Below are 72,089 nucleotides of genomic sequence, written 5' to 3'. Positions count from 1 at the left end.
GACGTGTCTGTGGGTGTCCTGTATATTTCAAAGAGTTTTGAGCATCCTCTTGCTCATGTTACTTTTTGGTGACTCTGACAGTGTGCTAGTGTCAGTGAACATTTCTTGTTTGTCCTGAGATTTCTCTAATAGTCCTTAGATATATGCAGCAGTCCTGAGGGCCACAGGGTTGTTCTGAGTTTCTACTGTTCATGCTAAATTAACCCTTAAAACTCTTTATTTCCTGATTGATGCATGGTATATACTGGTCCCATTGAATGCCTCTGGGTCATCATTTGCACCCTGTGTGTCATATGGTGCCTCCTGATTGTTCTGAAATCTTCCTGTTAGTCCTGAGATCTTGGTGGCCTTCCTGTACTGCTTTGTTTTCCTGACAAACCCGTGGATGTCCTCATAGTGCTTTGTTATCTTTAGCACCACAGTTTTACTCTATGTACCCCATTGTCCTGATAATTTTCTGTGTTGCTGCTAGTGTCCCAGAGGTACATAGCCTGTCATATTTGTTCTGTTTAGACATGTAGTAAACCCCTGCACTCCTGTAGTCCTGGATGCCATCAGTTGCTCATAGGGTGCCCTGTGAAGTCCACTGCTGGTTCAGTGACACCTAGTCATATTAATGGCACCCAGGATGCTGTGATCACCACTTGGAAGCACTGAGCAACTATCAATCTTGATGAAACCCTGTGCATCCTGAGTGCTCCTCAAGTTGTCTTGAATGGCCTGAAGTACTCTTGACTGTGCACCTTTTGGTTTTTCTATGAGGAACCTTGTGACTATGTTGAGATCTGGTGGCACTGATACTGCCCTCAGAATCTTCATTGTCTGCTAAGTTTCCTAAGACAACTGATGTTGTACTGGATGTGTCAACTGAGGGCCTAGTTCTGCTCCTGTCATTCCCAGAGTGGTCCTGTTAGCCCTTTGTAGTGCAGAGAGCTCCTGCTATTCCTGACTGACAACTTGGCATGCTATGTTATGCACATTTCTCTTGAACAATGAAAGATTTTGGTGATAATTTGATGGTGATTTTGAGTTTTGCCTGGATTTCCTGTTTGCTCTCTAATTTGTAAAAGTGTCCAGATTGGGTCCTGCCACACGTGTGTGGTCCTTAGCACTTTTGGTTGGTCCTCCTAGTGACCCTTTGAGACTGAGTGCCTTTTGTTGGTCATTACTGCCTTTTGATGGACTTCAGATCCTTTTTGTCTTTCTCATTATTTTGTGCTACCTGATACACAGTTTGCTTTGGTCCTCAGTGCCCTTTGTGGTCCCGAGCTAATGAGGCTGGTCCTGATATTGCCCAGGTCAACATGAGTCAAACTGAACACCTGTTGGCACTCTTTCACGACCGTGATGGTTTTCAGTAATGCTTGGGGTTTTCCGCAGCACCCTGGTGGCTTGATTTTATAAATGTGTTGTGTGAGTTGGCTGCATTCTTTACATTTATAAAGCAGAAACTGTGGTTATCTTGAGCTTTGTTGTTGTTTTGAGTTCCTCCTGGTACTATTGAGCACTTGAGGTCTTCCAGTTACCACTGGTGGTCCAGGCAACTCCTCCTGGTCCTAACTAACCACTGTGTCTCTTGTTAGGGGTTTTCTCTTCCTGAGTATTTCTTTGTGAAAATAGGCCACCTCATATTCCTCATTCACCCTGCTTATCTTGGCCATATGACTGTTTGAAATAATTCCTGATGCGCCTGAACACACTTTAGTTTATTTAGGTAAGGTTGCTTTTGCTGAGTGCAATTTGGTGGTCTTGAGTTTTTTAATAGATGTCTCATGCTATATGGTAGTACTGGATTTTCATCTACTAGTTCTGAGTGCCCTTAATTATTTTGAGCAGCCCTTAATGTAATGAAGCAACTCCTGGTTATCCTAAGAACATCTGGAGGCTCTGAACTCTTCTTACATATCCTGATAATGCACTTGTATTGAGGTCTGGTGGTGGTACCGGTCTTCTCCTGGTGACCATGACAGTCTTGTGGCGCTTCTAAGCCTATTATATTTATCTTAACTGTTTTCCCAGTTGTCTGCAGTGCCTCTTGGTGGCTTTCAGTGCATTGTAATTCTAATAAGGACCTGTTTTTTACTAGCTCTGTGTATGCTGGGAGTAAATTGTCAACTTACTTAGTCACCTATGCTGATCCCAAATACCCATGAAATTGTACTATAACCGTCATAGTAATGAGGCCTGATGGGTGCTCCTGAGACTTCCATTTAACCTCACTAGCCCATTGGATACTCTAAAGCCTTGGGATCATTTTGAGTTGCCAGATCATGCAACATATTTAATCACTTCTTATTAATCCTCCTTGGTCCTGATGTTTTGGTAGTGATACTGGCCATCCCAGCATATCCAGAGAAGAGGTTAGTAGAACTGGGCATCCAATTCCTTGATTGTACAGGACTTTCCTTTGTTTTAGAGTACCCCATTTGTGCCAAATGGACATTTGTGTTCCTGAGATGTTTTGGCTGACCCTCCTACTGCAGCTGTAGATCTCATTCTTACTCATCAACAATGTCTGCTAGTTGTCCTGAGCCATCCCTGGGTGTTTCATGTTTCTGTGATATGTTTGCAGATGTGGCATTGTTCTTATAGTACAGAAAGCACGCAAGTATTCCTGAGAAATTGCTGGTGGTTACAGGCATCACCAGATTATCAAGAATATCCACACTGAATTCAAAATGATCACAGATTTATTAAGCAGCTTCTAATAGTCCCATTACCAACATGTTTAACTGAGTATTTTCTAGATTCCTTCATCTTCCCAGGTTCCCCTCAACCTGCAAGTTGTTCTGGACATCTCCCTAATGGTCATAGACACACTCAGCATTTCTGAGTATCAAATTGTGTTCCCAATTAAGACCTAAAAATTTTTAGTGACTTGGTGGTTTTGAGTGATCCAACTGCTACTGAACAACCACAGGCATTCCTAAGCATGCCTGGGTTGTTTTGAGCATACCCCAGTAGTCTATTGTGCTCCCTGTGGGTCCTGAGTTCCTTGCAGTATTCTGCAATGGCTCCCTTTGATGAGCTCTTTTGTTTTTGATTTTTCTAAGTGATCAGGTATTGTCCTAATATTTCCTGGTGGTCTTCAGAGTGCAAGAATTGTGGAGAGCCTTGCTGTGGTTTTGGATTACATCAAGTGTCTAGCATCCCATGTGCTCATTGGAATTTTTGAACACTCCTTCATTGCCATGATTGCATCCTGGGGTATTTGAATATCTGTTGATGTTGTGAGTTATCTCAGGGGTTCTTTAGTGAACCCACATGATCCATGGAGACTCGTGGAAATTATCATGAGGCACCCAGAACCACGAGATTCAGTCATGATAACATGGAAAAACTCAATATTCTGGTTAAATCTACTAGTTTCTAGAAATACTATGGCACTCTCAGGACCTCCAGAAATGTTTCAGCACCAAATAGGACATTCAGGACTAACACAAGTAACTTGGTGCAACCACTATGTATTCAGTTGTAGAAAACGGATCTTGGGGACACCAACAAGAACTGAGATGCATCTGGAAATACAGACAAACAGTAAAAGGCTATAGAAGGATAAAGTCATTCTCAGTACTTTCAGAAAATTATTGACACCACAAAATGGCAATCAACCAGAGGGTAAGGAGGGTGGGGGGTGGGAGATGAAGGTTAGGGGGTTCAAATATACGGTGATGGAAGGAGAACTGACTCTGGGTGGTGAACACACAATGGGATTTATAGATGATGTAATACAGAATTGTACACCTGAAATCTATGTAATTTTACTAACAATTGTCACCCCAATAAATAAAAAATAATAAATTAAAAAAAGAAAAAAAGAAAGCAATGAATAGTATTAGTATTTGTCAAGAGTCATCACAGTGTTGTCAAAATTTCTAAAGCTGATCATATCAACCAGAAAAATTGAGACCTGTGTGGGGCATTTCGGACATCATTCTAGATTACAATGAATAACCAAGCACTTTAGGAAACATTCATGAAGCAAAGAGATGCTCAGGACACCAGCACCACATGATTGTACTGAGTGCTTGGGAAACTGTGATGAAGACTTAGGTGTCTTATGTTTTCCACGGGTGATTTCAGATGACTCCAGGTGGTTTTCACTGCCATTCCTGGTCCCATGAGACCTTTTTCTTCCTCAGTCAGTCTTGGTGTCACACAGCACTCTGATTGCCCTGAGAGTCTTTTTGGGCTCCTGAGTTAACCTTAGTGATACGCAGACTCCTTGGTGATCCGGGGTGATCGATGGTCATTTTGAATAAGCCCACTTTCTCCTGAGTGTAAAATGGTTGTTCTAAGCACATATATGCTGCCTTCGGGATTCCAGAGCTGACAGTGATCATCCTAAATGACGCTTTATAGTACTGAGCAGCCCATGGTTATTTTGGTGTATCTTCTAGTAGCCTGGTCCTTTTGAGAAACTCCAGCTGGCCCTAGACATACACTACAGCTTTTGAGCACATCCTGGTTCCTGGATTTTCACTGATATCTGTATTGCCATTTGAGTGTTCTGTGATCCTCACGGTGGTGGACTATGTGGGACTTTTTAGGTTTCTGACTTTTTCCTGATGGTTTTTAAGGACATCGCGTTACTGTTACCATATTTTGATTTTATTTTTTGTGCATTTGTATTCCCACAGGCTTCTTGGTTACCATAATGTCCCCCAGTTATCCTGATGTCTCTCAAGTGATTGTGAGCATTTTCTCATTTTAATTCAGCCTATGTTTGTGTAATCACCTCTTGATTGTTTTTAGTCATTGTTTGGTGCTTTGGAGTGCTCCTTGGGGTGCCGAGAGTACTTGCACCTTGCTTTTTCTGCATGCCCCTGTGTTTTCTAGGTTACACTCGTGTTAGTGAGTGAACCATGGTGTGCCTGTTAACACATTGATGATGTTGCAAAATCTATGTTTCCATTGGGCCTTCTGGTGATCCTGAGTGTAAATTCTGTGTGTGGGCACCAACAGGTGCCCATGTTCCATCATGGGCATGATCACCCCACTGAGATCATGATAAGCCCTGGTCAACCTCAGTAAGTCCTGGTTTTCCTGACAACACCTGGTTACCCTATGTCCCCTCCTGTGGTTTTTGTCCATTCTGGATTTCCTGATAGTGCCTTGTTGTTCCTCAAATATTTTTGGTTTTCCTCAGTTTCTTTGGTACAACAGAGTTCTTCCTGTGTTCCGGAATTCAACCTGGTACTACTTTAGGCATTTATGTTGTTGTAACTATGAGTCATGCTGAGAGTACTCCTGTGTATCTGACAAACAGTTTGTTCCTGCGGGCCCTAAATATTCTCCTGAAACCATGGAGACTTGAGTACCATTCTTGTGTTCCTTGATGTCTTCTGCAAGTCTTGAGCACAACTTTCATGGTGTCACAAGGTAACTCATTGCCCTAAGAGACCTGTGGTGGTGATGACCTCTGCTTGATAATCTTGGATGTAGGCTGGTGGTGTTGGTGTTGTCCATAAACTCAGGTTCTTGAGCACCATAGTGGTTTGCATGGTGGTAATGGAAACACCTTTTCTTTCTGAGTACCCATATTGATGCTGCAAACTATTTGTGGTTTTAAAACTTTATAGTAATTTCTGGTGCCCCATTTACAATAGAGCAGCCACAAGTGGTCTTCCCTGAGCCTGAATTGTTTTGCAAACACCCAGCTCATCTTGCTTTCTGCTTACTGATCCTCAGTGAATAATTGTTATTCTAAGTGTCCTTTCTTGTTTCTGAGAGAACATTCTACGCTATGTTAGCATTTTGGCTTTCTGAAGATTCCACTGCTGGTCCTGAGTGCACTCTGGTTCACCTCAGCATACAATAGTATTTTATGAGTATGTTTTGGTATCTCTGGATCACCTATGTTTCTAAAGTGTCCCCTAGTTGTCCTGGGAGTTTCTGCTACTTTAAGTGCCCCTAGGCATGCAATGCATACAACCTTCTTGTGTACATGTGAACTTTGCTTGTTTTGAAAGTATTTTTTGTTGTCCTTAGCATCCTCTGGTTTCTCTGTGTGCATGCAGTATGTGTTTGGGAATTTTTGGTGTATTTACATAGCTCCCTGATGACCTGAGTGTTTGCAGGTATGTAGGGTTGCCCTTAGCTGGAAATGAGGAATGGTAAAATATTCTAGGTTTCCCATGTTGGTGTGAAGTGCACACTGTTAACTTCCATGTGCCCTGAGTGGTCTTGATAAAGCCCTTTTTCCTGAGAAAAATACAGTTGTCCTGAGTGTACCACAGTTGTTCCAGTCAGATCCTTTATCTTCTGTGTGAAATCTGTAAATGCAACGTTGCCAAAAATGTCAGTAATTAGCATTGTCGTTCTGATACTGGCATGTTCTTTTTGACGGGTACATATTGACACTGCGTGTGTCATGATACTTGCGAGATTTTCCAGGTGTTTTGATATCATGCTGAAGGATAAGAAGGTGTTGATTGTCCTGAATGTCCAGTAGAAGATATTCATATCTGCTTCTTTTGAGTACTCTTAAATTTTCCTGAATACATCTGTGTTGGTCCTCATGTCTCCCATGAATTACCAAGAGTTTTGTGGGATTCCTGAGTATCTCTTGCTGATGCTGAGTGACCAGTTTATGTTCAGTGCTTTGTAATGATCCTGAATATCCTTTGCGAGTTATCAATAATATCTAACAGTCCTGTAGGCCCTGAGTTTATTTTGATCAGGTTATAGTGCCCTGATCACCTGTTCCTGAATACCACAAGGGTTCCTGTGTGACCCTTGGTTGTCTGATTGAGCCATGAATTTCTCTAAAATTCCATGGAAACTTGTGAGCTCCAAGCTGAAGACACTTCTTACAAATAATGCAGACTTCCATGTTTGCACCTGCAATTGATTTTATTAATTTTAGACAAATATCACACGAGGGGTGTTTTGATGTGTGGTTTCATTTTACTTTCTGTGCGATTAAGCATTTGTTGTGGTAATCATTGAGTTATGAATGACATATGAAGTTGACTGCTGCAGAAATGAGCAGTGTTCAGTGAAATTTTCAATTACTTGGTATTTATGGCCACTCAACAAGAGAGGACATTAATGTTGATCTTTACATTGTTCTTCTACGTGCATTTCTTTCTATTTTTTATCTCATTTTTATGTTTTCTGAGTGTTTTCCAGTTTGTTGTCAGGCAATCAGGTTAAACTATGTACTAAAGCTCTACTATGCACTTGTCATGACTGAATTTCATTTTAGGCAATTAGGAGACAGACGAAAAACATACTGATTCAAACTAATGCTCTCCCTCACAGATTTTATAAATAGTGAGGATATTTTGGACACCAGTATTTTGTTTATCTAGAGATTGTGGGTTTCCATGTTGGCTCATGTTAACAATTGGATTATTTCAGCACTGGATATGAAATAAACTAAAAGATGCAAAAAGATATCCGTTTCCTCATAAAAGTTACAAGTACATTTTCCAGTTCCTGAGTTAGACCACTAAGGCTGCATGTCTTGAGGAGTGTGTTTATTCCTTGAGTTTCAGCATCAGCAGCCTCATGTTATAATGGGTCATGCTATATGATTTTCTATGTCAATGTTCCTCTTCTATGACCAAGAGGACAAAGTTTTTTGTGCTCTTTAATATAGGACATTTCTCCTATCAGATTTTGTGAAAATTTGTCTTGAAAAGGTGACAATATCTTGTTTTATTTTTTTCTTACATAAAGACTAAACATGACTCTATTTACTAGCACCAATCCTTTTCTCTACCTTGCCAACTTTGTCTTGTACACCGACAACTTCACAGGGAAAAATCACAGAGTGAATCTGCATCAGCAATGTAAAATTAGAAAACCAAGGCTATTTTTAATATTTCAATTAGATTTTCTCCATTATGAAAAGAACAATAAAAAAAATTGTGGCATGATGTGACCCTCTTGAAATCTCCCCTGGATTTTCATAACAAATTAAACAACGGTGAGTCCGGAAAGGAATCTCTGTGCAACAGGCAGGCAAGACTAAGAGACATACAATAGAAATCATCAAAATGTGGGTAAATAGGTTGAGCAAGTAGGGAGGGAATCGGGAAGTGCGGAATATGGGCCGTGCAGGCCCTGGAGCAAACCAGAGCTCAGAAGTCCTACATCCTTGCATTCCAGGGCTACCACAGTCACAGGAGAGGGAAGCTATGGACTGCTCTCCTCATGGCCCACAGTAGCCCCTAAGAAATCAGCATACAATACGGCTGTAGCCAATGCTCATGGCAGAGGTGTCAGAAAAAAGACTGAGGGAAGATGGGTTAAAACTGTGGTTTAAGTCCACACTGCCAAACACAAGACAGAAAGCTTAGGCATAGAGCCTAGCCAACACTGCCCACCCTCCAAAAGTTCATCTCACACCCACACTCCAAGTGCTAGAAGTGGAAATACCACAATGTTTCAGATCAAAAGAACACAATATTTGCAGTTCTTATAGAGATGCAGCCCACAGCCACAGACTTGAAGCCCAATTAGTTCCAGCGAAAATGAAGGAGGATTGGGTTCAGGACTGGCTTTGCTTTGGTCTACACCATTGCTCTGTGCCACCTCTCACTACATCATACCCCACCTATCAGGGTGGTAAGCTGAAGGAGGAAACAGTTACTGAAATAAACAGTCTCGGAAACTGGAACAGGAAGACCTTGTAAACTCAGAAGCTCTCCACATCCCCCCATGGAGACAGTGCCCTGTGACACAGTCAACCTGTCCACAGAGGAGAAGATCACCTACCAGGGAATTCCCCCATTGTGTGAGAAGCTAGAACAGTGAAGAAATAATATAAGACTACAGCATGAGAGAGGATAAAGGGTTGCAGTCCAAGAGCAAGCAAAACATTTTGCCAACAACTACTAAAAAATAAAGAAAGATTTCTTCCTATCTACATGTTGCAGAACCAACAGCTATATATGCCTAGGAAGAGAAATAATAATTTATAAATTGCCATGCATAACCAAGGTAACAACACAGCTCAGAAATTAAATGAAAGTTTTCAGAAAATGGACTAAAATATATTGAAATACGTGACATAAATGACAGAGTATACAAGATTGTAGTTCTGAAATACATCAAGGTGATGCAAGAAAATAAAGACAGGCAGTTTAATGAATTCAGAATCAATGGAAGAACAAAATACACATTCTGTAAAAGAGATTGAAATTTTGAAAAAAAAGAAAAAAAACAACACAATCTTTCTGGAAAGTAAGAACTCAACAAAAGAAATGAAGAATGAAATAGCCTGATTAAGGTGTAGAGTTGACCTGATAGAGGAAAGAGTCAGTGACATTGAAGATAGAAATGGGGAAATGACACCGATGGAAGAAGAGAGATTTGAGAGTGAAAATAATGGGATAAACGCTACAATAACTTTCTAATTCCATCTGAAAGAGCAACCTAAGAGTAATGGGCATTCCAGAAGAAGAATGGAACAGAGAGTATATTCAAACAAATAGTTGATTAGAGCTTCCTAAACTTGTGGGAAGAACTGGATCCTCAAATGTAAGAAAAAAATAGAATGCATACATATCTCCATCCCAACAGACCTTCTCAAAGGCACATTGACTTGAAACTTCTGTCAAAAATTATTGATAAAAGAAAAATCCTCAAGGCAGCCAGGGAAAAGAAGACGGATTTCCTAGAAAGGAAATTCCATTACATTATCATGAGATTTTTTCAACAGAAACACTACAAAGTATGAGGGAGTGGAATTAAATATTGAAACTGTTATAAGTGAGAACTTATGTGCCAAGAATAATGTATAGAGCAAAGATATCCATTAGATATGAAAGAAGAATGAAAATCATTTCTAGACATACAAAAGCTGAGGGAATTTTCTTATCCTCGAACTGCACTATGAGAAATTCTGAAAGAGGCGATTCATACAGAAACTTACAAAACAAATAAACAAAAACAGAAATACAAAATCATGAGTAGGATTACAACAGATAGAAGTAGGAAATGGCAATTTGGTGTCCATTACATTAGATGAAATGGACACCAAATACGGTGCTATACAATAAAACATAACATACATGCTGAAGAAGAAAAAATAAAAACAAAAACAATTAATAAAAGAGAAAAAGACAGCTTTCTACTTCATAGCAGAAATCAACTCAGAGAATAAATAGAGATAATTTGTGACTACACAAACATAAAAAATAGGATAATAAAGGTCTGAATCAGCACAGGGAAATGGAGAAAGTATGAAAATAGAAGAAAATGGAATACTGTAAATATGAAATATTTTTGTATATAAACTTAATGGTGACAACAACACCCCAAAAAATAAAAACCCAGAACTGAAATAGATAACATACAAAAAGAAGAAAGAAAGAGGGAAATAAGAGAATACCACCACAGAAATAATAGACAGCAATAGAAAGGCAAAGAAAAAATGGTGTCACCATTCTTCAGAAAACCAGAGATAGAATGATAGGTAATTCTCATATATCAATAATCAGCCTAAAAGTAGATAGACTGAACTCACCAATAAAATGGCACAGAGTAGCAGATTCGACCAAAAAACTAAACCCAGCCTCATGTTGCCGCCAAGAGACGTCTCAGCTGCAAGGACTAATATAAAGTCAAAGTGATTATGGTGGAAACTATGCTCGAAGCAAATGGTATTCAGAGTAAAGTAGGTGTAGCTATACTGATATCATATGAAACAGACTTCAGGATAAAAAAAGTAACAAGAGACACAATGGCCATTTTATGATGATAAAGGGGACTACACAAGAAGAAGACATAACAGTCATCAATATTTATATCCCCAATAAGGAGCAACGAAATATACCAGGCATGTACTAACAGACTAAAGAAAGAAATTATCTAAATGCCATTAAATTAGGGAAACTAAATACATCATTGACAGGTGTGGAGAGATCATCCAAACAGAAAATAAATAATGAAAGAGAAGCCCTAAATTATACATCAGAGGAAATGGACATAACTGACATTTATAGAGCACTTCATCCTAGAATATCAGACTATACATTCTTTTCAAGTGTACATGGAACATTCTCAAGGATAGAGCATATATTGGGATATAAAATCAGCCTCAGCAAATTTCAGAATGTTGAAATTTTCCCAAACATATTTCCTGATCACAAGGCTTTGAAATTGTATACAAACTGCAAAAAGAAAGCAGAGAAACCCAAAAGTGGTGGAGATTAAACAACATATTTTCAAAGAATGACTGTGTCAAAGAAGAGATAAGAAGTCATATCAAAAGATACACAGAAACAAGTGACAAGAAAATGCACTTTACCACTATTTTGGGATGAAGTAAAAGTAGATTTAAGAAATTCATATCATTACAGGCCTAACTCAGGAAGGTAGAAAATCTGAGATAAATAACCTCATGTTACACCTAAAGAAGTAGAAAAAGAATAAAAAATGAAACTCAAAGTCAGCACAATGAAGGAAATAATAAAAATCAGAGCAGAGCTAAATGAAAGACAACAAAAAGACAATGGAAAATGTAATGTGACAAACTGCTGCTTGTTTGAAAAGATTAATAAAATTGGCAAACACTTGGCTAGACTCACTAAGATAAAAAGAGAAAAGTCTCAAATAAACAAAATCAGAAATGAAAGATGGGAAGTTACCACAGATGCCACAGAAATACAGAGGATCAGGTGTACAATTCTGTATTACATCATCTATAAATCCCATTGTGTGTTCATCAACCAGAGTCAGTTCTGAAATCTACGTAATTTTACTAACAATTGTCACCCCAATAAATTGAATTAAAAAAACAATAATAATAATAATAATAATAATAATAATAATAATAATAAAGAAATACAAAGAATCATCCAACAATACTCTGAGGGATTTTATGCCACTAAATTCAATAACCCTTAGATGAAATGTATATGTACTTAGAAATATATAGCCTTTTTCGGATCATAAAGAATTGTTAAATCTATACAGACGGGACACCAGTAAGGAAATTGAATCATCATCTGAAACCTTCCCAAAAGCAAATTACAAGACCAGATAGCTTCACTATGTAATTCTACCACACAGTTCAAGAGGATCTAATACCTGTTCTTCTCAAACTCTTTCAAAAAATTAAGAAGAGACAATACTCCCTAACTCATGTTATGAAGCCAAACTTACACTGATACCAAAATCTGGTAAACATACAGGAATTAAATTACACACCAATTTCTCTGATGAATGCAGATGCAAAAATCCAAAACACAGTTGTAGCAAATCAAATGCTACAATGCATTAAAAAGATTATACATCAGAAACAAGGGGCACAGGGATTGTTCAACATATGGGAATCAAATATTGTGATACAACACGTAAGTGAAATAAAGACCAAAACTCATGTGATTATATAAATAAATGCAGGAAAAGCATTAGACAAGACACAATATCCATTTAAGATTTACACACTTAATCAAATGGGTATAGAAGGAAAACAACTTCACATTATAAAGGATATATATGACAAACCCTCAGCTACTATGATAATTAATGGTGAAACAATGAAGCCCTTTGCTCTACGTTCAGGTACATGACAGGGCTGTCACCTATCACCGCTGCTTCTCAAAATAGTATTGGAAGTCCTAGACAGAGCAATTAGGCAAGAGAAAGAAACAAAAGGTATTCAAATAGGGAAGGAAAAAGTTAAATTATCACTTTTCGCAGATGACATAATGACATATATAGAAAACACTAAAGACTCCACCAGAAAGCTATAAGAAACAATAAGTGAATACAGTAAAGTTGCTGGATAAAAGATCAGTTTATACTAAAATCCATTGCATTCCAATATACGAATCAACGAAAAAGAAAATATAAAAAGGAAAAAAAATATCCCTTTGCAATTACAACAAAAAGAATAAAATACCTAGGAATAAACTTAAACAAGGTTGTTAAAATCTTACATACTGAAAACTATAAGACATTTTTAAAAGACATTGAATAAGACACAAAGAAATGGAAAGACATTCCATGTTCTTAGATTGGAAAAATCAACATCGTTAATAAGGCCATATCACCCAAAGCCATATACAGATTTAATGCAATGCCCATAAAAATCCCAACGGCATTTTTCAAAGAAATAGAACAAAAAATCATCAGATTTATATGGAACCACAAAAGACCCAGGATAGCCAAAAAAATCCTAAGAAAAAGAACAATGGTGGAGGTATCGACACCCTGACTTCAGCTTGTACTACATGGAAACAATATTTAAAATAGTATGGTACTGGCATAGAAACAGACACACCAACCAATGGAATAAAATTGAGAAATAAACCCACATAAATATGGACAAATTTGGCTTCTTTCAACACAAAAAGCCAAAAACATTCAATGGAGGAAACAGTGCTTCTTCAGTAAATGGTGCTGGATGAATCGAAAAGCCACAGGCAAACAATGAAGCTAGACTGCCATCTGTCACCATGTACCTAAATTAACACAAAATGGATCATAGACCTAAACATCAGACCTGAAGCAGTAAAATGCATTGAAAAAAAAAAATAGTTACTAAAGTTATGACCTTGGGTTCAAAGAACATTTTATGGATTTGACTCCAAAGGCAAGGGAAAGAAATGCTAAAATAAATGAATGGGACTATGTCAAACTAAAAATCTTCTGCACAGCAAAAGACACTATCGACAAAATAAAGTGGCACCCAACCGAAAGAGAGAAGGATTTTGGAAACAACACCTCAGATGAGGAGCGCATACCTAAACTATATAAGAAGCTAACACAACTCAACAACAACAAAAACAATGAAAGAAACAATCCAATGAAAAATGGGCAGATGACCTGAATAGACATTTCTCCAAACAAGACGTACAAATGACCAATGGACATATGATAAAAAGTTCAACATCACTAATCATCAAAGAAATGCCGATTAAAAACCACAATGAAATATCACCTTATACCCATTAGAATGGATATCATCAACAAGACAAATAATAACAAGAGTTAGAGAGGCTGTGGAGAAAAAGGAAATCTCATGCAGTGCTGGGGGGAATGCAGATTAGTGCAGCTGCTATGGAAAGCAGTGTGGAAGTTCCTCAAAACATTAAGACGAGATTTACCATATATCCTAGCAATCCCTTTTCTGGGTACCTACCCAAAATATACCCAAAATATCTGAAACCTTTTATGTATAAAGATATATGTGCTACAATGTTCATTGCAGCTTTATATACAGTGGAAAAGACATGGAAACAACCAAAGTCTTTTTCGATAGATGATTGGATAAAGAAGTTGTGGTATATATACACAAAGCAGTACTACTCTGCCATAAGATGAAATAGAACCATTTGTCACAACATGGATGGATCTGGAGATTATTATGCTGAGCAAAATAAGTCAGACAGAAAAAGTTGTGAAACATATGATTTCACTTACATGTGGTATACAGAATAATTAGATTAACAATTTAAAAAGAAATATTCCTTGTCCTGATAGCAAACCTATTTAGAAGAATAGTGGATGAGGCGATATAAGTGTCCTCTGCTCTGAAGACTGAGACCTTTTCTATGGTAAATTGTTTCTGGTTACTGAATCTTTCCAAGGTATTGGAAGAGAAAATTTCATAACTTCCAACTTGTAGGGAATATGCCCATTGTGTTTCATCCAAGAGAACACAAAGATGAAGTACGTCGTGTCAACCATGACGTATAATAGCAGATAAGTTCATTAAAACCTAACAAGGAAATCTAAAACCTTCTTTCACTCTGGAGAAGAATACGTACAATGCTTTTCAGTGCAAATCAGACTGAAGTTGATTGGCTCTACCTTCGATTCAGTTTTCCACAATGAGGTGATAGCTTTTGTATCCTAAGGAAATTTCCTGTTACTCAACGATGCAAATCAGAGTTAGTGGATCAATGTGACATTCAATACTTAAAGGTATACCTCACTGAAGGAGTTTATATCACTGCAGGTTTAGCTGAGTGAAAACTAAATGGAGTCTATTGAACAGTCCAGCTATTCAATTTCAAAACCTGTTTGTGTCCACTCAGTGGACAGACTCTTTGGCAGAACTTAATAAGTATTTTTTCTACCTCCAGCCCAATCTGAAGCTGTTTTCAATAGATTAGGTATTCCTGATGGAAAACTACATAGGGACAATTCAAAGACATTTCTCTTTTCAATTGTAGTCGTGAAAACCTACAGCAGGGGATGGACCTGCATTTATGATATTGAAATGCATATGAATAGATTAATTGTCTGATGAAGACTCTGAAGATGAGCTGTTAATGCAGCGTATCAGAATTTCCCGTTTACCTGAATTTCACTGCACATGACAGTACTTCTGCCATCAGGGTTCAAGCTTAACAATTTGGACACTCGGTATGACCCAGGTAAAGCCTTCTTTTAAGCTACTCTTGTTAGTATGGATCACTTGCCCAATTTATCTCTATGTAAACAGCACATTACATGCTATGTAACCACAATGTGAACTGACTGATTTTCATCTCTCCAGGGCAATGAAAGCTGCCTTGGCATTGCTGACATTTTTAAACATACAATTTGAACAGGTAAATTCATGGTAGAAAATCACTACCATGATTTCAAATAGAAAGCTGTGTTACCTTGGCTCTTACTGAATATACTTTTATAGGAACACAGGTTCTGTGAAAGATATAGAACTATGTTGAAAATTTAAAATCCAAACTGAATTTCTGGATGAAGCTTCAGTCTAAGAAGTGGGCTAATACAAACATATAAAGTCATGTGAAAATAGATTGAAAAAGAATAATTGGGTCAAAAATACAGTAAAGTATCCAAAGTGGGAATAGAGTGGCATTTAAACATTTGGCATTATAAATTCAGGACAAATAATGAATATTTTCTTTACCTGCATAAACTAGGTTCACTGACAGACACAGAGGCTTCCTCAGCTGTTCATCTATCTCATTGCTAATGAAAACAAAGGGTTTGTGTTGAGAATTTAAAACCAAAAAGTAATCTCTTGAAAACCATTGAAGGGTTGCTGTATTTGACAAAGAAAATTGGTTTTAATTGTTTTCATTGACATCCAATGCGGATCCTCCTTTAGAAGAAACAGTTTGATTGCCTGAAGAAACATGTGCCATTTCAAAACAACTTTTCTTCACCTCCTATTCTCATCTTCATGGACTTGAGTCCTGAAGCGTCAAATGTTGATTTGGCAGGCCAACTCGTGTAAATTCCACAGATCTTCACAATGGATTTCGACCTAAGCAGCAGGGATGTAACAAGACTACTGGTCTCCAAGCAACGACATGTTACATAACACGAGGGCATATTTCCCCACGTACATTTTATTCAGTTCAAATAAATCTACGCTGGTTATGCAGATGTTCTGGTGTGCAAAATCTGATTGCCTCAAGTATTTTACGCTGTACATTTGGGCGGTTCATTGAGTTAATACCATTGCTTGCCTTTTATGCACACATATTATGAGATTTGTCACTGTAGTAACAGGTCTAATGAATGGATAATGAATAAAGTGAGATAGGCAAAGCAATTGATTATATGGAGTGTGGTGTTTTGTACAATATCCTGTATAAATGTTGTGTATAGTAAAGTCATGGATGTGTAAGTATACTTTTTTATTGTTAAAAGCAACAACATCATTGATTGGAAAATCGAAGTGGTTCACTATATCTGTTTTTTTTTACATGCATGGTTTTGTAATCACCAAATATTTATTACATTTCACAGACAAATCTCATGATAATCTCTTTTTGTTGTCTGTATAAATAAGTACATTTACATATAGAATTAATTATTTAAAAGTGGAAACCTCTTTCAGGATATCCTATGAGTGTTAAACAAACAGACAAGGTTAAGACACTATATATCCTTGATTATATAAAGTATAATCACTATGTTTTCATACTTTTACCAGTTTTACACAAAAAAGGAACATATAATGTGCAAATTGTCATTCCTTGGAGGTGTCAAAAGGACTCTGCTAATCCTAAGCCATTTTTGGTCATGTGATTGTGCCCTGGTGCCCTTGAACACCTCCTATAGTTCCTCAGTGCCTCCTGGTATCCCTTAGTGGGCTCTGGTTTCTTGAGTACACCCAAGTATTCCTGGAGATTTTGAGTACCCCTTCGTATTTATGAGTGACTTTGAATGATCCTAATAACACCTATGTGATATGGAATGTTTCCTGGTGGTATGAGTCTTCTCTCTGGTGTTGATCAAATCCTGGTTGTGTTGATCTTTCCCTTGGAATTTTCATGCAGTCCAGTTTTGGTGTGTGACCTCAGAATTTCCTGAGAGTCCTAGCATTCTTTGAGTCTCCTGCATTTCCAGAGTCCCTCACACTGGTCCTGAGGGACATCAGGTCATCATGACTGTCTCCTGATGGTCTTGATATCAGCATGGTAATTCTTATTGTTGCCTGCATTTCTGGAGAGAATGTATGATTGGCATCATCACACCCTGGTGAGCCTATGCCCTCCCTGGGTATCTAGAGTGTCCTCCAATTACCTATTCAACCTAACAGTGTCCTGATTCCCACAATTACTCCTGTGCACACTGGTAATCATCAGTATACCATTTAAAGTGAGACATGAATTGTTAGCTGTATTCAATTTGGTAAAGCTCAAGCTTCAAAAATTTATCAGTAGTTTTGTAATGATCATAGACTCTAAATTAAAACTGTATCATGAACCATAAAATAAGTGAATCCTAATGATTATGTTAGCAATTATGAGATTAGTTTTTAATATGTAATAGCACATTTTCATATCTAATTGTTAGACTAGGGATAATAAAGATTTTTTTAAGTTTTTTTTTTTATTATTATTAAATTTATTGGGGTGACAATTGTTAGTAAAATTACATAGATTTCAGGTGTACAATTCTGTATTACATCATCTATAAATCCCATTGTGTGTTCATCACCCAGAGTCAGTTCTCAAAGATTTTTGACCCAACACTGGGGTAAGGTTGCAAAATAAATCTTCATGTTCATTTACAGTATTTCAGTGTTAGAGAGAAAATATTAAGACAATACCCAACTCATGGGAAATATGGCTCTCATTAGTTAGCCAAAGTGTGTCTGAAGGTAAACTACCTAATGCCAAAAGTGAAGTTATAAAACACAGAGGTTCACTGTACCTTAAAGAATAGGCCAGTACCGCTGCTGCTCTACTGTATGCCTGAAGTTCCTGTTATCTTCTTGTGCATCCTAAGAGATCACTCTTGATGCCGAGCATAGCCTGGTGATCCTCCAAGTGCAATAACGGTTCTGAGCAAATACTGCTTGTTTTCAGTGACACCAAACAAGTTCAAAGATACCACTACTCACTGTTGGCACTTACTTGTAATCCTGTTTTGGGTTCTGGTGTTCCTGATGAAAACCTTTTGTAACTGAGTACCTGATGCAAGTCCTGTGTATTCCTCATTTGTTCTGAGCGTCAGTGGGTTGTCCTGGGTAGCAGACATGGTATTGATTTTCCCCACATGCTCACAATATAAGCCTAATATTCGTCGAATCCCTCCAGTGTTTTGCAAACCTCCTGGTACTACTGAGAGTACTACAATGTTCTGAATGACTCTGATAATGATGAGTGTCCCCTGTTTGTTTGCAGGGTATCTGGGTAGTTTTTACAGATGGTTGGTAGGCTTTTCACCCAGTGGACTTTTTGAAGGTATCCTGATGTTCCCACACATTCCTGGTTGCTGCTGAATAACCCCAGATTCTCCAGGCAAAACCTTGTTTTGTGGTTCTGAGTATCTCATGATTGCCATGACTCTCCCCTGGTGATCCACAGAGTTCCTTGGTGGTCTTGAGCATGCCTACTTTATTATGATTGTTCTCTGAGGTCCTGATAGTGCTCTCTTTCTCCTCAGCAATTTCTGGGTATTTCAGTGTCCTTGAACACTTTAAAGTATTGGGATAGTTACATGGGTTTCCTGAAAATACCACTGTGATCTTAGGGTAGTGGTTGTACCTACTGTTAAAACAATAATGATAGAGCACTGGATCACTTCACTGCCTTGCGGTTCCTAATGCTCATTGATTGGGCTCATAGTTTTCTTTCTTGCTAAGTTGTTGTTGATGATGTTGTTGCTTTTGTTTTCCAAGAACCCACTGATGAGCCTCAGTGATATTTTGAAGTGTTGCCACCTGGTGGATTTCAGGATTCACTGATACATATGATAGCTTTCGGATAGTTTTATGCACTCCAAGAGTGTGTGACAGTGTTCTGCATAACAAAGAGTCCTACCTGGTATCCAAGCTCTCTAGGATTGTGGTAATCATCCTGCTGTGGCGCTAATTGTTCAGAGCACCACCTGGATATCCTAAAAGCTCTCAAGTTGTCTTGTACAGTTCGTGCTTTTTCCTACTAAAGGACAGGTGTTTTTGACGGCACTAATGTCATGCTGAGCATTCCTAATATTCTTAAGCATGCCTTCATGTTTGGCTTTCAGTCCTGGATGATTCTGCCATAACTGTCATGGGAGACCTACACTGTCTCTTGATGGGTCTCAGTATGCGTATTATCCTGAGAGAGCCTTGCTTGCCCTAATAACAGCATGCTTGCCCTGAGAGAACAGAAGCTGACCTCAGCACCTCAGTGCAGTGTTGACATGTGCTGTAATTGTGATTAAGGCCTGGTGTGTCTCAGTGTCTTCTCATGGTCCTCAGGTTCACCCGGTATTCTGGATCCACCTCTGGATGTGATCAGTGAACCATCAGAAACCGGAATGTCATCAGGTAGTCTTCAATGAATCTTGGTGGACCTGATATTTCTCTGTAGTCCTCAGTGACTAAAAGTGATCATGGATGTCAGCAGCTTGTCAGCAATGTCCACAGGCTGTCCTGGGAGCCTAGTGAATGCCACGAGTGCCTTCTCTTTTTTCTGATAGCCCTCTGGTCAACTGGAGTACTTTTTTTGGATGTTTTGGGTGCCACTGTTTCTTTTGAGTTACTCCATGTGTTCCTGATCATTATCATCATTAGTCCTCCTCAGGATCAGTCCTCCTGACTATCATAATCCTGATGATCCTCACTATAGACCCCTGTACGTCCTGAGAATGTGTTTATTCTCGGTCCACTTTTGGTCTTCCTGACAAGGTATTTGGAGTTGAAGTGTTCCGTGGTATAATATTTTCGCTCTGTAGACTTGTCCTGATAGTTCTCTGAAGAATGTGAAAGACTGTAGGACTTTTGAGTACCTGCTGTTGCATCTGAATGCACAATGTGTCCAATGGGCAAACAATGCTGTTTACTGATTGCTTTTTCCCAGAGATGATGCTTCTTACTTGTGCTGGTGCTCCCCTGGTCAATCAGAGTTTCTTCTCTACTTCCGTGCTGTGCAATGTTGGTTTTGAGCACCCAATCATCTCCTGTGTACCTCAGGCATTGGTACTTATTTCTGGTTCATCATTAGTACTGCGTAGTAGTCCTTGGTTCCCATTCTCGTCCCAATTGCCTGTGGTGGAACAAAGATCTCAGTGGTTCTTACACATGGTCACAGAAATGTCCATGTCCTGGAATTTTTCATGGCCTTTTGGTAGTTCTGATAACTCTCTAGTGTTTCTCTGCATGTTCTCATCATCCTGACATTTCCATAGCTGTTTAAGAGCACCCTATTTGTCCTGAATACTTTCTGATTGTTTTCAGTGTCCATGAGGCCATGAAAGCATGCTGCCTCTTCTCAGATTCTCTTGCTTTTCATGAGGATCTCTGCTATTATTACCAGGTCCTGATGGTCCTTTCAACCTTCTGAGTAAACTTGTTGTTCACTGTGTGTTCCAAGTACCACAGTTTGTCCTAATTATTTCTGGTGGTGGTGACAAGGCCCTGAAGATCCTTAGTACTTGTTCATGCTCATGAAAACTGCCTAGTGGTCCATGGTGCAGTGGGTATGCCATATTGTCCCATTGTGTTCCTGTTTGTTCTTGGTGGACCTGACAGTGTCCTCTTGTTTCTGGATGTCTTTCAATTGTCCTGAGGGCTGTTAAATTTGGGGGAGTGTCTGCAAATTCCTCAGCAAGTTTTACTTGTGCTGAGTTTCCCAGTTCTACCTTTAGATTTGTCCTGTGTACCCCTTAGTGCTGATGGCACCCTGTGTGTACCTGATGGACTCTGGTGGTCCTAATAGTTTCCTGGTGATCTGCAATGCTTGTGGAATCTCCCTACAACCCTGGTCCTCTTGAATATGTCCACATGATCATGAGCTTCCTCTCAAGATCTGTATATATCTATAGTTGTCCTGACTGCACACTGCTTGTCATGATGTCTCCTGGCTAGGCATCATCTCTTCACTGTGGCCTGGAAAGTGAATGGGAACAGCAAACAACTCCATAGATATCCTATTAGTGTAAGAGTGGTTCCACAAATCTTCAGGTTACTCTGAAGTTCTTCTAGAAGTCCTGAGTGTCTCCTAATTGCCATGAGCAAACTCATAATCTTAGATCACCTATGTTACTTTTGAGCAGGCACTGCTTGTTCCGAGTTACCCTAATCAAACTGGGATTGCCCTGCTTTAACTGAAAATCTAGTGGTAATTCTGATAAGATGCTCATTGGCTTAGCACTCTTTAGTGATTTTAATAGCCATGCAGCAGTTGTGGGTGACCTTGTTGGAACGACAGTGTTTCCCTGAAAATACAACCTAGCCTTACAATCAGCTGTAACGCATCAATATAACTTCTGGCATTATATTATATTATATTATATTATATTATATTATATTATATTATATTATATTATATTATATTATATTATATTATATTAATTATATTATATTATAATTTATACTCTGTCTTATAGCATAGTAAAATAAGACCAGGTCTTAAATTAATTTTTGCTCCCAAAAATGCATTAGAGCTGATTGTCCAGTGAAGTCTTATTTTCGTGGAAACTCAGTAAGTGTTGAATAAATAACTGGGAAAAATGAGGAATCTTTGAGCACTTTCCTCGTATTGAAGACAGGCCCCATGTGGCCCTCACAGATACTGATTGTAGTGGGGGTACTTTGTTTTGCTGAGCAACCACTAGTACTGAGCTCTAGTACTGAGCCAATTTTTGCATTTCTGATAATGCCTTGGTTATCTTCAGCATTTTACAGTGGTCCTCGGTAATGCCTGGTGATCCCGACCATCCTTGGTATTTGTAAATATCCTATAATGCTTTTCAGTGGACCCTGAGCTTCTTTTTCTGAGCACCCTTGCTAACTCTGAGCTCCTTCAGTCCAAGAGCACTGAGGTGATCCTGAGTTGTGCTTGGTTCTACCCAGAAACCAGACATTTCTGACGAATGCCTAGTGATTCTCAGTGCCCCATGGTTGTCCCGTTGCGCTTGTCATCCTAAGTGTACTCTGCTCATCGAAATGCACACTTGATTCCCTGAATATACCCATCCTTTCCAGAATGACCCCCAACATTTGGATATCTTTTTGTAATTCTAAACAGTGATGGTGTATTAGTTAGTTTTCATGATTTCTGGTGAGTTTTGAGAGCCATTTTGTGATCTTGAGTACCCGCATCGTGATTATATGAGTGCCATCAAATTCCTGAGTGCAATCGTGAATTTAGGTGTTTTCTGATGGTCCTGCCCTGTCTCTTTATGCCCATAAGGCCACATGTAATACTCAAACTGCCATGAATGTACTAATGATTCTGTGGTTATCCTGAATGATATCTGGTGGTTCACAGGACCTCTTCATGATTTTTAGTGCCTTTGTAATTCTGAATAAGCTTTGCTGGTCATGTGTTTTCTTGGTTTTCCAGATGCAATGCTGGTGTTAAGGAGAGCTCCATTGATATTTGCATATCTCCCTATTTTTATTTTTTTGGACAGTTGACATTATGTCAAAGGCATGTTCAAATTTTTCTCTAAATATTCATGTTGTTTGAAAGACTGCCAATTTCCGAAATGTACAGAACGGTCACATGTATTTTTGAGAATCCACTGAATGCCCTTACTGTATTCTACTGGATCTTGTAGTATGCATGTGGATTTCATTCAGTACTTCAGTACTTCATTCAGTACCCTAGTAATGTCTGGTTGCTCACATCTACAACTTGTTATCCAAAAGAGCCCCTCAGTGATTTGGATTGTGTCCTTCACTTATCCTGAGTGAATCCTGCTTGTCCCCAGTTGGTTTTCCCTGAATGCTTTGTTAGTCATAAGCTCCACCTCATGACTAAGGGGGAACCCATCAATGTCCTGTGCATCCGTTTCCTTTCATTGTGAATTTCATTCTGTGTTCTACCAGTTTGTCATCAGTGAACTTCCATGGTTTTCATAGTACTCTGGTAATCCTGAGCAATTGTTGCTGGTCATGTGTTTCCCCTTCAGGGCCTAGTACTACTTCGTATTCCAATGATCAGGGGGTGCTCTTAATCACCTCATGATGTTGCTGGCATTTCTTTGATTGTCTTGAGTGCAACCTGGTTCTACTGCCTTTCTGGGTTATATTGAATAAGCACTAATGATTTTGCATTCCTTGTTTTTATCCTAAGGTTGACATCAGTGGTCCTGTTTACCACCACAGTTCTCCCATGCTTTTCATCCATATCAAGGTCTTGTGTTTTGGGGGAAAATAGTGATAGTTTAATTAGACCATTGGATATTCTGAGTGCCTTCTTGTGGAACTTATAGTACTTGATGGTTCCTGAGAAAACCTTGTTGACGTGGGAGGCCTTTGTTGCTCCACCATAACCTTTGTTTTCATGGATGCCCACTTTTTGTCAGCACAACATGCTGTGTTTCAATGGGTTCCTTTTGGCTGTGAGTGCCTCATGGTCATCCTGGGAGATTTTGGTTTTCTGTTTGAATTCTGGCCGTTTGGGGCACATGCTGGTGAACTACCTAATAGTCCTGATAGCTCCATGTCTTCCATGATGACTTCAGGAGACCCCCTCTTGTTGTTGGTGTTCCTTAGCACTTCTTATTTGTCTTCAGTACTTCTTGTTTTCCTGAGTGCCATTTGTTGTTCCTGAGTGTTTTCTGCTGTTCCAAAATTGTCTTTTTCAGACTTTGGTGGTACTGGAATATCCACCGGTAACCCTGAGTGGCCCATTATTGTCCTGATAACACCCTAGTGTCCTCAGCAATTGTCCTCCTTAATTGAATTTATTATGCCTTCAGGTCTTGAATGCTTTCTCTTTTTCTAATTGAATATTGATGGTCCTGAACACTTATTTGTGGCACTATGTGTCACTCACTGGTCTAGTATAACTGGGTATTTTCTTCTGTTTCTGAAAGCTCCCTGGTGTTCCTGGCATTGCCCAGGTGGTCTGAAAGCTTTTAGAAGACATGGGCTTTTACTAGTGTTCCTGAAGTGTACCTAATTTTGAAGAAAAATTTTGGTGTGCAGAATGCCCCCTGGTGATAAGTAATTTGTATTGCTCCTTAGAGATCATTGGTGATACAGAGAATGCTGAGGTAATACTAGGCCTCTTCAGTAAGTGTTTTGAGGGCCATTGTTTTCATGAATGGACTTTATTTATCCTAAGGTAAGTTCCTGTTGATTAAAAAGCCCTCCGTGTTCTGACACTGTCCTGTGTTTATGAATGACACATGTATTATCCTGGATATTCCATGGTTGTTTGATAAGACTGTAGCAGTCCTGATAATGCCCTGGTTATCCAGAGTGCCTTTTCCTTCTACTCAGAGCCTCTGTGTTGTCCTGAGTGACCCTGATGCATACAAACCATTTGCACAGGTTGAAATTCCCTGTGCTACTTTGAATGGATCATGATAATTTTGAGTATCCGTGGTTTCTTTAGCACCCCTTGTGTTCTCTGAGTGCTTCAGGATTTTTAAGATTTTAAGATTTACATGCTTGTACTGACAAACCAGGAAAGGAGAGACAGCTCTTCTTCACTTTTGGGCATCATTGGTACCACTGAAATGCTATGAGTGGTCGTGACTTTGCCACTCATAGCACCATATAGCCCTTTCCGTCTGGAATTGATTTTGATGATATTGGAATGCACTGTAGATTCTCAGGTACTCCAGGTGCCCATAAGTTTACCTTTATTATGTAGAGCATGCCGAGGATTTCTTGAGTCCTTTGATCCCAATAGATAATACTTTTTATTATTTTCTTTCTGATTTTGAGGTCAAAATGGTGTTTCTGAGTACAGCCTAGTTCTCCAGAGCACTCCTTGATTGTTTTGAGTTTATCCTGGTGGTCCTGGTGCACCTGGCTGGTCGTCATGGCCCCACTCATTTCCTGATAGCATCCTCATATTAGTGAACAGAAATTGGTGTACCTACGTTTCCCATGGTGGTAATAGGGGAGTCGAAGCATTCCTTGGTGCCCCCCAGAAATCCAAAAAAATGTGTGGTTTTGCTGGTAGATTCCTGAAATTCTTGATATATCCTGAAAGTTTGCATAGTAAAATGGTGTTCTCTGGTACATCCTGGTTATTCTGACAGCATCCTTGGTCATTAAGTGTGCACAAAGTTGACCAAATAGCATAAGTTTATACCAAGCGACTGAGTATCACTAATGGAACAGTGATTCCGTGGGTATCTTATTGTGGTACCGAGTCTTTATTAGAGGGCCCAGTAGTGTCCTGGTTGTTCAGTGCATCCCCTGGCACACCAGTGTTATATTTTTGGGTCCAGGTTGTCACTGGGTATTCATGATTATAGCATGGCAGATATGATAGAACCATGGGAGTCTTGTACAGTTCTAAAAGATTTTGAGCATCCTCTTCCCCGTGTACTACCTGGTGACTCTGACAAAGTGCTTGTGTCTCTGAGTATTGCCCATTTGTTTTCTCTAATTGTCCTGGAAGATACGTGTTGGTCCTGAGTGGCCCAAGGTCATCCAGAGTTTTCACTACTTGTGCTAAATGCACCATGAATATCTTTTAATTCCCGATTGTTGAAATGTATGTCCTGGGATTTTCAGTGTAACTGTGTCATCATTTGTGCCCTGTGGTTACATTTGAAGCATCCTGCTTGTCCTGATTTCTACTTGGTAGTCCTGATAGACCACTGGTGGCCCTTGCACACTGCTGTGTTTCCTGACAATCCTGTGGAAATCCTTGGCTTGTTCTTTTCACTGCCCAGTTTTACAGTATGCAACCTGTTGTCCTCAGCAAATTTCTATTTCTATGCTTAGGCCCTCATGGCCCTTAGCACATCTTATTTGTTCCTTCTTAACTTGTTGTAAAGCCTGGCACCCAGTGGTGTTTCTGGATGCCCTGTGCTGCTCCTCAGTCTGCCGTGGTATGTCCTGGCTTCAGGTGTTCAAGTTACTATCTCTTCCTCTGGGCAGCACCTAGGGGTTTCTAAGTGCTAGTTGGTGATTGAAAGCCATATAGAATATTGATGAAATCCTCTGGCTTAGACTGTGCCTCGTGGTGGTACTGAGCATTTCCTAGTATTCTGACAGTGCTATTCATTGTTATATGGCTGCCTTGCCAGTGGTCTCGAGTACCTCTTGGTGTCCTCCCATGCATTTTGATTACTATAAAAACCAGGTTGTTGTAATACCTCTCTGGTTATCATGAGCAACATCTCATCCTCCTTAGCAACCCACACAAATCTTGAATTCCATGAAATTGTGATACAGTTCTCATAGTCATGTATATCTCTGGAGGGTCCTGAGCTATCTTTTTGTTCTTGCTAGTCCCTTGGGTGCATTTTAACATTTTGAACGTTTTGAGATTCCAGGAATATGAAGCATATTTATTTTCTTCTGATTAAGCCTAGTTGGCACTAAGTTATGGCCAGTTGTGCAGAATGTCCTCATACCCAGAGTAATGGCAGGCAGTCCTGGTCATCCAATGTTTCTACTGACCATATTCAGGTGATGCCAATAATGCCTTGGTGGATTTGTGTATCAGCTGGATGTCCAGGATGCACCCCAGTTGCCAAGAGTGACTCCAATTTTCCTCTACTAGCCAAGGGTATCCTAAGTGTACCTGAGTTTTTCTGATATGCCTCCCAGTGGTCCTCAGTGTTTCCTAGTTTGTTTCATTGTTATCTACTGTTTTTGCTTGTCCCTGCTTCATAGAAAACTTTGAGAGTCCTTTTGCCTTTTGATAAAAACCTCTTGTACTAAAAGCACAAGTGTTTTTCCTGTTTCCCAATGTTGTTCCTGAAAATCCCCTGGAAGTTTTGACAGCCCATGAATTGTTTTGAGAGCACACTATTCTACTTGGATGCAATCTGATATTTATGTATAACTTTGAATGTTGTGATAGCTTCTCGTTGGATACAATAGTGCTCATGTGAACATCGTAATAATTGTGAGAGTGCCCTGGGTCCTCAGCACCCACACGTTTCCCTTGGTGGGTCCTGCTCATCCAAGTAGCCACAAAGAGTCCTAGGTGATTATTAATGTTCCTGAGCACCTCTGATTATAATAACAATGTAGATGATTTTTTAAAAATTAAAGTTAATGGAGTGACTACAATGGGAGATAAATGATATATTTCAGAAGTTTACACATGAAACCTATGTAACGATACTAAAAGTAGTCTAGGGGATTTAAGTACCTCTTGTTATTTCTGAGTCCCTGCCATTCGTTTGAGTAACTTGATGTTGCTCTGGTTGCCCTAGTGTTATTAGACAGTCAGATATTGACAATTGGTCATTTTCTTTTGAGAATTTTCATGTGCACTGAGCAACTTTTATTATTCCTGACACCAGCATAGGGTGAATCTATGATGGTTCTGCTCACCTCTTGGTGATTTTCCACACGGAATGGCCTAGTCTTGAATTCTTTTGACTGTCATAGCCCTACACTAAGGTTTGTGAAAGCATATGGTGTTTTTGGATGACTGAAAATTGTTTTCAGTATACAATGTTTGCCACAAGTCCCATTGTTTATAAGTCAGACCCCATGGTTTTCTGTTGATTGTAGTGGTTTTGAGCACCTAATATTGGTTCTGACATACCCCTCATCTTTCTGTGATGAACCTGTATGATCTGAGCGAAGTTTTCTCCTAATAGAATCCTTGAAGTTCTGAGTGACACTTGTTCTGGTGTCCTGTTCTTGTTTCGAGTATAATCTTCAGATCAGAATTTTTTTATTTTTTTATTTTTTTTTTTAGATTGGCATGTCAACTGATGGTTGTCCCAGATTTGTCCTGGTGGGCACGAGCATTTACTATTCATTTTTGACTTTCATTGTACTTTTCATAAAACCCTGGTGCTCCTAACTGTGCCTTCCTGTATTTGAGTGGCTCCTTGTTGTCTTAAGTACATGCTGGGTGTTCTGGGCCTCTCCTGGTCTGTTGTGATAGCTCGAAGGAAGTTGTGAGTGACACCTAGGGTCGCTGATTAATGCCTTCTCTGTTTACTAATTGTGTTTGGTGTACAGATGTATTCTGAGCAAATTTTTTCCCTCCTGATCATTGTTTTTTTTATCCTAAAAATTCCCTTCCTCTTTTAGGAATCAATGGTGGTCCCAGTAATGTCCACAGCAATCGGGGATCCCATCAATTTCTGGGGATTGCTGGGATTCCCAATTTCTGTGGACATTACTGGGACCACCATCAATTCCTGAGAAAGGAAGGGAATTAGTGTAGTGCTAAGACCGCCAAAAGAATTCAAGACTATCCCATTCCATGTGGAAAATCACAAAGAGGTGATCAGAACCATCATAGATTCACACTGTGGTAGTGTCAGGAATACTAAAAGTTGCTCAGTGCACATGACCATTCTTGAAGGAAAATTGGTCCTCAGCATTCCCTGGTATTTTTGGTGTCCTTCCTGTCCACAAAGATGCTGGTTGATAAAATATTCCTGTGGTTGTGCTAAAAGCCCTTGTGAATATGAATGACTTCAGGTGGTCTTTATGACTACTGGTAATGTTGCTACTGCCTGGTATTCCATATAGCCTCCTAATGTCCCTCAGGGCTTCTTGGTAGTCGCCCCTCTTATCAGGAGAATCTGAGTGTGCATGGTGATAGTGGAAAGATGCTTTTTTAAATTTTTACTACACTTTTGTGGTCTTGACTAATACATGGTTATCTCCGATGTCTCCTGAAACTCCCATAAACTCTTGGTGTGCCTGAGTGGTAAGATCTTTTGGAATGTCCCTGCATTGTTGTAAGAACACCCAGCTTTCCTTGGTGATGCCTGCTGTAACAAAGTGCCTTCTGGTGGTCCTCAGAGTCCCCCTGGTGTCTCCCATACTTCCCTTGATATCATCTGTTTGTCCTGAGTGTATTCTCCTGGTGTTCAGAGTGCAATAGTGTTTCTTAGCACACCAGGGGTGTTGTTGGATTTACCAAAGTGTCCTGAGTGTCCCCTAGTGATTATGGGTGCTTACTGGTATCTTGATATTTTATCTGATTATCTGGATTCTTATGTTCAAATCATACTGACTCCATAACTTGTGTGGGTGTTGTGACTCCTCCAATTGTCCAGAGAGATACTCAAAGATGTTGGGGATACCCAGTGGTTGTTATGAGTCCCCCATGATTCTAATGATATCACATGTTAAGTCCAAGAATCTTTCACTAACAATTAGGCCATTAGGTTGTTTTAAGCTCAAGGCTGTTAGGATGTTAATCTTACTCTGACTTTAAAGTAACAGTTCTTGAGCCCAGGGCTGCCAGGGCTGTTAACCCTATCTTAACCGTAAAGCGGCAGTCCTTATGCTAACAGTCCCTTACATTCCCCTCTGTTTGTTGTTCATAATGAGGAATCTTGCTCATTTATGGGCCAGCTGAGGTCTCCAAGGGCGGGCACTCTTTCATATTGTTGTCTGAGGACCATGAGCTGGACAGTACTAACCCGATCTTTTACAAAATTTATAAGCTTGTTTAATATACAAGGGCCAAAGGTTAAAATAAGCACAAGTAAAATAATTGGGCCTACTAAGGTTGATACTAAAGTGGTGAACCAGGGGGATTTATTAAACCAAGTTTCAAACCAGTTTTCTTGAGCTTCTCTTTCACGTTTTCTTTTGGCTAGCCCTTCTCTAACTTTTGCCATAGATTCCTTTACTACCCCAGCATGGTCAGCATAAAAACAGCATTCTTCCCCCAGCGCAACACACAAACCACCTTGTTGGAGGAACAACAAATCAAGTCCTCTTCTATTTTGGAGTACTACTTCGGATAGAGAGGTGAGCAACTTCTCTAAGTAACTAATAGAGGTTTCTAACCTTTCTATATCCTCATCTATGGCCGCTCACAGGGAGGTCATTCCTGATTGTTGAGTAGCTAGGGAAGCTATGCCGGTCCCGGCTATGGCTATTCCTAAACTGAACAGAGTGGCAATGGTTAGGGCAGTGATGGGTTCTCTTTTACTTCTCACACTTGTGTCACTATCCCAATGTAAATACATACTCTCCTCAGGGTGATAGAGAACACGGGGCAATACAGCTACCAGGACACAGAATTCATTAGAGGCATTGAAGACCGAGGTAGATAGGCACGGGGTGAGGCCAGTCTTTGAACATATCCACCATCCATTTGTATTGGGGATGAACCATTTGATGTCACTTTTCCAACTAGGGGTGTGATCTATGGAGGCACATAGACTTAGCTTAGCCCGGGGCACTTTCCCTAAACAGGTTCCATAGCCACTTACTAGTTGCAAAGTTAAGCCAATTTTACGATCTCCCCATGAACATTGAGAGGGGTTCTTACTGTTAGAGGCCGTGTAAGTGGCATTAAGCCCAATTGCCTCGTAGAACGGGGGCTTAACGTCATAGCACAGCCAACAGGAAGTTGTGAGGTTAGGACTGGTGCCATTAAGGGCCTCATATACAGTGCACATTAGTTTCCGTAATGAGTCTTCAGTAGCCTGTGTAACAGGGGTCGAAGGAGTTACAGGGGTCTTGGGCTGGGTTCCTTCGAATTTTCTTGTGGTGTCTTTTCCCTGGATATTCCCGGGGTCTTGGTAGGGATAAGAGGGGCCAGTACTTTATTTGGACCTACCTGAATGCTAGTTGTTTCAACTGACAGTCGAATAGTCAGAAGACCGCCGGGGTGGGGGCCCATCCATGCCAACCGAACCATATCTAATTGGAACCCCCAAGTTAATCCTGACAACCAACCACGCTCTTTCCGTGCCGCGTCTTGGTTAAATTGGACACGTACCTGGGGTACTTGTTTGTGGGGGTCCCTAAAGGAGAATTTGACAAGATCTTTATTCCCCACATCCCACTGTCGAGGCCCATCATAGGAGGTGACACAACTCCAGCTACCACAATAGTAGCGGTCTGGACCGCCACAGGCTTTCCAATTGTTTCTGAGGTTCCCCGGACAAGCCCCAAACCCTTGTGCACTATGTCCTTGATAGGTGTCGATTAAGGCCCGCTTGGACCTGACTGAGTAGTCATACTGCCGTCCACGTTTAAGGCCAGAAATGTCACGCAAGTCAAAAAACAAGTCTGGCCACCAAGTATTGACTGGGGCAGTATGGGTAGTGCTATTAAGGGTAGTTTGGGTCTGTCCGTCCGTTAGGGTCCAGGTTAGCTTATGGGGTTGGTGTGGGTTGATCCCCGTGTGGCTTTTCTCCCAGATGTTGAGTAGAAGCAGGACTAGCAGCCGCTCCATCGTCGGCGGATACAGGGGGCTTGACGCTTCTTCGAGGCCTGAAGAGTTGCAACTTCAGAGGGTTATCAGGGTGCTGCCGCGCAGTCCATTCCTCAGCTTGTGTCTGCTCCAGCTGGTTGGCTCGGCGCACGTGAGAGTGATGGACCCAAGGCCCGATGCCATCAACCAAGAATCCTTGGTAATGGGATAGGCGGGAATTGGTCATCCACTTACCAGGGGGACATTTCAGGACCCCCTCTATGGCATGGGGGGTCACCACCTTCAGATGCTGCCCGAAAGTGAGTTTATCTGCATCCTTCACCATTAGGGCTACCGCCGTGATAATCCTTAAGCATGGGGTCCATCCTGCTGCAACTGGATCTAACTTCTTAGATAAATAGGCAACCGGACATTTCCAAGGCCCCAGGCGCTGCATCAGTACCCCTTTCGCTATTCCCTTTCTCTCATCAATGAAAAGAGTGAAGGGCTTCAGGGGGTCTGGCAATGCTAGGGCCGGGGCTTTTAAGAGAGCAACCTTGAGTGTCTCATATGCCTTCTGTTGTTCTGCCCCCCAGGCCCAAGGGACCTTGTCCTTGGTTGCATCATACAGAGGCTTTGCTATTTCAGCATACCCCAGAATCCACAGCCGGCAGTAGCCTGTCGTCCCTAGAAACTCACGGACCTCTCGGGCTGAGGTTGGGACTGGAAGTCTAAGAATAGTTTCTTTAATGCCCTCTGTCAGCCACCTAGTTCCTTCTTGCAGCTTATATCCCAGATAGATGACTGTTTGCTTGCATATTTGGGCCTTCTTTGCACTGGCCTGATAGCCTAGCTGCCCCAGCTCTTGGAGGAGGTCTCCAGTGGCCTGCCGGCATTCGGCTTCAGATGGGGCCGCCAGGAGAAAATCATCTACATACTGCAGGAGTGTAACTGAAGTATGGCTCTGGTGAAACGAGTCCAAATCCTGATTTAGGGCTTCATTAAACAGAATTGGAGAGTTCTTGAAGGCTTGCGGTAGTCTAGTCCAGGTCAGCTGCCCGGGGGTTCCCGAATTGGCAAATGCCATTCGAAGGCAAAAATGTGTTGGCTGCTAGGTGCCAGGGCTATGCTAAAAAATGCATCCTTTAGGTCTAAGGTAGAATACCAAATATGTGAAGGGGGTAAATGACTTAGTAAGGTATATGGGTTAGGGACCGTGGGGTGGATGTCTTCAACCCTCTTATTCACTTCCCTCAAGTCCTGGACTGGCCTATAATCGTTCCCCCCTGGCTTCTTAATGGGGAGAAGTGGGGTGTTCCAAGCAGAATGGCAAGGTTTTAATATTCCAGCTTCCAGGAGACAGTTAATGTATGGGGCATTCCCTTTTCGTGCTTCAGAGGACACGGGGTACTGGCAGATCCGGACAGGCTGAGCCGAGGCTTTAAGTTCAACTACTACTGGTGCTTGGCGGACCACTCGACCTACACCCAGTATTTCTGCCCACGCCTGAGGGTACGTTTTAACCCAACAGTTCATCTCATGGGGCCATCCAGAAGGGGGAAGGTTGGAGGGTCTGTCTTGCAGGGCAAATAGGAGATGTTCATCCGCAAGAGACAGGGTTAAAATATGGAGGGGCTGTCCTTGGCCATCTAATACCTTGATGCCATCCGACTCAAAATGGATTTGGGCTTTGACCTTAGTCAGGAGATCGTGCCCCAATAAGGGGGCCGGGCATTCAGGGATAACCAGGAAGGAATGGGTAACTTGGTGGTGGCCTCAGTCCACTTGGCGCTTACTGGTCCACCGATAAGCTTTAGACCCAGTTGCCCCCTGCACCAGACTGGTTTTCTGAGACAAGGGCTCTGTATGCTTGTTTAAAACTGAGTACTGAGCTCCTGTATCTACCATGAATCCTACTGGCTTCCCCTCCACATATGCAATTACCCAAGACTCGGGGAGGGGAACCGAGTCCCATCCCCTCTAATCACTGTCCATCCCTGCCAGCAGAACTTGTGCGTCTGCCCGGTTTGGCCCTGGTGCTTGGGGCATTCCCTCTTCCAATGTCCATACTCTCTACAGTAAGCACATTGTCTCCTATCCAGTTGGGGACGCGGCCTACACCGTCGGGCTGGACCAGCCAGATTTGGTCTTTCCCTGACAGTACCTTGTACGCCTGCCAACAAGATCTTGGCCATCTCCCTCTGCTGCCTCCTATTCTCCCTACTCTGATGTTCTCTGTCCTCCTTCCCGATTTGTTCCTATAATTCCTGAGTTTCTTTCCTAATTCTATCTTCCCTTTCTTCGGGAGTCTCTCGAGTGTTGAAGACTCTTTTTGCTATTTCATTAAATCCCGAATAGACATCTCTCCTAGTCCCTCCTGTTTATATAATTTCTTTCTTATATCTGGGGCGGCCTGGTTTATAAAGGACATAATTACAGCCGACTGGTTCTCCTCTGCTAAGGGATCCAATGGGGTGTACTGCCTATAAGCATCATAGAGGCGCTCCAAAAACACAGCCAGGCTTTCAATTTCTCCTTGCATTATAGCTTTTACCTTGGCCAGATTGGTGGGGCGGCGTGCCTCCGCTCGGAGACCTGCCATAAGAGTCTGGCGGTAAACTCAGAGACGCTCCCTACCTTCTGCATTAGCATAATCCCACTCCGGTCTGTTCAAGGGAAAGCGCTCATCAATCAGGTTCGGTAGAGTCGTTAGCCGTCCATTGTCGCCGGGGACATTCTTTCTGGCCTCGGTGAGGATCCGCTCGCGCTCTTCGGTGGTGAATAAAGTCTTAAGAAGCTGCTGGCAATCATCCCAAGTGGGACTGTGTGTGTGCATGACAGACTCAAACAGGTCAGTTAAACCTTTCGGGTCCTCAGAAAAAGAAGGGTTTTGGGCTTTCCAGTTGTACATATCACTGCTTGAAAAGGGCCAATACTGGTATGCACGCTCCCCACCTGGGCCAGTCCCTCCTAGGGCTCGCACGGGGAGAATTGGCGCCCCCGCGGAGGTGGAGGAGGAGGGCTCCTCCTCTGGAGTTTCTTCCCGGTGTCTACGGGACCTCAATCTTTTTGCGGGTCCTTGGACTAGGGCAGGGGGAGCCGGGGTAGAGGGAGCCGTTGAATGAGGAAGCTCAGAAGCCGCGGCGGCCTCAGGCTGGAGTGGCGCCGGCGCGTAAGGCGGGGGGGGGGGGGGGGGGGGGGGTTCTCTTCAAAATCTAGATCTATCAAAGAGGGATATATGCTTGACCGTTCCTATAGGATGGGTTGGGCCGGCTTTTCCGGGGGTTTCGGGCTAGCCGTGGGCCCCGCCGGCTGGCAGGAGGGTTCTGAAACAGTCAGGACCTTGGGGGGATCTTCCGGCTTGTCGGGGTCAAAGGGTTTAAGCCAGGAGGGAGGACTCTCCACTAAGGCTTGCTATACCAGAATATAGGGATATTGGTCCGGGTGGCGCTGATTAACAATTTCTCGGAACTTCTTAATGATGTCTAGAGAAAAAGTCCCCTGGGGGGGGCCAGCCCACATTAAAAGTAGGCCACTCTGCAGAGCAGAAGGTGTTAAACTTACCTTTTTTCACTTCCACGCCATAATCCCGAGCTTTGGCGCGGATGTCAGGAAAATGGTTCAGGAACAGAGTCTTAGGTGTTACTTGAGCCTGTCCCATAATGGTTATAAAGAGAAACCAGGAAAAGGCAAAAGAAAGGGCCGAAAACACAATGCCAGAAAATACACAACTTCGCACAGGACTTTTCAACACCCACCGGCGGGTCAACCACACTACATCCACAGGCGCTGTTTCAATCACACCATACACAGGATCCTTACCCCGGGCCTGTCCAAACGGCGTCCACTGTGGACGTCGTTGTGCCACCTTCTCGTCGGGGACGTCTCCCACGACTTCCAGAGTTGGAGCCTCCAGCGTAGTAACCCGCTCCTTCCTTCCTGTGAGAATTCTCAAAAAAAACAGACCAAGCACAGACCAGACCAAGCAGAGACCTGTTTCAGCCTCTGGCCGAGGACTTGTTTCAGCCCTCCCTGATTAAGACCGGGGAGCCCTGTTTCAGACTTCCTCCGGTCAGAGGTGGCCAAAACTCATACCGCGGTTCCCTCTATAAACCTCGGTATCGGGAGTTGTCTGTTTCTCTGAGAGTGGGGGAATCCTGGACGAGCCCCCTAATGTTAAGTCCAGGAATCTTTCACCCCTCAGAAAGACAGAGACACACACGACAATGCAAGTCACACAGCGAGGTTTACTTCCAGCTAGCTGGGGTCCCTGTCTCTGCCCAACGCAGCGGGTTTTAACAAAGGACCCCTAGCCTACAAAGCTAAGGGTTTTTATAGCAGTTTTAAGGTGTTTAGTAATTACTAAAGTCTTAGGGAGTACAGTATGGACGTCAATTCTCACATAACTAAGACATTCTGTAATTTCTAAAGTCTTAGGGGGTGCATTGTGCTATGCTTCAAGGAGTTTACAATAGATACGTTTCAAAAGCTTCCATATCAGGAGATAAAACATCTGGTCTCTATGCCCACCTCCTGGAACTAACAATTAGGCCATTAGGTTGTTTTAAGCTCAAGGCTGTTAGGCTGTTAATCTTACTCTGACTTTAAAGTAACAGTTCTTGAGCCCAGGGCTGCCAGGGCTGTTAACCCTATCTTAACCGTAAAGCGTCAGTCCTTATGCTAACAGTCCCTTACAATCACACTCATGCTTTTGAGATCTCGAGCTTTTAGAGGCTACTGGTAATTCTGACAATGCCCTGTTACCATGAAGTACTTTCTAGTTATGTGGAGAATTTTATTGTACTCTTCTTGTGCTCTTGTAGTTCTGAGTGAACCCAGTGTTCCCAGCTCCTCCTTGCTTTAATGACAGTACACTGTTTTCTATCAAAGTATTCATGGTCTGGAATGAATGCTAATTGTCCTGAGGCCACGTGGTGGTCCTGGGCCCCTGTCATTTCTATGCTCAGCCGTATTGTACTTTTCCGCCTAGCTGTCCTGAGATGTCCCTATTTATCCTGAGAGAACCCTGGTCATCCTGGGATTCCCTATATGGTTTCATTAAACTACTGCTGTCTTCGTAGAGCTCGTGTAATGTTGAGTAGGTGTTGGCCACTATGTGCTTGACTGTTGCTAAGGAAACATTTATGACTCTGACTGTCCCCTGATGATTCTGAGAGAATCTTTGTGGTGCTGTTACCAGCTTCTTTCTACTGACTGCCAACTCAGTTTACCAGTGCCCTGGTATGTGTTGCCATGTTAGTCCTGAGTACTTCTGCTAATGCTGGATGACCCCTGCTTGCTAGAGTGACCTCTGGTAAACATGGGACTCATGGTTGGTGCTGAATATTTACTGGGGCTCCCAGTTGACCCTTGTTCATCTGAGTAGCTCCTTTTGGTTTTACAAGTGACTGGGGGTCCATAATTACACCACGTATCCCTCGGTGCTACCTGCACATGTCAGTGTCACTCACTTATATGACAACAACTTGGTGTGTTTTCAGCTCCTCCTGCTAGGTCTCAGTCTCTCCTTGGGTTTGTGATTGCCAGTTACTGGCACCTTGCATGTTCTGATGCTTTCACTGCCTCTGAGATTCTCCTGGTATTCTTGTGTGTCTCATGTCCATTTTGGGTGCCCTTTCTTTGTACTCATTGGGTACCTGCTGCTTCTATGTCCCTTCTTGTTGTATTTATATTGAGCAGCCTTTTAACACATATAATACCCTAGTGTTCCTGAATGTTCACTTGTTATTCTGATAGATTTCTGGTGGTTTGGAGAATTTCCTGATTGTCCAGTTCTTTTGATTGTGTTAGAGTTCCCTTATTTGTCCTGAATTCACATTCTTTTTCCTGAAATGGTTTTGCTGGTATTCTCATTGCTGTTGTAGTTCAGACAATTTCTTCCTCATTTTCTATATCTCCTAGTTGTACTGAGCTACAGTTGAGTGTTTTGTTTATACTGTCCCCTTTTAGATAAATACAATAGTGCCCTTAATATCATGATGATTCCCTAAGTGTCCTGAAAAGTTGCTGGTGGTCACTGGTTTCACCAAATTTTCAAGAATAACCAAAATTAATTCAATATGATCACTGCTGTTTTTGAGCACTTTTTTGTCATCCCATTACCACCCTCTTTAACAGCATTTTCCAGATACTTCAGTCTCCCCTGTTCTGTTTTGTTTTTGACCTGCAATGTCATCTGGAGTTCTCCATAGTAGTCTCAACCTTTCTGAGTGTCTGCTTCTGTTTCATTAAAACCTTATGTTTTTCTGAGTTCCATGGTTGTTTTGGATGTCCAGCCTCTACTGCGCAAGTTCAGGGATTGCTAAGCACTGCTGATTTGTTTTCAGCATTCCCTGGTCATCTTAGGTGCTTCCTATGAATCCTGGGTTACCCTTAGCAATCCAGAATACTCCATTTTGATACTTGTAGTCACATGCCTGTGCTGTTAGGTTTGATTTTAAGAGACAAATTGTGGTCCTCAGATTTCCTGTTGCTCTTCTCTTATATAATTGTTCAGAGTCACCTTGGTGGTTTTGGTTTTACCAAATGTTTGAGAGCATGGCCTTGTACCTGCGTGATTACTGTTGTTCCTGCACATGTACTCATTGTCACGACTGCACCCTGGTGTACTTGAGTGCTTCTTCGTGTTATGGGTTGTCCCAGCTGTTCTTGAGTGACCCTACATTATCCTTGGAGACTAACGTTCACTGTGAGAAGTTCTCCTTATAGCCGTTGTGTTCCCGAGAATGCTCATGTGCCCTGTGCAAGCACAGTTTCTTTTAACATTACCGTGGAGATATTGAGTGAAACCTGGTGTTTCTGAGAGTTCCTTCATAGTCCTTAGAGTGCCATAGAGGGCTTGTGTTAATTCTTGGTGATAAAGGTGCCCCTGATTGTCATGACCATACTCTGTTGTTTCTGATACTACCCTAATGTCTCTGAAATACTCCTGGTTGTCCTCAGTGTGTGTTGTCCAGTATTTTGGTGATTGTACCAAGACCTCAGTCCTGGATACCCCCTTGTTACTCTGAACATCACTTGCTTGGATTGTTAGAACCTTATTTTCCTGTATCCCCCTCTTTCTTTTTTCATTGTGAGATATTTTCATCATTGAGCCCTGGCAGTCTTAAGTGTCATCTGAACGATTTTTATGTTCCCAGTGTGTATTAAGCTGTTGTCACGCAGCAGCCTAGCCATCTGCCCCTTGTGCCTTTCCTAAAGAAAGAAGAGTCTGTAAAACTGTTCCTTTCAAGGACTTTGCTTTACCTTTGTGCGTACACTTCATGCCTTTCTGTTTGTCCCATAAAGATGATTTGTCAGCCAATGATGGGTAAGATTTCTGAAGGGAGAAACAACCCAAGCTAGGCAGAACCGTGTGTGTGGACCAGCAGGAGAATTCACGGGGTCGATAGATGTGGCACAGTCCCAACTTACCCTGGTTAAGGAGAGCCTCTGCTTATGACTATTTCATCCCCCCACCTGCTTGGAAAGTGAGTCAGTGAAGTGATTACATCAACTCTTCTTCCATTCTTAGCAATAAGTTTCTGTATATAGGATTTGTCCCTGGGAAGGCACATACCATAATTGTTAAGACATCATGGAACTTTCTGGTTTGGCTGTTTGCAGACAATGGTAATTGTTTTGAATCTTTTCTGGTATGATGCTGAGACTCACAGACCATGGAAAAAACCATGCTACTTCCGTGTATATCAATAAAAGCCACAAGATGGCCCGATTTGGGACTCTCAGTCTTTTGAGGGTGCGAGACCTTTGGTCCTCCGATTAAAACTTTCTTAATTTCTGTTTCTTTTTTAACACAACGGTGTCCCTTCTCATTCCCTCACTACCCATGTTGTGCTGGACGCGATATTAAACTATCCATGTTGACCACAGTTTCCTAGATTATCATGGGCATTTGTTGATGTACCTGGAATTCCTGTGGGAATCAATGCACACTTGTGGTGCTCAGACATACATGGGAATCTCATTGTTTTACGCATCTGCTTGTGGTTATCAGTGCCCTTTGGTAATGCGTATATACCCCCTGCTTGGTTCTTGTCACCTGTACAAAGACAAAAGCACTTGATGGTGGTCCTGGATATATCCTGACTGTTCTCATTGGATTTGGGTTGTACAGCAGTAGTTGCGAGCACCTGTAGGTTCTCCTAAGTCATAGCTGCCACTCTTAAAAATTGGTGATTGTCCAGAGTGACCAAAGTATTTCTGATTGCACAGTGATCATCCTTTTCAATGCCTTGTAGAGTTAGGTGTCAATGATGGCCCACAGTGCACATTGTGGAGCTATGCAGCTAGAGGATTTCCTAAAAATTTCATAGCACTCACAGTTTCATGTTGATGTGATGGAATTTTCTAATTTATCACAGTGTTGTGGTGATTTTGTGCTCCCTGAAAAGGTGTACCTGATTATGCCTTGTTGTGTAATTTTCCAATGCTTGTCCGAACACTACATCGTGGAACTGATATTACCATCATGGACATAAGTATTTTCCGTAGAGGTGCAGAGAAACTCCTGGTGTTTCTGGAAGACACTTTCAGTCTTGAACATAATGTGGCATTCACGGGGAACCCCACATAATCCTGGGTGTACCATATAGCCTGTAAGCATGTTGATAATCTTAATTCCCTACTGAGTTTTTGAGCATTTTCTGGTGATTCTGAGTGACCTCTTGTTGTCCTCATTGAGCCCTCATGTTCTCAAGACTCATTGGCATTCTTCACATGTCCCCAGTAATACTCTGGACCAGAGTAATTTTGACAGTACACTGGGACTCCTTTGAACCAGGTGGCACCCCTGAGTGTCATCTGTGGTCTCCTAGTGCTTACATGCATCTTATAAGACACCGGTCGTGTTGAGTGACCGTTGGTGATTGTTGTGCTTCTTGGCTGTTGTAGAACCCCCTGCAATCCTCAAAAGTCACTAAAATTTCTGTGCTACCTGAGGGGTCCTGAGCAATCTCTGTGATCCTGAGTACACTGTGGTGGTCCAAAAGTGGTCAGGTGATCCTGAGCATTTAGGTAAAGCTGATAGTGCTGCGGCATTTCTGGATGGGGCTCTATGGTCCTCAGTAACCTCCAGTGAACCTCATATTTTCCTGGATTTCCTAAATACACTCTGCTGGTACTGACATCTATGGATATCTTGTATTGTCTGTAGTGTTTTCCAGGGTCCTGCAGTTGCCAATATATCTATGTTTACTAGTAGTGCCTTCTGATGTCCCTGATGATGCTCCGGTGGTCCTGATTGCATCATGGTATTTGTGCGGGATGCTGGTTTTCATTTCCTGGTATTCCTGAATTTCCATGGCAGATTTTTGCTTCTGGGAAACTTTTGTTTTCTTGAATTCCAAATGCATGGCCTGAGGGCTTCCTGGTAAACCTGAGATACACCCAAAATGGTGAGCCTCTGGTCAGGATTATGACAGTGCACTAATATTTCTGGTTACACCCTGGATGTCTTGAGTGATTAGAGTTTCATGGTAAAGGACCATTGATTTCCTCAGGAGCCACAGGTTTACATTAATAACTCCTGGTGTACTTCATAGTGTCTTGTAAACCCTGAGTGTCCTATTTGTTTTTGCTAAGTACCCCCCATGTATTCCTGCAACCATTCAGTTTTCAGTGATACTGCTCTTCCTGTGCTCAGTTTTTTATGGTTGCCCTTATTTGCATGTGGGCAACCTCGGCACCACATTATACTCATGGGTGTTCTCTACTGCTTTTTAATGCACCTTCCTTTTGTGAATATCTCTATTGTGTTTGTTATTCATCTAGATTTAATCTGCTAACAGTTTGAAAACCATTACTATCCCTGATCATGTATGTATGGTTTCATAGTATCCTGGTGTACTTGATACCTGTTCTTTTGAACGCTATTGTGTCATGTTTTAGAACCAAGTATCTAGAGCTGCTCTCTTGCTTAGGTCTTACTTGCTGAGCTCCTGATATCCCTGTTGGAATATGGTGGGATTTAATTGGCAATGGAGTTCCCCCCGCACTTAGGGGGTACCATTGAATTCTGATTATTTTTTATAAAGGCCTGGAAGTTCACAGTACTTTAGTATCCAAAAGTATTAGAAAGGTGATTATTACCAAAAGGTCCTTCAGGATCTTTTATTCTCTCAGAAGAAACAGGGGCACTCAAGATAACTAAGGCTACCAAGGAACACCTAAGGAAGCTGAGACATTGGAATTGGCACCAAAATAAATAAAAAAAGAATTACAAAAACTGAAAGGAAGTTATTGGAATAGCCAAGGGATTTTCAGAATGTGAATGGGACAACCTGAAAACCGTTGTGTAATTGAGCACCCAGCAGAGGCTTTTTAGAGAGATAAGGGAACTATCAGAAGTACAGTTTAGCTCAAAGGCCACAAAGGGTATGTCAGGATTACCAGAAGGCCATCATGACAACTGAGAGACATCCAGAGCAACCACTGATTTCTCAGCAAGAACAGGATGTGCTCACAGTTATCATGCTGCCCCTAGGACTTTTAGAGACTGGTCATGTCCATATCAAGAAACTCATAGCAACCAGAGTTCTGAGAAATGCTACTGTTTTCTAAAGTACTATGGCACTACTGGAACCTCCAGAAGTGCTTCGGCTTCAAAGGGGACATTTGGAATCGAAACAAGTAACTCAGGGCAAACTAAGTGTTTCAGAAATAGAAAAGGGCACTCAAGAACATCAAAGAGCTCTAAGGTGCAACTGGAAATGCAGACAATCACTAAAGGGTTGTCCAAAGAACTACATCATGCTCTGTATAGCTATTAATTAGTAATTCCATCATGGGGCTCCCAACAGCATTAGTGTGTGGTTGAGCATCACCATAGTTTTGTCAAGATTCTAAAGCCTGCTCATAACTAACAGAAGAATTGAGACCAGTGTGAGACGTGTTGGATTTCAGTACAACAATCTAAATTACAAGAAACAGCCAAGCACTGTAGAACTCATTCAGGGAAACAAAGACATTCCCAGGACAAGTGGCATAACTTGATTTTATTGACCACCTGGGAAAGAGTGATGGAGAATAAGTTGTCTTCTGTCTTTCACTGGTGTTATCAGATGGCTCCAGGTGTGTTCACTGCACCACTCCTGGTCCCAAGAGATGTTTCTGGACCAAGTGACCCTTGTTGTTACACTTAGCACTCTGATTGTCCTTAGTGGTTTTTGTGCTCCTGTTTTCACCCTGGTGATTTGTAACCTCCCTTTTTTTTTTTCTGGTTATCCTCAGATCAATTTGAGTAACCCCACCTGCTCCTGATGGTATATTCATTGTTTTCAGTAAATGTTTTCTGTTCCCTGGTTTCCAGAATTCACAGTGATTGTCCTGAATGGTCCGTTATGATACTGAGAAGCGCCTGGTGATCTTGGTGTTTCTGCTAGTGCCCTGGTGCTTTTGAGCAGCTCCTTCTCGACCTGTATACACCGTGATGATTGTGAGTACTTCTTGGTTATCCTGCATTTTCCTTCATGATCTCTAATGCCCTTACAGGTCTTCAGTGCCCGTCAGAGTGTTGGTGTGCCTTGGGACTTTGGGGATTCCTGAGTTTCTTTTGGTAGTTTTTAATGACAGCAGATGATTCTTCATCCCTCCTGATGTAATTGTTAGTGCATTGGTAGTCCCACAGGCCTCCTTATTTCTGAAGATACCTCCTGGTTATGTTGATGTCTCCCAAGGGATTTTGAGCATTCTCTGGATTTATTGATTCTCTTTGTTTGCCTCATCATTTCTTTGTTGTTTTTAGTCATTGTTAGTGTTCTGGAGCACACTTGTGGCCTTGAGTTTACAGTGGTCTTCCATACCTGGCCCTGCTTTTTCTGTGTGCTTCTACTCTTTCCTAGATTCCACTTGTGTTACTGAGCTTCACCTGCTGTCTGCATTAATAGATTATTGATCCCTCAAAATCCCTGTTATCCAAAGTCCTTCTGGTGACCCTGAGTTTAAATCTTCTTTCCAGGGGGCCCACTGGTTTCTTGTCATCTCTCTCTTTGACATGAGCACCCCACAGTGATCTTGGAAGTCCTGGTCATCCTCACCACTTCCTCCTTCCCAATTGTCCTCATCCCTCCCCTGTGCATTTGACCCCATTTTAGAATTTCTGAAAGTTCCTTGTTTGTCCTCAAGAGTTTTTGCTTTTCCTCAGTGTCACCTCTCGGTGTAACTCTGTTTCTGCTCTTCTTTGGGGATGGCCTCAGTTGTTCCTGAGTGCTCTGTGGCAATTATTTGTGCATGCAGGTTATTGTGACCACTAGTCACCCTGACAGTATTGTAGTGCTTGTGAGCACCTCTTGGCTGTACTGGGTCCCTATGAACCCAGATGAAACCATGGTTGCTTGGAGTACCATTCTGGTGGTCTTGAGAGCCCCCATGGTCTTGACTATACCTTTCATGGTGTCGTGAACAACCCATGGCCTTGAGAGTCCCCTAGTGGTAACGACAGCACCTTCCGTATCTTCAGTGGACACTGCTGGAATTGGTTGTTCCGCCTGCTCAGGTTCTGAATCTGCATTTTGGTAGAGACAATGTCTTGTCTTTCCAACTGCCAATGTTGATGCTGTTAAAAATCTTGTGGACTTGAAACCTTATGGTAATTGATGGTTCTTCTTTTATGATAGGAAACACACAGGTTGTCCTAACTGACCTTGTGATGTTTTGTACAAACCCAGGACATCTTGGTTTTGGACCTGTGATCCTGAGTACATAGTGGTTGTTCTAAGTGTCATTTGGTGTTTCTGATAGAACACACTTGTCATGTTAGAGTTTTGTTTGTGTGAAGAATCCACTCTCTGCTTGAGTGTTCTGATTGTCCTGAGCCCACAGCAGGTTTAGTAGAATGTCCTGATGTCCCTGGGTCACCGATGGTTTTGGAGTGTCCCCTAGTGGTTCTGGGTGTTCCTGTTAGTGTATGTAAGCATTCCTGGCACCTGCTGGTGGACCAGTGCACTTTGCTTATTTTGAGAGCATCCTTACTATCTAACCATCTCTGGGTTTTCTGAGTACCTGCATGATGTTTGGGGCATATGCTAATGGATTCACTTAGCTCCCTGATTGACCTCAAGATTTTCAGGTTGTTAGGATTGCCCTCAGCTGATAAGGAGGAATGTGACAATATCCTTGTGTTTCCTCTGCTTGTGTTTGGGGTAATTTGTTAGTCTAATGGATCCATAATTGTCCTGATGCAATCCCTTGTTTCTGAGCTAATCTGGTTGCCCTCAGTATCCCCTGTTGTTCAGGTAAGCCTCTTTATGTCCTGTGTGTTGCCTGGAAGTACAATATTGCCACAGGTGTGCCTAATTGCCTTTGCAGTTGTGAGTGTGTCATGTTTGTCATGACAAGGCCAAAGTGTGAATCAGTTGTTAGTGATGCTCTTCATTTGTTCTGGTTGTTTTTCATGTAGTGTTTGGTGCTAAGCATATTTAGATTGTCCTGTGTGCCAATTAGAATACATCTGTGTCTCCCACTTTTCCTGTGCACCCTGGTCATCCTAAGGACAACATTGTTGGTCCTGATATCTGCAGTGAGGTACTGAGAGTTTTGGGGATGATGAGTATCTCCCGTTGGCCTTGAGTGACGTGTTTATCTTGAGCACTTGCTAATGATCCTGTGTGTCCTTTGGGATTTATCAACACTAATGGGCTTGAACACTGTAAATTTGTTTGATAGGCCCATGTTGTCCTGCTCACCTATTCATGATTTCAACAATACCTTGGCATTTCTGTCTATCTGATTGTCCCTTGAATTTCCCCCATACTGAATGGTAATCTTTGGAACTGTCAGCAAGAACAAACTCTTAGGAGTCAACAACATCTTCCATGTTTTTATCTTCAATTGCTTTTCTTAATTTTAAACAAATATCTCACACAGCCTCTTATGACACATAGATACATTTTTCTCACAGCGTTTTTCAGCAGTTATAGCCGTGTTTATTTGACTTTTGAAGACCCATTAAGTCACCTTTCTCATAAGTGAATAGTGTTCATTAAAATATCAATGACTTGTTATTCATAGTTAGGACAGTTGATTTGACATTCATGTTTACCTTTATAACTTTTTAATTCCACGTGTATTTCTTTATATTTTTGTTTGTTTGTTTTTGTTTTGTTTTGATTCATTATGTTATACATTGAAGTGTTTTCCATTTTGTTGTCAGGCAGAACGAATAAATTATATCACCAACCCTGCTATACACTTGTCAATGCTGCCTTTTATTTTTTGGTATATAAGAGACAGAGGAAAATGGGCTGGTTTATACTAACACTGTGCTTTACAGATTTCACAAACAGTTAGGAATATAGTTCATTTTATTGAATAATTGCATGCTTCTGCAGTAGGCTCATGATTAAAATGGGATTGATTGAATGTTGGGTTTAAGCGGAATAAAATGAGAATAAAATTGAATTGGAATCCCCACAAAATCACAGAATTGAAATTACAGTTTTCAGGGAGACATTTAGGGTAGAATGTCTTGATGAGTGTGTTTATCCTATGTTTTTTTGTATCATAAGCCCCAAGTTTAATGTGGTGATATAATATGATTACCTCTATGACTATTTTACTGTATGAAAAATGGATTAGGCTATTCTACTCTTTACTCTAGGACATTTCCCATAGAAATATTTGGAAAAAAGTACCTTTAAAAGATCAAAATATGTATACTTTATGAATATATGTATACTATATATATATATATATATATATATATATATATATATATATATCCTATGTATGTATGTATACCATATATATGTGTGTATATATATATATATATATATATATATATATATATCCTATGTATGTATGTATATATAATAGATATGAGACATACCATTGTTTGATAATAAATCTGGTATTTTATCCACAAGGACAGTTGCATCCTGAAACACAGACAGCATCAGAGGGAAAATCAAATTGTGATTCTGCATCGGCAGTGTAAGTTTAGTAAACTGCAGCCAATATAATCTATTGAAACTGCTTTTAATGCCAGTGATAATGTTCTTTGTCTTAGACAGAGAACTATGTCTACTTAAGCACCTATGAAAGAGCAACATGCTCGCTTAATAGCTCTCACTCATGTTGTACACAGCTATCAATCATTTTGTGCTCAGGATGCATCACATAAAGATATGGTTTTGTTCAATACATTCCTATGATTGATTAGGTTTTCAATTAGGTTAACATGATTAGGTTAACAATTATAAACATACTCCTTGGGTACTGATAACATACGTATTTACACCAGTGGTATCTGAAAGAATGTAATTGTCTTCAGGTCTGAAAACTAAGGGCTTCTTTTGAAACAAATTGTTGCTGATACTTAATCTTTCCAAGTTGTTGAATTGAAGAAAAAAAAAAGATAATGTTCAACTGGTAGGGAACAATCCATTTGTATTATATCAGAGTGTACACAAAGATAAAGTATGTCACGCCAACAATGACATATAATGGCAGACAAGTTCACTCAAACCTAATAAGGAATTCTAAAACCTTAAATAACACTGGAAAAGAGTATGTATGTACAAGGATTTTTCCTGTAAGTCAAATCTGTACTTGCTTGGATCCCGCTTCAACCAAGTTTTCCAAAAGGAGGTGATATCTACTCTATGCTGTACAAGTCTTGGAAGTGAAAGCAATAGCACAGTGAGATAAACTGTACAACCGAAGGAATGGTATTATGAATGAGAAGAGGTAATCTCACATGTGGTTGACAATGGGATGTTGAAGAACGGGAACATTCACATGTCTTGGTGGAAACATAGAATGATATAGTTACTGTGGAAACTACTTCAATATTTGTGCAAAATATACGAAATGAAAATAGCATATAACCATTGATATATAAGCAAAAGGGAATAAAACACATGTACAGAAACTCCAAACAGAATTGATAGATGCACTGTAGATAATAACCAAAATCTGGAAAATGCAATGTGATATCAACTGATGAACATTAGCATAGGTGGTATATCTACAAAATTAAATATCCTTCAGTCACAAAGATGAAGGAAGTTTTGATACTGGCTACAGAAGGATGAATATTGAGACCTTGGCAGGTGAAAGACCATAGCCTCAGAAGACCACATCAGGTGTTACTCCATTTGCATAACTGAATGATATTAGTCAAATCCATAGCGAAAGAAGATAGGTCAGTGTATGCCAGGGCCCAAGGTGAGCTGAGAATTGGAAATGAAGGCTGCATGGCATGGGGTTTCTATTGATTGCTTGGAATCAGTTAAATGGTATTAGAGAGAACTGATTGATGATGGCACAATGATGTTGGCATAGTAGCATGACAGAATTGTGTTTTTTAATGGTTCCAATGGCCAACTAGTTGTGGGCACTTTACCAAAGCAATGTAAGGAATATTCCTAGTAGGGCACCACTGATAAACCATATGTCCTCTAACAGTGTGATGACTCTGCATCCTTGTCCCTTTCAGCTACATGAGAGGGCTTCTCAGTGATAAAACATGAACCCTACCTCTGAAATTTTGCCACAATGAGAGACCATCCCTTGTTAGAAAGAAGTGTGGCAGTGAATATATGCCTGACGGAGTAGATTACAGTTCACAGAGAGAGCACCAATTTTGGAAAATGCTTTAACAGTTTTGATTCCATGTGAATTGAAAGGGAAAAATAATTACACCTTGATAGAAGTCTCCACAACAAAACTTGATGGGCTTCCTCACCTATGAGTATACACTTTTCCTTGGAGTGGCAAGGAGGCCTGGACAGGGAACCAGCTCAGAGGCTGTGGTCTCTTCCATGGTTCAGCCCTGAGCTATACAGAAGGACCAGCAGTCTGGTCTAGGCTAAAACCCAGATTGCTGCGGGACTCCTGTGCCTCTCCCATTCCATTGTATATAATGTAGAGCCTCCCATGGCAAGTCTATCTACTTTATCTTTTTCATTTGGCACATGTTGGGTGTGTTTTAATACCCTGATCTTCATAATTCAGAAAATATTCCCAACTTTCACTCTTTGACTCAAGAGTCTGTATATTTGGTATGTGTGAATCTATTTGTGGCCAGAGAATCTATCGTGGCTTCCAATTATTTGTTACATCACCAGATAGGTGATGGCAGACTGTGACCTCTCCCAAAAATTCAGAGTGTGCTTTGACAAGTAGAATAAGGAGAACCACAATATATACTGCGCCAGCTACTGAGCCAAGACTCAGACAAAGAGGATCCTTACTTCTTTCTTTGATTATTTCTCAAAAATCTGACCTCTACTGAATTAAACGGAACCCTCTGAAATCAGCCAGCTAAGAGGCATTGATCGGCGTATCCAGAGGCATGGGACCACGGGGCACGCTCTGTCTTTCAGAACTGACAGAAGACCATACAAATGTGTATTGTGCCTTCCTGTGCACCAACACCCCCTTGACACTACTCAGCAAATCTGGATCAATTGTCAAGAAACTGAGGCACAAATTGTTAGGCAGAATAAGTAGTTATTGTGGAAAATTCAGAACAGAGATGAGAAGCCTCTTTCTGCTTATTTCCGGAGCTCATATTCATCCATGAACACTCATGTATGGAGCAATTTTTGGAGCCAGGGCTCACACAAACCGCATGTCAGGACATTGCCTCCATTTGAATAGGCTCGGTGATTCTAGGCAAATCATTATTGCTGTGTCCAAGGGTCTCTGTAGGATGAGTGAGCTGGCTCTGCGGAGCATAGTGGATTGTGCAGGTGGAGCCAGGGCTCGAAGATGAAGGACTGTTGTGGTATGTCTCTGGGCAGGAATTGCACCAAGGCACTTCTGTGGCTGTGGCCACCTGGAGATGGGATGATGATGTCACCATTGCATCAATGTGACAAACGTGGATCCTGAGATGGGACTGGCCAGGGGGTCGCTGTGTGGGATAAAAGCTGCAGTGCCAGGCAGGCAACAGAAAGTGAATCTGTGAGAGGAGCGACCTCTGTGCTTCTGCTCAAGCAGGGCCATCTACTGACACCCTCAGGGTCAGAGTTTCTGTGCTGGTTCCTGTTACTAGACCCTCAGGAGAAAGTAATGCTCATGGTCCCCTCATCTTGGACTCTCAGAACGGTGAGCTATAGAATTCTGTTATTGAAGCCACAAAGTCTATAACACTTTCCTATGAAAATCTGAATACATTCACATTGTACCATTCCAGGTAGGGGCAAGTGATAGCAGAGTGATATAACCTGTTACACCCTCAAGAATGGTAATCGTGAACATGTAGAGGAAATGTCACATGTCGTTGACAATGTGATGTTGAAGAACTGGAACATTCACATGTCTTGGTAGCAACATAGATTGATATTGCTACTGTGAAAACTACTTCGCTAATTATGTAGAATGTTGAAAATGAAAAGAGCATATGACCATTGATATAAAGGCAAAAAGGAATAAAACACATGTACAGAAACTCCAAAACAGAATTGATTGCTGCACTGTAGATAACCAAAATCTGGAAAACGCAATATGACATCAACTGATGAATACATTAGCAAAGAGGTATATCTATCAAATGAAATATCCTACAGTCAAAAGATGAAGGAAGTTTGGATACTGGTTACAGAAGGATGAATCTTGAGACCTTGGCAAGCGAAAGAAGCTAGCTCAAGATGGCCTCATCTGGTGTTACTCCATTTACATAATCAAAGGACATTAGTCAAATCCATAGACAAAGAAGGCAGGTTAGTGTATGCCTGGGCCCAAAGTGACGGGAGAATGGGAAGTGAAGGCTGCATGGCATGGGGTTTCTATTGATTGTTTGGAGTCAGATAAATGGCATTACAGAGTACCAAGTGACAAGAGCACAACACTGTTGGCATATTAGCATGACATGATTGTATTTTTTAATGTTTCCAATGGCAAATTGCTTGTAGGCACTTTACCAAAGCAATGTAAGGAACATTCCTAGTAGGGCAACTCTTACAAACCATATGTCCTCTAATAGTCTTAAGGCCCTGACTCCCTGACCTTTTCATCTACATGAGAGAGCATCTCAGTGATAAAAATATTAACAGTGCCTCTGAAATTTTCTCCACATGTGAGACAGACCCATGTTAGAAAGAAGTGTGGTAGTGGATATTAGTCTGATGGAGTAGATGACAGTTTTACAGAGAGGTTTTGGAAATATTTTTCACAGATTTCATTCCATGTAAATTGAATGGGACATAATCATTACACATGGAAATAAGTGTCCACAACAAAACTTGATGACATTTCCTTGAAGTGGCGAGGATGACTGGACAGGGAGCCAGGTCAGAGGCTGTGGTCACTTCCAAGGTTCAGGCTAGAGCTATACAGTAAGACTACCTATGCAGTCTGACCTAGGTTAAAACTCAGATTGTTGCAGGTCTGCTGTGCCTCTCCCACTCCATTGTATAAAATTTTGTGCCTCCTACAGCACATCTATTTGCTTCATCTTTTAAATTTGATGTACGTCAGGTGTGTTTTAATATTCTGATCTTCATTATTCCAGGAACATTCCCAATTTACACTCTTTTACTCAGAGAGTCTGTACATTTGGCATGTGGGAATCTATTTGTGGCCACAGAATCTGTTGTGGCCTCCAATTCTTTGTTACGTCACCCAATAGGTGGCGGCAGTGTGTCCTACCCCCTAAATTCAGAGTGTGTGTCGACATGTAGAATAATGAGTATTACAGTACGTACTGTGCCAGCTGCTGAGCCAAGGCTCAGAGAAAGAGGAAACTCCCACCTTTCTTAGATCTTTTCTCAAAAATCTGAACTCTACTGAATGAAATGCAACACTCTGAAATCAGCTGGCTGAGAGGCATGGATTGGTGTATTCAGGAGGCATAGAACAAATGGAGCCCATTCTGTCTATGAGAACTGACAGAGGACCGTAGAAATGTATATCGTGCCATCCTGTGCACCAGCACCCCCTTGACACTACTCAGCAAATGTGAATCTATTCTCAAGAACCTGAGGCCCAGACTTATTCGGTAGGATAAGAGGTTATTGTTGAAAGTCAACAACAGTGATGAGGACCCCCCTTCTGCTTATCTCTGGAGCTCATATTCCTTCCAGTACATTCTTGCATGGAGCACTTTTTGGAGCCAGAACTCACACATACCACATGTCAGGACATTGCTCCTCTTTGAACTGGCACTGTGATTCTGGGCAAGTCATTATCATTGGGCCCATGGGTCTAGGTAAGATGAGTAAGCTGGTTCTATGGAGCACAGAGGATGGTGCAGTTGGAGCCCAGGTCCCGAAGTTGAAGGACATTATGTGTATCTCTGGGCAGGAATCAGGCCAGGTCACTTCTGTGGCTGCAGCCACCTGGAGATGGAACGATGATGTCACAGTTGTATCATTGTGACACATGCAGATCCTGATGTGACTGGCCAGGAGGTTGCTGTGTGGGGATAAAAGCTGCAATGTAGGAAAGACAACAGAAAGTGAGTCTGTGAGGGGAGTGACCTCTGTGGTTCTGGTCAGGCTGGGCCGTCCTACTGACACCCTCAGTGTCAGACCCTTCTGAGCAATTTCCTGTTACATGACCCTCTTGAGAAAGCAATGTTCATGACCCCTGCATCTTGGACTTTCAGGATGGTGAGATTCTGTTATTGAAGCCACACAGCATATAACACTTTGCTATGAAAACCTGAATACACTCACACTTTACCCATCAGGGAAGGGAAAGCAATAGCACAGTGAGATAATCTGTTACACCCTGAAGAGTGGTGTGATGAACCAGAGGAAAGATCACATGTGATTGATAATGTGATGTGGAAGAACAGGAACATGTACATCTTGGTGGAAAATTAGAATGATATAGCTCCAGTGGAAACCACTTCAATATTTGTGCAGAATGTTGAAAATGACAATAGTATATGACAATTGATATATAGAAAAAAGGGAATAAAACACGAGTTCAGATACTCCAAAAAGAATTGAGACCTGCATTGTAGATAATAACTAAAACTTGGAAAACGCAATATGACATCAACTGATGAATACATTAGCAAAGGGGGTATATCTGTCAAATGAAATATCCTACAGTCATGAAGATGAAAGAAGATTTGATACTGGCTACAAAGGGATGAATCTTTTTTTTTTTTACTTTAATTATATTGGGGAATATTGGGGAACAGTGTGTTTTTCCAGGACCCATCAGCTCCAGTCTTTGTCCTTCAATCTAATTGTGGAGGGCGCAGCTCAGCTCCAACTCCAGTTGCTGTTTTTTTTTTTTTTTATTAAATTTATTGGGGAGACAATTGTTAGTAAAATTACATACATTTCAGGTGTACAATTCTGTATTACATCATCTGTAAATCATATTGTGTGTTCATCACCCAGAGTTAGTTCTCCTTCCATCACCATATATTCGATCCCCCTTACCCTCATCTCCCACCCCCCACCCCCTTACACTCTGGCAACCACTAAACTATTGTCTGTGTCTATGAGTTTCTGTTTCTCATTTGTTTGTCTTGTTCTTTTGTTGTTTTTGGTTTATATACCACATATCAGTGAAGTCACATGGTTCTTTGCTTTTTCTGTATGACTTATTTCGCTCAGCATTACTCACTCAAGATCCATCCATGTTGTCACAAATGTTGCTATATCATCTTTTCTTACCAAAGAGTAGTACTCCATTGTGTTCCTTTTTCTCCACAGCCTCTCCAACATTTGTTACTATTTGTCTTGTTGATGATAGCCATTCTGACTGGGGTGAGGTGATATCTCATTGTGGTTTTGATTGGCATTTCTCTGATGATTAGTGATGGTGAGGATTTTTTCATATGTCTATTTGCCATTTGTATGTCCTCTTTGGAGAAATGTCTCTTCAAGTCCTCTGCCCATTTTTCAATTGGGTTGTTTATTTTTGTTGTTGTTGAGTTGCATGAGTTCCTTGTACATTCTGGATACTAGCCCCTTATCGGAGGTACTGTTTGCAAAATCTTCTCCCATTCAGTTGGTGGCCTCTTTATTTTGTCAATGGTTTATTTTGCTGTGCAGAAGCTTTTAAGTTTCATATAGTCCCATTCGTTTATTTTAGCTTTTACTTCCATTGCCTTTGGAGTCAAGTTCATAAAATAATCTTTGAACCCAAGGTCCATAAGTTTAATACCTATGTTTTCTTCTATGCAGTGTATTGTGTCAGGTCTTATGCTTAAGTCTTTGATCCATTTTGACTTAATTTTCGTACATGGTGACAAATAGCAGTCCAGTTTCATTCTTTTGCACGTGGCTATCCAATTCTCCCTGCACCATTTATTGAAGAGGCTGTCTTTGCTCCATTGTATGTTTTTAGCTTCTTTGTCAAAAATTTTCTGTCCATATTTATGTGGTTTTATTTCTGGGTTCTCAATTCTATTCCATTGGTCTATGTGACTGTTTTTCTGCCAATACCGTGCTGTTTTGATTATTGTAGCCCTGTAGTACAAGCCAAAGTCAGGAAGTGTGATACCTCCATTATTGTTCTTTTTTCTTAAGATTGCTTTGGCTATTCGGGGTCTTTTTGTGGTTCCAAACAAATCTGATGATTTTTTGTTCTATTTCTTTAAAATATGCCATTGGGATTTTGATGGGGATTGCATTGAATCTGTATATTGCTTTGGGTAATATGGCCATTTTAACTATGTTGATTCTTCCAATCCATGAGCACGGAATGTCTCTCCATTTCTTTGTGTCTTCTTTGATTTCTTTCAAAAATGTCTTATAGTTTTCAGCATATAGGTCTTTCACATCCTTGGTTAAGTTTATTCCTAGGTATTTTATTATTTTTGCTGCAATTGCAAAAGGAATTGTTTTTTTGTATTTCTTTCTGAGATTTCATTGTTAGTATATAGGAAGGCAATGGACTTTTGTGCATTGATTTTGTAGCCGGCAACTTTACTGTATTCGTTGATTGTTTCTAATAGCTTTTTGGTGGAGTCTTTACGGTTTTCTATATATAGCATCATGTCATCTGCAAAGAGTGATAATACAACTTCTTCATTCCCAATTTGGATGCCTGTTATTTCTTTCTCTTGCCTGATTGTTCTGGCAAGGACTTCCAACACGATGTTGAAAAGCAGAGGTGATAGGGGACATCCCTGCCGTGTTCCTGAACGTAGAGCAAAGGGCTTCAGTTTGTCTCCATTAATTATGAGATTAGCAGAGGGCTTGTCATATATGGCCTTTATTATTTTAAGGTATTTTCCTTCTATACCCATTTTATTATGTGTTTTAATCATAAATGGATGTTGTATCTTGTCAAATGCTTTTTCTGCATCAATTGATATAATCATATGATTTTTGTCCTTTATTTTGTTTATGTGATGTATCACATTGATGGATTTGCGTATGTTGAACCATCCTTGTGCCCCAGGGATGAACCCCACTTGGTCGTGATGAATAATCTTTTTAATGCAGTGTTGTATTCAATTTGCTAGAATTTTATTTAGGATTTTTCCATCGGTATTCATCAGAGATATTGGTCTGTAGTTTTCTTTTTTTTGTGCTGTCCTTACCAGGTTTTGGTATCAAGGTAATGTTGGCCTCATAAAATGAGTTGGAGAGTACTGTTTCTTCTTCAATTTTTTGGAAGAGTTTGTGCAGAATTGGTATTAGATCCTCTTTGAAGGTTTGGTAGAATTCACTAGTGAAGCCATCTGGTCCCGGACTTTTGCTTTTGGGAAGGTTTTGGATGACTGATTCAATTTCGTTACTGGTGATCGGTCTGTTTAGATTTTCCAGTTCTCCATGGTTCAGCCTTGGAAGGCTATATGTTTCTAAGAACTTATCCATTTCTTCTAGGTTGTTGAATTTGGTGGCATATAGTCCTTCATAGTATTCTTGGATGATCCTTTGTATTTCTGTGGTGTCCGTGATAACTTCCCCATTTACGTTTCTGATTTTGTTAATCAGTGTCTTCTCTCTTTTTATCTTAGTAAGTCTAGCCAAGGTTTTGTCAATTTTGTTAATCTTCTCAAAGAACCAGCCCTTTGTCACATTAATTTTTTCATTTATCTTTTTGTTCTCTATTTCATTTAGTTCTGCTCTAGTTTTTGTTATTTCCTTTCTTCCGCTGACCTTGGGTTTTACTTGTTCTTCTTTTTCTAGTTCTTTAAGGTGTAACATGAGGTTATTTATTTGGGAGTTTTCTTGTTTCTTGAGATAGGCCTGTAATGAGATAAATTTCCCTCTTAAAACTGCTTTCGCTGCATCCCAAAAATTTTGGTAGGATGGATTTTCATTGTCAATTGTTTCTATGTATCTTTTGATCTCTCCTCTAATTTCTTCTTTGACCCAGTCCTTCTTTAAAAGTATGTTGTTTAGTCTCCATGTATTTGCGTTTTTTCCCGCTTTCTTTTTACAGTTGATATCCAATTTCAAAGCCTTGTGATCAGAGAATATGCATGGTATGATTTCAATTTTCTTAAATTTGTTGAGACTGATTTTATGTCCCAATATTTGGTCTATCCTTGAGAATGTTCCATGTACACTAGAAAAGAATGTGTAACCTGATGTTTTAGGATGAAGTGCTCTATAAATGTCAATTATGTTCATTTCATCTAATGTGTCATTTGGGCTACTATTTCATTGTAAATTTTCTGTTTGGATGATCTATCCATAGCTGTCAATGATGTATTTAAGGCCCCTAGTGTAATTGTGTTTTGGTCAATTTCTCCCTTTAGTTCTGCTAGTAGTTGCTTGGTGTATTTTGGTGCTCCCTGATTGGGGGCATAAATATTGATGACTGTTATGTCTTCTTGTTGTACAGTCCCCTTCACCATTATGAAATGTCCATATTTGTCTCTTGATATCTTTTTCACCTTGAAGTCTGTTTCATCTGATATCATTATGGCTACACCTGATTTTCTCTGGGTACCATTTGCTTGGAGTGTCAATTTCCACCCTTTCACTTTGAGTCTATGCTTGTCCTTGTAGGTGAGATGTGTCTCTTGCAGGCAGCATATGGTTGGGTTTAGTTTTTTGATCCAATCTGCTACTCTGTGCCTTTTTATTGGTGAGTTCCGTCCATTTACATTTAGGGAGATTATTGATATGTGAGGATTTCCTGTCATTCTATCTTTAGTTTTCTGGTAAGGCTGTGTCTCCATTGTTTCATTGTCTCTTTGTTATTGTCTATTATTTCTGTGTGGTGGTATTCTACGATGTTTCCCTCTGTTTCTTCTTTTATTTCAGTATATATTTCAGTTCTGGATTTATTTTCAGTGGTTACCCTTAAGTTTATGTAAAAGAATGTTTGATAATTAGAGTATTCCATTTTCTTCAGCACGCTTACTTTCTCCATTCCCATATTCTGGTTCAGGCCTTTACTCTCCCCCTTTTTGAGTTTTGGTTGCCACAAATTGTCCCTGTTGATGGTGGTCGAATAGCCTCCTTTAGTATTTCTTGAAGTGCAGGTCGTGTATTAGAAAATTCCCTCAGCTTCTGTATGTCTGGAAAGGTCTTTATTCCTCCTTCATAACTAAAGGGTATCTTTGCTGGATATATTATTCTTGGCTCATCATTTCTCTCTTTCAATAGTTTGAATATTTGGTTCCACTCCCTCCTGGCTTGTAGAGTTTCTGCTGAAAAAGCTGACGATAATCTAATGGGTTATCCTTTGTAAGTTACCATCTTCTTTTCCCTGGATGCCTTGAGGATTCTTTCTTTGTCGTTGATTTTAGACAGCTTCAATACAATGTGCCTTGGAATAGGCCTGTTGGGATTGAGGTAACTAGGTGTTCTATTTGCTTCTTGGATTTGAGGGTCCAGTTCTGTCCACAAATTTGGGAAGTTCTCATCGACAATTTGTTTAAATATATTCTCTGTTCCCTTCTCTCTTTCTTCTCCTACTGGTATGTCCATTATTCTTATATTGCTCTTTCTGATGGAGTCAGAAAGTTCTTGTAGAGTTCTTTCATTTCTTTTATGTCTCAAGTCTCTTTCTTCTTCTATCTGTGTCATTTCCAGGTTTCTATCTTTGATGTCACTGATTCTTTCCTCCATCTGGTCAACTCTACTACCTAAGCTGGTTATTTTGTTCTTAATTTCTTCTACTGAGCCTTAATCTCCAGAAATTCTAAATGGTTCTTTTTTAAAATTTCAATCTCTTTCCTAAAATGCTCATGCTATTCTTTGATTGAGTTTCTGAGTTCATTTAACTGCCTCTCTTTGTTTTCTTGTATCTCATTGAGTTTTTACAGAACTGCAATCTTGAATTCTCTGTCATTTAAGTCACATATTTCTGTATCTTTAAGTGTCTTCTCTGTAGATTTTTCACTTTCTTTCTGAAGTATCTTGTTGCCTTGGTTATTCATGGTGATTATTGGTTTACTATTTCTCTTCCGAGACATCTACAGGAGTGACTTCTGCAACAGGTTGATAGGAAGAGGTCTTTCTTTTGTTTTCCAGTACTTTTTGGTAGAATGTTTTATTATTTCTCCAACTGCAGTTTATTTTTCTTCTCCAACATATTAGTGCTATGTTTTCTCTGCACTATTCCTGCCATTCACACAATGGGGGGATTACCTGGGAGATGGCTTCTCCTCTGTTAATAGTTCGTCTAGGTCACAGGGTGCAGTGTCCTGGTGGGTATGCGGAAAGTTTTTGATGTTCCAAAGCTCTTCCAGCTCCTGATTCAGAGCCTGTATATTCAGCAGTTCTGTTTACTCCTGCTGGGATCCGCCCAGATAGGTGGGGTCAGGGGCGTGGTGAATTGTGAGAGGTGTCCCAGAGCAATGGCGGTGACCACCACCACAGCTGCTCCTGCTTCCACAGCTCCCTCCCCTTTGCCGGATCTAGTTGGGCTGTGAATGTGTCTGTGGTCCACAGTTCTCAAAACAGCAAATTTTCTGTTGTTTTGATCTGACACTGCTACTGTTTCGCTTCTAGCACCGGGCAGGTGCGGGCGGGGTGAGCTCTGGGAGGGGAGGGAAGAGGCGGCTAGTCTCATTGCTTAAGGCTCCGTTCTCTGCTCGGCAGTGCGCGCTTAAACCACCGTTTTCAGCCTTTTTCCCTCAGTCTTTTCTCTGAGGTCTCTGCCGTGAGCGTTGGGTTCAGCTATGTTATATGCTGCCCCCTCTGGCCTGTGGGCCATAAGCAGCGACCTAGCAGTCTGAGTTCTTCCCTCTCCCACAGCTGCAGTGGTTCCTGGAAGCAGCGAGCTCAGAGCACTGAGCTAGGTCTGCGTCCTGCGCCGCACAGCTCAGTCTCCGCGCACTTCTCCCTTTCCACCTCCCTCCACTAGCGTGAATCTCCCACCTGTAGGTGATGTCAGTTGGTAGTGGGCCTCTTCGTCTTGCCTGTCTGCTGTGCAGGGAGTCCTTTGTGGAGTTTTTGTTGTTCCATTCTTTGTAAATTCCAGGGGAGATTTACAGAGCCTCACCTCACGCTACCATTTTTCTGAAAATTGGATGAATCTTAAGATCTTGGGAAGCGAAAGAAGCTAGCTTCAGATGGCCAGGAATGGTGTTACTTTATTTACATAACTGAATGACATTAGTCAAATCCATAGCAAAAAAGGTAGGTTAGTGTATGCTTGGGGCCAAGGTCAGGGGAGAACAGGAAATGAAGGCTGCATCGCATCGGGTTTCTATTGATTTCTTGGAATCAGATAAACGGTATTAGAGAGCACCTATTGTCTATAGCACAATGTGGTTGGTCTATCAGCATGATTGAATTGTAATTTTTAATGGTTCCAATGGTAACTTGGTTGTGGGCACTTCACCAAAACAATGTAAGGAATATTCCTTGTACCATACCTCTGATAATCCATACTCAAATAGTCTAATGGCACCTGCCTCCTTGACCCTTGCGGCTCTATGAGAGAGCTTCTCAGTGATAAAAACACTAAACACTGCTTCTAAAATTTAGTACAAATGTGAGACATGCCCTTGTTGTAAAGAGGTGGTGGTGGTGGATATTTTTCTGATAGAGTAGGTTACAGGTTTACAGAGAGAGCATTGATTCTGGAAAGGGTTTTTCACAGATTTATTCCATGTGTATGGAAAGGCACAGAATCATCACACATGGAAAGAAGTGTCCACAACAAAACTTGATGGGCCTCCCCCCCCGTGAGCATAGACTTTTCCTTGGAGCTGTGAGAAGGACTCAACAGAGAGTCTCCTCAGAGGTGGTGGTCTCTTCCAAGGTTCAGGGCTTAGCTATACAGAAGGACTAGCTATGCAGTCTGGACTAGGCTAAAACTCGGATTGCTGCTGGTCTGCTGTGCCTCTCCCATTGCATGCTATATAATTTAGGCCCTTATATTGCAAGTCTATCTGCTTTATCTTTTACACTTGGTGTGCGTTGTGTGTTTTTTAATAATCTGATCTTCATAAATCAGGAAATATTCCCAATTTTCACTGTTTTACCTAGAGTCTGTACGTTTGGTATGTGGAAACTATTTGTGGACAGATATCGATTGTTGCTTCCAATTCTTTGTTACATTACCCAACAAGTTGTGGCAGAATGTGTCCTCCCACCAAAATTCAGAGTGTGCTTTGAAAAGTAGAATAATGAGAAAAACAGTGCCAGCTACTGAGCCAACACTCAAAGAAAGTGGACCCTCCCTTCTTTCTTAGGTATTTTCTCAAAAATCTGATGTCTACTGAATTAAATCCAACCCTCAGAAATCAGCCTGCTGAGAGGCATATATCATTGTATTTGATGGCAGACCCGTGGAGCCCATCCTGCCTATCTGAAATGATAGAGGATCATGCAAGTCCGTATTGTGCCTTTCTGTGAGCCAACACCCCATTGACACTAGTCAGGAAATGTGGATCTATTATCAATAAATTGTTGCCTAAACCTGTTAGGTATGATAAGTGCTTATTGTTGAAAGTACCAACAAAGAGGAGAAACCCTCTTCTGCTTTATTTCCGGAGCTCAAATTTATTCCTGAACACTCTGGGATGGCTCATTTTTTGGAGGCAGGGCTCACACAGACTGCATGTCAGGACATTGCTCCTCTTTGTACTGGCACTCTGATTTCTATGCAGGTTATTATCACTGGGCTGAAGGGCCTCTGTAATATGAGTATGCTGCATCTATAGAGCACAGAGGGTGGTGCAGGTGGATAAAGACTCGAAAGGGAGGAGTATAATAGATATGTGTCTTGTAAGGAAATGGGCCCGGCACCTCTGTGGCTGTGTCCCCCTGTTGATGGGACAATGATGTCAAAGTTGTATCACTGTGACACTCACAGATCCTGTGATGGGATTGGCCTGGACGGCTATAGGTGGGTATAAAAGCTCCAATGCCGGGCAGACAACAGAGAGTGAGTCTGTGAGCAGAGTAGCCTCTGTGGTTCTTCTCATGCTGGGCCTTCCTACTGACACTCTCAGCGTCAGACCCTGCTGAGCTTGTTCCTTTTACAAGACCCTCCTGAGAAATCAACGTTCAGGGCACCTTCATCTTGGACTTTCAGGATGGTGAGATATACACTTCTGTTATTGAAGCCACACAGTCTATAACATTTTGCCATGAAATTCTGAATACACTAACATATTAACAGCTAGGGAAGTGGAAATCCATACCACAAAGTGATATGTTACACCCTCAAGAATGGTGTGATGAACATGAAGAAAAATTTCACTAGTCGTTGACAATGTGATTTGGTGGAACTGGAACACTCACATGTCTCTGCTAAAAACAGAATGATGTTGCCACTGTAGAAATTAGTTCACATTTTGTCCTGTATTTTGAAAATGAAAACATAATATGATCATTGACATATAGACAAAAGAGATTAAAACAAGTATACACAATCTCCCAAACAGAATTCAGAGCTGCACTATAGATAATTGTAAAAATGTAGAAACACAATATCACATCAACTGACGTATGCATTAGCAAATGTGATATATTTTTAAAATGAAATATCATACAGTCATAAACATGACAGAAGTCCTGATACTGGCTACAACAAGGAAGTGTCTTAAGACCTTGGAAAGAGAAAGAAGCTAGCTTCAGGTGGCCACATACGGTGTTACTCCATTAACATAAGAGAACAATAGTAGTAAAATTCATAGGGCTAGAAGGCAGGTCAGTGTTTGCCAGGGCCCAAGGTGCAGGAGGAATGGGAAGTGAAATGGCATGAGGTTTCGATAGATTGCTTGGAATCAGATAAATGGTATTAGATTGTGACGATTGAGGAAAGCACAATGTTATTGGCATATTAGCAAAAGTGAATTGTATTTTTTAGAAGTTCCAGTGGCAAAACTGGTTGTGTGCATTTTACCAAAATAATGTAAGGGATATTCCCAGTAGAAAACTCTGTCACAAACCATATGTCCTCTAATATTTTAATGGCTCTGCCTCCTAGACCCTTTCGGCTACAGGAGAAAGCTCCTCAGATATAAAAACAAACAATGCCAGACAAATTTTGGTCCCAATGGGAGAAGTGGCCTTGTTAGAAATAAGTGCGGTGGTGGATATTTGCCTAATGGAGTACATAACAATTTTACAGAGAGAACAACTGATTTTGCGAAGGAGTTTTCACAGATATCATTACACATTGAAAGAGCTCTAAAATCAACGTGATGTGCCTACTTATCTGTGAGCATAGATATTTCCTTCGAGTGGAAAGGAAAATTGTTCAGAGAGCCGTGTCAATGGGAGAAGCACAGCAGACCCACAGCAATCTGGGTTTCAGCATTGTCCAGATTGCAGTTCCTTCAGTGTAATTCGGCCAGGACCCTGGAAGAGACCACAGACATCGACCAGGCTCTCTAACCACTCGTTCCTTTCCTTGGTGCACAGAAAAGCTTGATACATATTTGTATGTTCCTCTAACAGTTCTGATAGGCAGGATGGACTCCATGGGTTTGAAACCTGAAAACGACGATATAGTTTCTCAGCCAGGAGATTTCAGAGGGTTGGATTTAATTCAGTAGAGTTCAGATTTTCCAGAAAATATCTAACAAAGACGGGAGGGTCCACTTTCGTTAGGTGTTGTCTCAGTAGATTGCCGAGTACTGTTAACCTAGTAAATGCTGTTTCTCCATATTCTACTTGTCAAAGCACACTCTAAATTTCTCCAGGAAACATACTCTTTGCCACCACTTATCGGGTCATGTAACAGAATTGGGAGACATGATACATTCTCTGGCCACAAATACATTCACACATGTGAAATGTACAGACTCTCTGAGTAAACATGTAAAATTGGGAATGTTTCCTGAATTATGAAGATCGGATTATTAAAGAAACACACCCAACATATGCAAAACGTAACAGATGAAACAGGTAGACTTCCAGTATGAGTCCTTAAATTATATGGAAGAGAATGGGAGAGGCACAGCAGACCTGCAGCAGTCTGAGTTTTAGCCTGGTCCAGACTGCAAGTTCTTGAGTTTAGCCCAGGCCTCAAACCTACAAAGTGACCACAGAGCCTACTCTCTGACCTATCATTCCTTTCCACTTCAAGGAAATGTCTTTGCTCACAGGTCAGTAGACCCGTCATGTTTTGTTGTAGAGACTTCTGTCCATGTGTAATGATTCTGTCCCTGTCTATTCACATTGAATGAAATCTGTGGAAACTCCTTTCCAAAATCAGTGCCCTCACCAAAACTATAATCTACTCCATCAAGCAAATATTCACCACCACAGTTCCTTCTAACAAGGGCCCTCCTCTGATTTGGACCTAACTCAGTGGTAGTGTTTAATGATTTTATACCTGAGACTCTTTGTTATGTACCCTAAAGGGTCTAGGAGGCAGGGCCATCAGATTTTACAATAATTATGGTTTATCAGATGTGCTCTGCTAGGAATATCACTTTACACTGTTTCCTAAAATGCACACCAGTTTGCCATTTGAAGCATTAAAAAATAAAATTCAGTCATGCTAATATGCCAACAACATTGCTATCATCAATGGATGCTATCTAATATGCTTTATTTGATTCCAAACAATCAATAGAAACCCAAGCCATGGAGCTTTCACTTCCCATTCTCCCTTCACCTTGGACCCTGCAAACAGAGACCTGCCTTCTATTCAAAGACAATTTTAATATTGTCTTTCTGTTACGTAAATGGCGTTAACACCATATGTGGCCTTCTGAATATAGCTTCTTTCACTTGCCAAGGTCTCATGATTTATCCTTGTCGTTGCTAGTATCAGGAAATATTTCAACTTTTTTTTTTATCATTATGGACTTATATTATTTCTTTTTTTAATTTTGTGCAATTCTGTATTACATCACCTATGAATCCCATTGTGTATTAACCAAACAGAGTCAGTTCTCCTTCCATCACCATATATTTGTTCCCCTTTACCCTCATCTACCATCTCCTCCCCCTTACACATTGGAAAACACTATACTATAATCTATGTCTATGACTTTTTATTTCTCATTTGTTTGTCTTGTTCTTTTGTTGCTTTTGGTACATATACCGCATACCTGTGAAATCACGTTGTTCCCTGTTTTTTGACTGATTTCGCTTAACATAATCTCAAGGTCCATCCATGTGTCACAAATGGTCCTATTTTATCTTTTCTTACCGAAGAATAATATTCCATTGTGTATGATACAACTTATTTTCCTTTGTGATTTGTTTTGTTTGTTCATTTATTTTGCTTTTTAGATTCCACATATGAGTGAAATTGTATGGTATTTGACTTTTTTAATTAAAGTTTATTGGGGTGTCAATTGTTAGTAAAGTTACATAGATTTCAGGTGTACAATTCTGTATTGCATCATCTATAAATACCATTGTGTGTTCACCACCCAGAGTCAGTTCTCCGTTCATCACCATATATTTGATCCCTCTTACCCTCATCTTCAACTCCCCACCCCACTTACCAGAAAGCATTGTTTCATATGTCTATTTGGAATTTGCATGTCCTCTTTTGAGAAATGTCTCTTCAAGTCCTCTGCCCATTTTAATTTTTTTTGTGTGTGTGTGTTGAGTTGCATGAGTTCCTTGTATATTTTGGATATTAGCCCCCTCATGAGAAGCAGTTCGCAAAAATCTTCTCCCATACAGTTGTTTGCCTTTCACATTCAGTTGGTTGCCTCGATCGTTTCTTTTGTTGTGCAGAAGATTTTAAGTTTGATATAGACCCTTTCATTTATTTTAGCTTTTACTTCCCTTTCCTTTTGAGTTAAATTCATAAAATACTCTTTGAACCCAAGGTCCACAAGTTTAGTACCTATGTTTTCTTCTATGCAGTTTATTGTTTCATGTTTTAAGCTTAAGTCTTTGATCCAATTTGAATTAATTATGGTACTTGGTGACAGGTAGCAGTCCAGTTTCATTCTTTTGCACAAGGCTTCCTATTCTGCCAGGACCATTTATTGAAGAGGCTGTATTTTCTCCATTGTATGTTTTTAGCTTCTTTGTCAAAAATTATCTGTCTGTATTTTTATGGTTTTATTCCTGGTTTCTCTATTTTATACCATTGTTCTATGTGTACATTTTCCTCCCAAAAATGCTGTTTTGGTTATTGCTACCCTGTAGTAAAAGCTAAAGTCAAGGAGTGTGACACCTCCAGCATTGTTCAATTTTCTAAAGATTGCTTTGGCTATTCTGGGTCTTTTGTGGCTCCAAACAAATCTGATGATTTTTTTGTTCCAATTCTTTAAAAAATGCCATTTGGATTTTGATGGGGATCACATTAAATCTGCATATGTCTTTGTGTAATATGGCCATTTTAACTATATTGACTCTTCCAATCAATTAGCATGGAATGTCTTTGCATTTATTTGTGAGTTCTTCAATTTCTTTTTAAAATGTCCTATGCTTTTAAGCTTATAGGTCTTTCACGTCCTTGGTTAAGTTTATTACTAGTTATTTTTTTTTTCTTTTTGCTGCAATTGCAAAGGAATTCATTTTTTAATTTATTTTTCTGAGATTTCATTGTTAGTATATAGGAAAGCAATGGACTTTGTACGTTGATTTTGTAGCCAGCATCTTACAGTATTCGTTGATTGTTTCAAATAGCTTTTTGGTGGAGTCTTTAAGGTTTCCTATATGTGGCACCATGTCATCTGCAAAGAGTGATAATTTAACTACTTCCTTCCCAATTTGGATGCCTTTTATTTCTTTCTCTTGCCTGATTGCTCTCGCAAGGACTTCCAACACTATGTTGAAAAGCAGAGGTGATAGGGGACAGCCCTGTCGTGTTCCTGAACATAGAGCAAAGGGCTTCAGTTTTTCACCATTAATTATTAGATTAGCAGAGGGCTTGTCATATATGGCCTTTATTACGTTAAAGTATTTTCCTTCTATACCTATTTTATTAAGTGTTTTAATCATAAACGGATGTTGAGTCTTTTGAAATGATTTTTCTGCATCAATTTATATAAACATATAATATTTGTCCTTCATTTTGTTTATGTGATGTATCACATTGATGGACTTGCGGATGTTGAACCATACTTTTACCCCGGGGATGAACCCCACTTGGTCGTGATGAATGATCTTTTAAATGCAGTGTTGTATTCGATTTGCTAGAATTTTATATAGTACTTTTGTTTCCGTATTCATCAGGGATATTGGTCTGTAGTTTTCTTTCTTTTTTTTTTTTTTTTTTGTGCTGTCCTTAACAGATTTTGGTATCAGGTTAATGTTGGTCTCATAAAATGAGTTAGGGAGTACTGTCTCTTCTTCAATTTTTTGGAAAAGTTTGAGCAGGATCGGTATTAGATCATCTTTGAAGATTTGGTAGAATTCACTAGTGAAGCCACCCGGTCCCGGACTTTTGCTTTTGGGAAGGTTTTGGATGCCTGATTCAATTTCGTTACTGGCGATCGGTCTGTTTAGATTTTCCAGTTCTTCATTGTTCAGCCTTGGAAGGATATATGTATGTAAGAACTTGTCCATTTCTTCTAGGTTATTGAATTTGGTGACATATAGTCCTTCATAGTATTCTTGGATGATCCTTTGTATTTCTGTGCTGTCCGTGATAACTTCCCCTTTTTCATTTCTGATTTTGTTAATTAGTGTCTTCTATCTTTTTATCTTAGTGAGTTTGGCCAAGAGTTTGTCAATTTTGTTAATCTTTTCAAAGAACCAGCTATTTGCCACATTATTTTTTCTATTGTCTTTTTGTTATCTATTTCATTTAGTTCTGCTCTAATTTTTGTTATTTCCATTCTTCTGCTAACCTTGGGTTTTACTTGTTCTTCTTTTTCTATTCTTTAAGGTGTAACATGAGGTTATTTATTTGGGAGTTTTCTTGTTTCTTGAGAAAGGCCTATAATGAGATAAGTTTTCCTCTTAAGACTGCTTTTGCTGTATCCCCAAAATTTTGGTAGGATGTATTTTCATTGTCATTTGTTCTATGTATCTTTTGCTCTCTCCTCTAACTTCTTCTTTGACCCATTCATTTTTAAAAGTATGTTGTTTAATCTCCATGTGTTTGAGTTTTTTCCTCCTTTCTTTTTGCAGTTGATATCCAATATCAAAGCCTTGTGATCAGAGAGTATGCTTGGTATGACTTCAATCCTATCAAATTTGCTGAAGCTGATTTTATGTCCCATAAATGGTCTATCCTTGAGAATGTTCCGTATACACTATAAAAGAAGCTATAGGCTGATGTTTTAGGATGAAGTGCTGTATAAATTCAATTTTGTCCATTTCACCTAGTTTGTCATTTGGGCTGCTCTTTAGTTATTTATTTTCTGTTTGGATTATCTATCCATAGCTGTCAATGATGTATTTAAGTCCCCTAGTATAATTATGTTTTGGTCAATTTTTCCCTTTAGTTCTGTTAGTAGTTGCTTGGTGTATTTTGGTGCTCCCTGATTGGGGGCATAAATATTGATGACTGTATGACTTCTTGTTGTATAGTCCCCTCCACCATTATGAAATGTCCATCTTTGTCTTTTTATCTGTTTCACCTTGAAGTCTGTTTCATCCGATATCATTATGGCTACACCTGATTTTCTCTGGGTACCATTTGCTTTGAATGTCAATTTCCACCTTTTCACTTTGATTCTATCCTTTTCCTTGTAGCTGAGATGTGTCTCTTGGAGACAGCATATTGTTGGGTGTAGTTTTTTGATCCAATCTGCTACTCTGTACCTTTTTATTGGTGAGTGAAATCCATTTACATTTAAGGTGAATATTGATATGTGAGGATTTCCTTTCATTCTATTTTTAGTTTTCTGGCAAGTCTGTGTCTCCATTGTTTTTTAGCTTTTTTTAGTTGTCTACTATTTCTGTGTGGTGGTATTCTATGCTGTTTCCTTCTATTTCTTTTTTTTTTTATTACAGTATATATTTCCGTTCTGGTGTGTTTTTTTTTTTTTTTTTTTTTTTTTTGATTGGTTACCCTTAAGTTTATGTAAAAGAAAGTTTGATATTTAGAGTATTCCATTTTCTTCAGCACGCTTACTTTCTCCATTCCTGTATTCCGAATCAGGCCTTTACTCTCCCCCTTTTTATGTTTTGTTTGCCACAAATTTTCCCTGTTTATGGTGATCAAACAGCCTCCTTTAGTGTTTCCTGTAGTGCAGTTCGTGTATTAGAAAATTCCCTCAGCTTTTGTATGTCTGGAAAGGTCTTTATTCCTCCTTATATCTAAAGGATATATTTGCTGGATATATTATTCTTGGCTCATAATTTGTCTCTTTCATTAGTTTGAATATTTGTTTCTACTCCCTCCTGGCTTGTAGAGTTTCTGCTGAAAAAGCTGACGATAATCTAATGGGTTATCCTTTGTAAGTTACCGTCTTCTTTTCCCTGGCTGCCTTGAGGATTCTTTCTTTGTCGTTGATTTTAGACAGCTTCAATAAAATGTGCCTTGGAGAAAGCCTGTTGGGATTGAGATAACTAGGTGTTCTATTTGCTCTTGGATTCGAGGGTCCAGTTCTGTCCACAAATTTGGGAAGTTCTCATCGACAATTTGTTCGAATATATTCCCTGTTCCCCTCTCTCTTTCTTCTCTTTCTGGTATGCCCATTATTCTTATATTGCTGTTTCTGATGGAGTCAGAAAGTTCTTGTAGAGTTTTTTCATTTCTTTTAAGTCTCAAGTCTCTTTCTTCTTCCATCTGTGTAATTTCCAGGTTTCTATCTTCGATGTCACTGATTCTTTACTCCATCTGGTCAACTCTACTACCTAAGCTGGATATTTCGTTCTTAATTTGTTCTATTGAGTTCTTAATCTCCAGAAATTCTGTTTGGTTCTTTTTCAAAATTTAAATCTCTTCATAAAATGCATACCTGCTCTTTGATTGTGTTTCTGAGTTTATTTAACTGCCTATCTGTGTTTTCTTGCATCTCGTTGAGATTTTTCAGAACTGCAATCGTGAATTCTCTGTCATTTAAGTCACATATTTCTGTATCTTTAAGTGCCTTCTCTGGAGATGTTTCACTTTTTCTCTGAGCTATCTTGTTGCCTTGGGTATTCATGGCAATTACTGATTTACTATTTCTCTTCCTAGACATCTACATGAGTGGCTTCTGCAACAGGTTGATAGGAAGAGGTGTTTCTTTTGTTTTCCAGTACTTGTTGGTAGAATGTTTTATATTTCTTTGACTGCATCTTATTTTTTTTCTTCCACATGGTAGTGCTATGTTTTCTCTGCACTATTCCAGCGTCTCACACAATGGGGGCATTCCCTGAGAGACGGCCTTCTCCTCTGTTAATAGTTCGTCTAGGTCACAAGGCGCAGTGTCCCGGTTTGTCTGCGCATAACTTTTGATGTTCCAAAGCTCGTCCAGATCCAGAGTCAGAGCCCATTTATTACAGCAGTTCTGTTTACTCCTGCAGGGCTCTGTCCAGATAGGTGGGGCCAGGGGCCGGGTGAGTTGTGAGAGGTTTCCCAGAGCAATGGCGGTGACCACCACCAGCCTGTCCTGATTACACAGCTCCCTCCCTCTTGCCGGAACTAGTTGGGCTGCAAATCTGTGTCTGCGGTCCACAATTCTCAGAACAGCAAATATTCTATTCTTTTGATCTGACACTGCTACTGTTCTTTTTCTAGCATCAGGCAGGAGGGGGCGGGACGAGTTCTGGGAGGGTAGGGAGAGGGTATTTGTCTTAGTGGCTAAGGCTTCCATTCTCTGCTTGGCAGTGAGGTCTTAAACCACCATTTTCAGCCTTCTTCCCTCAGTCTTTTCTCCGAGGTCTCTGCCGTGAGTGTTGTGTTCAGCTGTGTTATATGTTGCCCCCTCAGCCCTGTGGGTAGTGTAGCCCTACAAGTCCAAGTTCTTCCATCTCCTGCAGCTGTGGTAGTCTCAGGAAGCAGCGAGCTCGGAGCACTGAGCTAGGTCTGCGTCCTGTGCCCGCGTGGAAACGTCACCACATTACTCCCTTCTCTCCTCCCCCGCTCGCGTGATTCTCCCACCTGTATGTGAATTCAGTAGTGGACCTCTCCTTCTTGCCTGTCTGCTGTGCAGAGATTCCTTTGTGGAGTTTTTTTGTTTGATTTGTTGTAAATTCCAGGGGAGCTCTACACAGGCTCAACTCACACCGCCATTTTCTTCTCCCCTCTCATCTTTTACATTTTGCGCAAGTTATGTGCATTACTTTAATACTCTTATGTTCATAATTGAGGAAACATTCCCAATTGTCACATTCTTACTCACAGATTCTGTATATATTACATGTTGAAATCCATGTGTGGTCAGTGAATCTATCGTGACTTCCAATTCTTTGTTATGTCACCTGCTAAGGGGTGGCAGAGAGTTTCTTCCAAGGAAAAATTCAATGTATTTGACAAGTAGATTTAGGAGAACTACTATATATACTGAGCCAGCTACTGAGCCCACACACAAAGAAGATGACCTTCCTTTCTTTCTTCATTAATTCCTGGTAAACATGACATCTAATGAATTACATCCAACCCTCTGAAATCAGTCAGTTGATAGGCCGATATCAGGGAATTCAGAAGACAGACCCAAGGAGCCCACCCTGCCTTTCAGAACTTACAGAGCACCATACAAATGTATCCTTCCTCTCCATGTACCAAGAGGCCCTTGACACTACTCAACAAATAATGAGGACAATCAAGAACCTGATGCCCAAACTTGCTAAGTTTGATAAGTGGTTTTGTTGAAAATCACCACCAGAGACTAGAAGACCCAATCTGCTTCTATCTGGAGCCCACATTCATTTGGGAGTACTCTTTGATGGGACACTTTTTCGAGTCAGTGCTCACACCAGAACAAGTACTGCATGTCAGTTCTTGCTTCTCTTAAAGTGACAAGGTGATTCCTTGCAAGTCATTATGTCTGGCTCAAGGGCCTTGTTTATATGACAAAGAATGTTCCACAGAGCATGAGAATGGTGAAGTCACATTCAGTGGTCAAACTGGATGAACTGTCATGGATAAATATCTGGACAGCAAATGGTCCTAGACAACTCTGTGGATGTGGACTCCTGGAGAGAGGATGATGATGTCACATTTATATTTTAGTGACACATGAGGATACTGATATGTGATTGGCCAAGGTACTAGGCACAGATTCCAGAACCAGTGCTGGGCAGACAACAGAGTGTGAGACTATGAGGAGAGCGACTTCTGTGCCTCTGCTCAGGTTGTTCCTTCTGATGCCCTCAGCATCAGACGCTGTGAGCAGTTCCCTGTTGACAGACACTCCTGAGGAAGAACGTTCTGTCACCTCCATCTTTGATTTTCAGGATGCTGAGAAATACACTTCTGTTATTGAAGCGACACAGTCTATAACATTTTCTGTGAAAATCAGAGACTTTATCAGTCAGGGAGGGAAAATCAAAAGCAGAATGAGACAATACACTACTCCTACATGAATGCTGTGATCAACCAAAGAGAACAGATCACATATGTGTTGACAAAGTGATGTGGAAGAACTGGAATGCTCTGATGTCTCAGCTGGATGCAGAGAATGATACAGCTAAGGTGGAAAACAGTTAGGTATTTTTCCAGTATGTTGAGAATGAAGACATCACCTGACTGCTGATATATACACAATAATGTTTAAAACGGATGCCCAGAAACTCATAAACAGAATTCAGAACTGAACTGAAAATAATGGCAAAAATGTAGACACACTATACCAGGTCAACTGATGAATGCATTAGCCAAGGTGGTATATGTATAAAATGAAACAAGATACAGTCATAAAGGTGACAGTAGACTTCATCCTGGCCACAGTAAGAAAGAATCATGAGAAATTGGCAAGAGAAATAAGCTATCATCCCAAGGCCACATAGGTTCTCTTTCCATTAAGGTCACAGTCTGACAATGTCAAAATCATAGGGAAAGAAGCAGGTTACTATTTGCCAAAGCGCAAGGTGTTGGGCCACATGGAAGGGAAGTAAAAGTTGCATGCCTGGGGTTCTATTGATTGCTTGTAAACAGAAAAATGGTACTACACAGCAAGGATTGAGGAAACCACAATGCAGTTGACATATTACAAAATTGAATTATATTTTTGTAAAGGTTCCAATGGCAAACTAGTGGTGTGAATTTTACTGGGACTAAGGGATAGTCCCAGTAGGGCACCTCTGATACACCACAAGTCCTATAATGTTTTCATGGTCCTGACCCCTAGACCCTTTGGGTTACATGATATAGCTCCTCAGATCTGAAAACAAACATTGCCAGTGAAATTTGGTCTCAATGGGAGAAGTTCCTTTGCTAGAGTAGTGTTTAAACACAATAGTGTTTAAAATGGATGCCCACAAAATCCTAAACAGAATTCAGAACTGCATTGAAGATAATGTCAAAAATGTAGAAACCCAATGTCAAGTCAACTGG

General features: G+C 40.7%; 1 protein-coding gene across 1 annotated transcript; it reads right to left on the bottom strand.

Moving 5' to 3' along the window:
* Positions 1-31,398: 31,398 nt before the first annotated feature.
* On the bottom strand, positions 31,399-40,810 carry LOC148754338 (uncharacterized). Its single transcript, XM_088795333.1, is given in 6 exon segments — positions 31,399-32,510; positions 32,513-33,455; positions 33,458-33,774; positions 33,777-34,520; positions 35,001-35,375; positions 40,654-40,810. Coding segments are annotated over 6 exon segments (3,648 nt in total).
* Positions 40,811-72,089: the final 31,279 nt, after the last annotated feature.

This window comes from Rhinolophus sinicus, unplaced genomic scaffold, assembly GCF_057876585.1.
Source record: "Rhinolophus sinicus isolate RSI-liver-muscle unplaced genomic scaffold, RSI-T2T HiC_scaffold_23, whole genome shotgun sequence".
NCBI lineage: Eukaryota > Metazoa > Chordata > Mammalia > Chiroptera > Rhinolophidae > Rhinolophus > Rhinolophus sinicus.
Note: the sequence above shows the minus strand (reverse complement) of the source record. Positions and strands in the feature narration are given on the sequence as shown.